This window comes from Cupressus sempervirens, chromosome 4 (assembly GCF_028749045.1).
Source record: "Cupressus sempervirens isolate cs-2001-9-10 chromosome 4, ASM2874904v1, whole genome shotgun sequence".
NCBI classification, from domain to species: domain Eukaryota; kingdom Viridiplantae; phylum Streptophyta; class Pinopsida; order Cupressales; family Cupressaceae; genus Cupressus; species Cupressus sempervirens.
In genome coordinates this window covers 657,029,608-657,101,696 of record NC_143121.1, presented here as the reverse complement: position 1 = coordinate 657,101,696, position 72,089 = coordinate 657,029,608, and the positions used below count along the sequence as shown (strand labels likewise).

Genomic DNA, 72,089 nt, shown 5'->3' with positions numbered 1-72,089 from the left:
CAAAAGACATCACCCTATTGAACAAATCATTGGAAATAAAGATGTTAGGCCAATGAAAAAAAATAGATTGAGAAGTGATACATGTTTACTAAGCATGAAGGAGCTAAAAATATTAAAAGATGCATTAGAAGATGATGATTGGTACAAGGCCATGAAAGAAGAGATTGAACAAATTCAAAAGAACAAAATATGGAGTTTAGTTCCTAGACTAGAAAAGAAAAATGTGATTGGAACCAAGTGGGTGTATAGAAATAAGCTAGATGAAAAAGGTGAAGTCAAAAGGAACAAAGCATGATTAGTTTACAAAGGATATGCACAAGAAGAAGGAATTGACTATGGTGAAACATTTTCCCCTGTTGCAAGAATGGAAGGAGTAAGAACTCTACTTGCTTACTCTGCATACAAAAGTTTTAAGTTTTATCAAATGGATGTTAAATCTATGTTTCTAAATGGCATACTAGAGGAAGAATTTTAGATAGAATAGCCAGAAGGATTTTTTGATGTTAACAATAAAAACATGGTATGTAGACTTCACAACGCTTTATATGGTTTAAAGCAACCACCAAGAGCACGGTATGAGAGACTTCATAGCTATCTTTTTAAGATTGGATTTGAAAGGGCTAATGACAACAACAATCTGTACATGAAAACAGATAAAGGAAAAGGTATTTTAATATCTAAAATTTTTGTTGATGATATCATATTTGGAGGTCAAGATGCTTTATGTAAGGATTTTGTAAATTAAATGAAGTAAGAATTTGAAATGTCTATGTTTGGAAAGATTAAATTTTGTGTGGGTTTGCAAGTATATATCAGATGAAATATGATATATACATCACTTAGTCAAAGTATGTGAAATAAATATTGAAGACTTTTGTGTTGAAGGATTCCAAACCAGTAAGTACACCTATGGTGACAATACACAAGTTGGCAAAGGATGATGATTTAGCTAAGGTGAATCAAACATTATACAGATCTATGATTGAAAAATTACAATATGTTGTACATAGAAAAATTGACATTGCATTATCCATAGGGATAGTTGCAAGATTCTCTACTAATCCCAAGGAGAATCACTTAATGGCTATGAAGAGAATAATGAGATATCTTAAAGGAACATAAGATTTTGGTCTATACTACAAGAAGAATGAAAAGTTTGAATTAAGAGCCTACACTAATGTTGATTGGGTTGGAAACATTGATGATAGAAAGAGCACCAGTGGAGGAGCATTTTTCTTAGATAAGAGACTAGTTACATGGACTAGTAAGAAACAAAATTGTACTTCACAATCCACTACTAAAATTGAATATGTTGTTGCTACTGTGAATTGTACAAATATTATATGGCTCAAACAACTACTCAAAGGAATGAAGGAAGAAATTACAGAGCCTGTGATACTTTATTGTGACAATACAAGTGCTATAAACATATCAAAGAATCTAGTGATGCATTCAAAGACTAAGCACATTGCAATCACGTATCATTATGTAAGAGAGCTAGTTGAAAATAAAGAGGTGAAGATGGAATATGTAAACACAAAGGAGAAAATTGTTGATACCTTCACAAAAGCATTACCTAAGGATGCTCATGAGTATCTTTGAGGTAAACTAGGGGTAATTCTCCTATCTAAGGCTATCTAATTAATAAAGGGAGTGCCCTATATCAAACAAACTGATTGACATATGTTACAAATTGATGTACTGGATCCTACTTTAGGTGCTACCTGAAGTAATCATAGAGCTGAAATTTCTAAATTAGTCACATGCAATGTGATAGAGGGAGTAGTTGAAGAATCTAGAGAAACTGAACAAGATTATATCTACATGAAAAGATGTTATGTCTTTGGCATTGTTGTTAAAGAGGGATAGATAGAGAAAACTGACTATGGGAGCTATAATAATGGGAGATTGAAGAAATGGATGCATACTAATAACATGTAAGAGAGATATAGAGGAAATTGATGCATAAGGGAGAGTAGTTATTGAATTTCTCATGAAGGGTTAGAAAGCTTGTTATATCAGAGAGAGATATCCTAAAATTGTTGATAGAATAGAATACAAGACAGACGGAGAAATCTTGATCTACCTAGTAAGAGGGAGTTAATGAGAAAGAGTTTTTGTAACCTGATTAGAAGATGGAAGTTGCTAATAGAGGGAGCAATTTATCTTTTTGGTATTGTCTTACTTTTTTATCCTAGATAGTTGGGTTGATTAAGTTTGGTTTGGTTTACCATAATAGTTTTGTCAGTTTGGTTTGCCATCAATGCAAAAGAGGGAGATTGTTGAAATCTAACTAAAAAGATCATTGCATGAGAAAGATTGTTATAAGGGAGATTGTTATATGTTTCAATCATTATTTTGTCACTGATGTCAAACCTAATAAACTCATTATTTGTTGGTAAGACAATTGCTTATTGACTTAAGTACTATCCCTTAGTTGATTGATGAAGAGGATTTGATCAATAGATGTAACAACAACACCTAGAGGAAAAGTTGAGATATGCTTATGTAATGAAGTACAAGAATCAGTTAAGATAATGGTAACATAATGTATCGATTATCTACTTGAGGTTACAAATTTTGGCTACACTTAGAAAGAATAGAAGAACATACAATATAGAATTGTTTTGCTAAGCTTGACCGAGTGGATAGTAGGTGCCGAAGAAAGTTGAGCAAGTGTCAAGTAAAGTTTATTAGGTGTCAAGCACCAGTAAACTTTAGTTGATGCCAAGTGATTTCATAGAGGATGCTAAGTAATATAGTGTGTGCCAAGCATCAGAGTTAAGATAGTGTCGAGCTACTACATTATTTTAAAGATCATAGATTCAATGAATTTGAGCTGACAAGTTTTTTTTCTTGGATTTTGTGAACCAAGTGGAAGATAAGGATTATGAGTTGGTGGAATAGAATTTTATGTAGAACATTTTTAGGCAAATCTAAAGTGGATTCTAGAGGAAGTTTCTAGAATAGACAAGATATGGGGTAGATAAATTGTATCCTACCTAACCCTAAAATGGATGATGGAGAATGAGCCGCAAAATATCTTAATTTCCTATTTAAGGAATGGTTGGTCATGAAGAAAAGGTTGTTGTCTAATGTGAGAACCTAAGGGAGAAGGAGACATCTAGTGACCTAGTGAAGAGTTTGCATTGGCATGTTAAGAAAAAAGGCTTAAGGGGATGAATGCTTGAAGGGTGAACAAGATATCAAAGCTAAAATGAATGAAAGCCAAGAAGAATGGAGGATTGACACTAAGATCTAAAATCTGAAACTATAGTTGTTAGTTTTGTATCAGATCAAGCCTTACTATTACTCTCTAGCAATTGTAATTAGTTTAGGTAAATCCTTTGGACTAAGGTTGACTTAACAATCATTTTTAAATCCTTTAATAGGGTGGAATTCCAAGTGAATGGCCTAAAGTCCTCTAAAAATGGTCACTTCTATCAAGGTGATTGAAATCCTTTAACTAGGTCACATTTAACAATGTGTATTGTAACCTTTAACTGGGTTGGCCTTTCATAGGGCATCACTTCAAAAGAGTGGAAATTGGTAGCATGTTACTAGTGGTTTTTCCCAAATTGGGTTTCCATGTAAATCATTTTGTTATGTGTGTTTGATGATTCTATTATGTTTCATGCTTTACATTTCTACAAATTGATTTGACAGTGAGTTGCAGGTTTTAAGTTATTATGGATGCATGCAAGATAGAAAATGTCTTATAGGTTCACTAAGCTATGAAAAGTTTTATTTATACATCTAGACCATGGATAACTAATTCACCCCCCCCCCCCCCCCCCCCAAATATTCTAAAGAATTCCAACAAAGTGCACCTTTTGAAAATGATGGAAAAATTAGGACAGATAGTATTATAGGTAGAGTAGTTCAACATGAAATACTTTTGTGATTAGTTTTTGAGTGAGACTAATAATTGTGTTATGACTATAGTTAGAGTAATAATTATGTTTAACTTTTTTGATTAAGACTTGAAATAGTGTTATTATTAGATTTAGGGATGGGTTTTGGATAGTAATTATATTTATAATTAGCTTTTCGGTTTAGATTAAGATTTGGGTAATAAGATTTGGATTAGGCATTGGTATGGTTAGTATTATGGGTTGGTTCAAGATTACTATTTAAATTCTAGTAATCATACACTATAACTTATTGTTTCAACATCATATTTATAGCTCTCATATACATTTTTTATTTGATGTAAAATTACTCAATTTATATAACACTAATTTATTTAATATTATAATGTAAATTTAGTATTTTATTTAATAATAGAATCTTTCCTTATTTTCTATAAATATATATCAAACATTTTTATTCTATTTTTAAATTATCCTATCATAGGAATTATTTCATATTTAAAAGTTAAACTAACTTATAATTTTTAAAACATATCATCACCTAACATTCTAGTAGCATTATAGAAGAAAAACAAGATGTCACTTCTAGTTGGCCATGGTGGTTTCCCAAGCTCCTCTTCATTTGAAGTGGTTAATGATCTATGACTCATGCTTGTGGGAAGATTCCCCCTATTTAGACCTTTTTGTTGAAAAGATAAGGAGTTGGAAGGGAAAAACCTAGTCTATAAAGGTAGCATTAAAATTAATGCCCTATTTAATTGATTATTTGTCATCTCCTTTGTCTACCATGAGGATCTATCTAATGCTCTTACTAATGGGCTGTAGACACTTAGACCAAACTCAAGAAATATTCTTAACATTTGTAAGTGGAAATCTAAGTTGGATCCGACAGTTGACTTGGGTTCTCAAGATCCTACATGCGTTAGGTTGCTTGGGTTATCTTTGGAGTTCTAGAATAATGAGATTTCTAAGGCCATTTCTAACTCTTTCATCTCTCTATTGTCTATTGATAAGGTCACACAAACAAAATCCCACCTCTTGTTTTCTAGGATTTGTGTCAATGTGATAGTGAATAAAGTTCTCTTGATAGAGGATACTATTGATTCCAAACTAGGGTCCTAAATTCAACACAAGTATTATGAAAAAGAAGATTTATTCTAGATAAGATGCAAAAGATTTAGGCATGTGGAGGTGTCTTATGTTCTCCATTCAGTTATGAAAGTGGCTCCCCTTAGGTTACTAGGGAAATTTGAAAGGAATAAAGATCTGATCTCTTCAAAGCAGGCAAAGACACCTTGTGATGGTCCTTTGGTGGAGGAGGAGATTGAAATTTCCTGAGGCTTGAATTCTAAGGGTTAGGTGATTTTCCTTCCATTCCTAAATTCACCAAGTGATTAAAGTACTGAGTCCAAGGTTATTGATAGTTAGGGGATTTCCAAGATATCTGGATCTCTACCAAAGGGGGGCAGTGGATCTCTATCGACTCTTGCTCAACAACAAATTCTTGATAAGTTGGTCGGTGCTTCCTATGCTTCCTCTTCTAGATGTGTAGGGGTTATTATCAACCCATCCCGGAATCATGTATTTCTTTGGTTATTACTAGGATAGATTCTTCTCTTGGTGGGCCCTCTAAGGGACTTGGTCAATTGAAACTATCTGCCAATAGGTTGGCTTCCCCTCATCTAGGTTTAGGGTTAGTGAGGGATTTTGATTGTGATTTGTTCAAAGAGGTTGAATGGATGGTGGTAGACAAGAAAAATAAGAAGAAGAATAAAATAGAATTTGGTAAGGATAGAAAAGCGGGAAGACCCTTAGGGGTTTCAAGAGGATCTAAAGGAAAGAGGGCACCTTAGAAGATTCTTAGAGGTGTCGGTGTTTCACTAGGGCAGTAGGCAAGTTCTCCTAGTTAAGGTTTGTGTTTCCTAACTAAAACTAGAGAAATTTCCATTCCTTATATTATGGTTAGAATAATTTCTTGGAATGTGACAAGCCTTAATAGTCTCCTCAAACTATGCTAAAATGTATTTTATTGGAATCTAAAGTTGATATGGTACTCACTCAACAAACCAATATGAGTAAAGAAAATTTGGACAAGGCGATGAACCACATTTGGCTGGGTTCCTCTTAGGTTTTGCAGTAGTCCCATAGAGCTTCTTGAGAGCTAGATATTGTCTAGAATGTGAGTAAAATAAAAGGTACACTTTACATTCTAATGAGAACTCTATAATTTTAGCTTGTCATGATATTATTATTGGGTGACACTAGAATGTGGTGAATGTCTATGATTCAAACTCTAGAGGGAAAAGGAAAAAAAAATGGGACTACTTAGAGAATATTATGAGAAATGGCTAGAATGTTAGATGGATGTTAGCTGGAGATTTCAACACCCCTCTTGATCCTTTGGAGAAATTGGGGGACACTAAAGTTATATTGGATACTATGGAAGACCTCAGTAAATTATTTATGCCTATGAGTCTAATGGACCTAGACCCTAAAGGGGCGCAATTGGCTTGGTCCAATAGAAGACAAGGAAAAATCCTCATTCACATCAGACTTGACAAGATATCTCTCTCATCTAACTAGTATAATATTGATTATTTCCACTTGGAAGCTAAACCCCACACTTGGTAGGACCATGGTGTTATCCTTCTTGAATCGAAAGTGGAAAAGAGATGTTCAAGCCCTTTTCAAATTCAAAATCATTGTGGAAATCCAATGGCAAGTTAAGGGACATGATCTATGAATGGTGGAAAACTCTTACTAAGTCATCTCCTCTAATTAATTTAAACTTTATATTGGGACTTATTAGAGACAACGTTAAAAAATAGAACAAAGTGTCTTTTGGTAACATTCTTTTCTAGGAAGAAGGAATTGGAAGGTAAACTTGTTGCTTCCCAAAAGATCCTACAAGCTAATACAAATGATAAGGACTCTCAAGTTATGGAGAGGACCAATAAAGACCAATGACTCTCCATCTCTACTCAAGAGGAAACTTTTTGGAAGCAAAAATATAGGGTTAAATGGCTCAAAGAAGGTGATAGAAATACTAGAGTTTTCACACTAAAACATAAGAGAAAAAATAAAATTAGATCTCTTAAATGTTCCAATGAGATAGTGGTTATTGAGGAAAATGACATCAACACTAAAGTGATAAACTACTTTTAGTGAAGAAGAGCTATTGATGGTGGAGTGGACAATCCTTTAAATGATTTGTTAGGTTGCATTCCTATTCTTTTTTCTCCTTAGGAAAATGTTGCCATGTCTAAAAAGGTTGATAGGGAAGAATTTAAATGTGGTGACTTCTCCTTCCAAGGATTTAAGTCTATGGGTCCTGATGAATTCCCCAGAACATTCTTTCATGAGTACTAGGATATTGTGGGGTGAAGATGTCTTTAAAGTTGCATGCCACTTCTTCATAATGGGAATAATGGAAAATAAGACTAATCAAACATAGATATTGTTCTTATTACTTAAAAGGTTTCCCCACTTTGTATGGAAGACTTCTATCCTATAAGACTTTGTAATATTTTTTACAAAATTATAGCAAAGGTTTTAGTGAATGCAATGAAACTGACCCTAGATAAATTGATTTCTAAAAATCAAAATGTTTTTGTTGGAGGGAGAAACATTATAGATATGGTCATCACTACTTATGAGATATTACATTATATGGGTGCTAATGATAAACCAACAATGGTCCTTAAGCTTGACATTTCAAAAGTCCATGACAGGGTGAAGTGGTCTTTCCTAGATAAAGTGCTAGCCAAATTTGGTTTCTCTAGAAAGTTCCACAAGATGATTATGAATTGTGTTACTACCACGAGTTATATAGTTTTGGTTAATGGATCCCATTTGGGTTTTTTTTCCTTGGGAATTGGACTTATTGAAGGAGACCCTCTTTCTACTTATCTATTTATTATTATGGCCAAGGTCCGAAGTAGGAACCTAAAAAAACTTAGTCTCTCTAATTCTATCAATGGTATCAAAGCTGCCTCTGAAATCCCTCTGTCTACTCACTAGCAATTTGTGGATGATACTATGCTTTTTGGTGAATCTATTTTATTTGAGGCTAAAGCTTGGAAATCCATTTTAGCTAACTATACAAAGTTATCTGGATAATATATCAACTTCCAAAAAAGAAAACTTTTCTTTTTCAATACTATGCATGACATTCGGCTTTATATTTATGCTAAGCTAGAATGCCACATCTAATGTATATTAGAAATTTATCTTGGCCTCCCTTTTATCCTAAGAAACCTGGTAACCTATATTGGAATAGTGTGAGTCAAAATTTCCAAAATAAACTTGAGTCAAAAGTTCCAAAATAAACTTGTAGGATGGAAAGGAAAACTTTTAAGTTTTGGGGGTAAGCTTCTACTCCATAAAGCATGTCTCTAAAGTATCCATGTGTACTTTATGTCCTCCTTAATTCCAAAAATGGTCATAGATGCCCTAGAGAGAATCCAAAAAAAAATTCTTTTGTCTAGAGTGGAGCAAAAGAGAAAGATGGCTTTTGTCAACTAGAATCAAGTGTGTAAACCAAAGGAGAATGAAGGTCTCCGAGTTAGGATTTTCAAAAGAATGAATAAAGATCTGGTCTCCAATTGGGATAGTCAATATTAGGAGCTAAGAATTGGAAAAAAGTGTTAAGAGCTAAATACTTATCTTATGGTCCTACCTATTTATATATAAGCATGAATAACTCTAATGGAAGCTATATTATATGGATAAAAATATTTAAAACTAAAGGAATGATTAGAAGAGGTAGTAGAATGAAAATTGGAAATGGTAGAAAAACCTTGTGCTGGGAAGAGATATGGAAGGATAAGGTTTCCATAACTGTCATGGTCAATAATTAGGGTTCCTCAAAATAGTAATTAAATAATGACTCAATGACTTCTCTCTCCTTTCTCCCACCAAACCACAGTTAACACTTGGGAAATAATTCTTTGTAATGTGGGTTGGTGTGTTTGGAAAGAAAGAAACCACAAGATCTTTAGAGAAAAGAAGATAGAGGTTGCCTCTACCTTCCATAGTAATAAAAAAATCATCAGAGAAAGCATAAATTGTTCTAGTTTCTTAAGGAGTCTCAAGTTTCTAAGATTTTTATACCTAAGGATAAAACAAAATTGGAATATAAACTAGAGTTTGATTGATATTAATTGGCAAGAGATCCAGAAAAGGAAAAAACTCAACTACAATATGTCAAAGAAGGGATGGATAAAATAAAATGTGGATGGATTTCCTAAAGGCAATCCAAGTGTTGTTGGAGTAGGAGGTATTATTAGATATTGGAAAGGTAACATTATCATAGTCTTTTCTAAGTTTTTAGAAATACAATCCAATTTCTATGTTGAGGCTATATCATGTGGTTTGGAATAAAAACATTGTAGGACTTAGATGTTGATAATATTGAGTTGGAAGGAGACTAAAAGCTTATAATTGATACCCTTGTAAACAAAGTCACTTTCACTTGGAGAATTTCTTTGGCTACCATAGATTCCAAAAGACATATCTTATCATTTAATAAAGTTTTTATTTAATACACCATGAGAGGAGGAAAAGAAGTTGCTAACTATTTGGCCATTTTGGGATTAGACTATGAGGATTGGAAAATGGTGACTTGGATGGAGTGCACGTAGGCATTATGACATACTGTTTCAAATGATAATAAAAAATATCAAGGTCTGTCCTAATAGAACCAATGGAAAAACTAGAGGAAGAGAGAAGGAGACTAACAAGTGGACTATAAAGAATCGAAGTCATCATGAAGCTATTACCAAGCTTAATATAAGGAAAACTATGAACAACCCTTTGTTGAGCACCAATATTTATAATTTTCTAAATTATACTTTTTGACCTAGGAATCTAAGAAGTAAGCTCCCTATTATTTTAATAATGAGGCTTTATTATACATATCACCCCCCATATCTACACCTTTTATTTCACAAGCTTGTTAATGATAGGGAGAGGGGATGAACTAATCACAAGTTCATGCTTCTATTCTACGACTAAAACCTAAGGTGACTTCCAAGTACACCAAATGGATCTATAGGATCCCTCTTATGTAGAGATCCCCTAATCCCAAACCACACTCTTCTATCTTGAGTAAAATCCTTTTGTTGCCACTTTCTAGGTTCTCATCCTAGATGAAGAACACTCAAGGTTCCTAAACTTTTCTAGGTCTTTCTTTGCTAATCTTTACACACATATTGCAAGGTCATGGAGATGCTTCAAGACCTCTCAACACACTTCTTTTATTTCCTAAGACAACTCAAACCATTTATGTTCCTTACTAATTCCACACTTCTTTCATTTCCTAAAACAACTCAAACCATTTATCTTCCTTACCAATCCCACACTTTTTCACCAAAATAGGGCTATGAGAAAAGAGCCCCAATTGGCCCTTCTACTCTGAGAAATCAATTATTTACTCAAATTTCCTCCACTAACCAATTCAAATTTCCTTCAAAGTCTTCTAATAATTTCACTAGAACTCATAAATTTTCTAGGTTTTGGGTCTCAAAAAGGCCATATAGCACCTTTGCACAATTTGAGGGTTTTTAGGGTTTCTTAATGTTTTCTAGGCATGTCTGCTTCGTGGACTCATTTGGTGCCTTACAAGATTGCTACCAATATTTCCTTCTTCTCAAGGAGTCTTAACTTACTCCCCTAACTACTCCATGCTTATTTTCCTATTGGTCTTCATAACCCTACCTTTTATAACCTCTGTAACATTACTCTTCCCTAGTCGGGCATGTACTGGCTCGCCTAGGGAGAGAGCTTAAAAATGCTTCCATAGCTTCTGAGGGCCCTTCCTTCTACAAGAAGTAAGTAAATAGATTACACTCACTATCCCCAAGAGTTCATACTATGTCTACAGTGGGATAGTGAGTTACATGTCTCTCAATACCAATTGACTAGTTCAGGACAGTGAATGGGGAAAAATGAAAAGATTTACAAAATTAAAAAGAAACACACACACACACACCTACTTTACTAAATCAAAACTACTCTAAAAAAAATCAAAATACAATGCCAAGATGTTACAGCAAATAATTCAACACACAAAAGCTTCCATTTGCTCTCTATTTTGTCTTTTTGCATACAAATTCCACTCTACAACATACTATCTGTACACTAACACCCACACACTAGAAACATTATGGTTTTGTAAGATTATATGCTACCTCTTAGGTCTTTTTCCATCATAAATAGGGTTTTCATCGGTCTCCACCATGTTTAGAAGGGGTTGTGCAATGTTTTCAAACAATATTTCTAAAGTTGTAACTTTTGTACCTTGCAACTTTTACATCTTTGTTTACATCTTTTTGACATTATTTTGCCAAATTGGCTAACTCTTACCTTTCCAAGGCTAGAGGCCTATCCTAGGACTTCATGAAAAGGAGTACCTTACTAACTCTAAGGCCCCTCCTAGGATCCTTATGACTTCCTATCCCCTAACCAATTTTTCCAAAGCCCACAACTAGGTCACTAGACCTTTATTCTATTTACAAAGATCTTTTGAAGCATAGCACAAAAAAAATCTATTGGTGAGGGCCCTATTTCTCATTGTGCCCTTGCACCATACTCCCCACAAAAGAAGCTAAGTCCCCTCTAGACACAAAGGGTGGAGATCTATGCCCTAAAATTTGAACTAATTCTTAGGGATCCAAGTAGCCTCTGATTCTAGCTTACTTTGCCACTTGATAAGGTGTTCCTTATAGGTAGCATCCCTAGTCCTTGTATAAACCTGAGAGTCCAATATCTTCTCTAGTTGTAGCTTGGGCTTAGGGGCCAGAGCTACTACCCAAGCCTCCTTCTTAGATTCCTCCACATTATGATCTACCTTAGTAAGAGGTCCTTTGTACTTAATTAGATCTGCAACATTGAAAATGGGGGAGATAGCTAGGTCATCTGGTAGCCCAACTTGGTAATTATTTTTCCCATTCTTGACCAATATGGGACATGGTCCAAGTCTTCTCATCTAGAGCTTTGTGGAAGTCCATTTTTCCATCCTTGCTTTGTTTAGGTGGACCACAACCAAGTCCCCTACACCAAATTGTACCTCTCTTCTCTTGAGATCAACCTTGTCCTTAATCTTCTTGGTGTTGTCAATAAGGGACTATTTCACTTGATCATGCACTTCTTTCATAGATTAACTAAAATCTTCAACATAACCACTATTAAGGACTTGACTATCCATACTTCTTAATTCACATACAGCCTTAGGATGTATCCCATAGACAATTTCAAAGGTACTCTTTCTAGTAATCCTATTAATGCTATCATTATAGGAAAACTCTACTTGGTGAAGAACTAAGTCCCATGTCAAACCATATTCTGTGGTTAAGCATCTCAACAAATTTTCAAGTGTCCTATTGACCACCTCAATTTGACCATCAACTTGAGGATGGTAGGCTAAACTAAATGCTAGATTGGTACCTAGTCTTTGCCATAAGGACCTCCAAAAGTGTCCCATAAATTTTCTATCCCTATTAGATATAATGCTACTTGGCAAGCCATGAATTCTCACAACTTCCCTGAAAAACAAAAGAAATATGACTTACATCATGGATGACTTTATATAGGATGAAATGACTCATTTTGCTAAATCTATCCACTACTACATAAATTCTATCAAAATCACTCTTTTTTCTAGGAAAATCAACCACAAAATCCATACATACATATTCCCATGGTCTATTTCGTATAGGAAGAGGTTGATAAAGTCCTACATTTGTAGAAGTGCCCTTTGCTTTTTGACATGTGATGCATTACTCAACATAAGTTCTAACATCTCTGAGCATTTTAGGCCAATAGTAGTATCTTTGGACCAGTTCTAAGGTCTCTTTTAAGCCAAAATGGCCACTCAATCTCCAATCATTTTCTTCTTGAATAAGATTCTCCGTCATGGATTGTTACGATACATAAAATTGACCTCCTTTAAAGAGTAGTCCATTCTACAATGTATACTCTAAAAACTCACCATGAAAGTGATTCAAATGTTCTTGGCACACCTTGTATGCTACTACAAAGTCTCCATCAATTTGTTGTAGTTCCTTGAAGTTATCCAATCCTATGCTCCTCACTTGGACTTCTTGAATAGTGAGTAGCCTTCTACTCAGGGCATCTACTACTTTATTGAGCTACCCCTTCTTGTGTAAATAATCCACCCACTTCACATGCCTACTATTCAATTTATCTTGGGAGTTTAGAAAACTCAAAGCTTCATTATTAGTGAACACTACAAACTCCTTAGGAAAAAGATAATGCCTCCATTTTCTAAGGGATTGGACAAGTGCATAAAGTTCTAAGTCATAGGAAGACTATTTTTTCTTTGCCACATTTAGCTTTTCACTAAAGAAAGCAACTGGTCTATTTCTTTGACTTAAAAATCCTCCTACTTTTATGTTACTAGCATCACACTCCACAACAAAAGGTTCATTAAAAGTTTGTAACCTTAGGATAGGGTTAGTAGCTACCTCTTTCTTTAATGTCTCAAATCCCTTTCCTACTATAGGTGTCCACACAAATTTGGTGTTCATTCCACCCTTGATAGTATCCATCATGGGAGCACATATCCCACTAAAGTTCATGATGAACTTTTTATAGTATTGAGCTAGGCCATGGAAACTCCTCACTTCACTGGCATTCTTGAGAGTTGGCCAACTTAATATTGTTGCAAATTTAGTCTCATCAATTTTAAGATCTCCTTGAGATAGAACAAAGCCAAAATAGACTAGTTCCTATTTCATAAAATCACACTTGTCCAAATTGATGGTTAGGTGTTCCTCTTTTAACTTAGACAACACAATCTTAGAGTCCTTCAGTAGTTTTGAAGGTTGTTTCCCACTCATCTCCCTCTTTTATTCTTATCTTATGATAGCCACTTTTAAGGTCTATCTTGGTGTAATACTTAGCTCCTCCTAGGCAATCCATTAGGTCTTCAATCCTTGGTATGAGAAACCTATACTGAATTGTGATCTTGTTAATGGCTCTAGAGTCTATGCAAAATCTCCATGTTCCTCCTTTTTTTGGTACCAAAATAGTAGGCACAACACATGGGCTGATGCTCTTTCTTATTAACCCTTGATCCATCAATTCTTGTACTTTGTTTACAACTTTCTTATTATGTTCAAGAGTTAGCTTGTAAGGTACATTTTTTGGTAATGATGCCCCTAGAACCAAATCTATTTGATGGTTGATTATTATTTGAAGTGGCAAGTTTGCAGGTGCTCCATCCAATATGATGCTCTTGAATTACTTCAAAATCTACTGCACTTCATGAGTTATGTCCTCCTTCTTTGTCAAGAGTTTTCATAAACTCTTTTCCCTTCAACATTAGTACATTGGGTCCACTTCCTTGGATGTTTGATTTAAGTAGTGATTGAATTTTATAGCTGACTCCATCCTTTATAAAAGTGTATGAGTTGAGCTCACCATTGTGCATGGCCTTTCTATCAAACTACCATGGCCTACCTAGTAAAAGGTGACAAGCATCCATGGGTAAAACATCACATAAAATCCTCTCTTTATCTCCTCCTATGGTGAACTCAATCCATGCTTGCTCATTCACTAAGACATGTTTCTCTTTGTCTAACCAAGTGGCTTTCTAAGGAGTGCTATGAGGTATTTTGGGAATCTTGTGCTTGGTTACATCCTCTTCTGAGATTATGTTATCACTAGACCCTGAGTCTATGATAACTTTGCAGACCTTTCCCATAATTTTACATCTTACCCTAAAGAGTGACCTCCTTTTCTTGGGATCTCCTTTAACTGATCCTTAATTAGAATCCTCTTTATCATCAAATTCTCACCACTCTCTAAATCTAACTAGATATCAGGTGACTTCACACTTGAAGCATCTTCATGTACATATGAAACTTTATTTTCACCTTGTGATGTTGATCCCTATTCAAGACACCTATAGGTAGGGTGCCCTAATTTCTGACAGTGGTAACACTTCATAATAGAAAAATAAGATGTTCCCCTTCCTCATGGTGATCTACTTCTTCCTCCAAATCCTCTACCTCTGCTTGAACCACCTCTTTGATTGGTCTCTCCACTTTTCTTAGTCTTCTTGTATTCACCTTGGGACCTACTATCATTTCTTCTACCTCCATAGCTTCCCCTATGTCCTCTACTATCTCTACCTCTTCCTCTATTCTTTGAGGTCCATTCTTGCTTCCTCTTTCCCTTCTCTTCCACCTTTAGAGCAATTTGGCAGCATTGATGGACTATTTTAGGGGTAACGAGGCTCATGTCTTCTTAGATGGACCACTTGAGTCCATTCAGATATCTTGCCAATATAATGCTTTCATATTCCACCACTTTGGACCTTAAGCATAGTTTTTGAAATTCTTTAGTGTAGGATTGTACATCCATCTCCTTTTGTCTAAGATTCTTCCTTTTCCTATGCAGTTGTATCTCATAGTCTTCAGAGATATAAGCCTGCCTAATTTTAGCCACCATTCCTTTCCAATTGACTATGGGGCTCTTTCCTTCATTTTCCCTTTCTATTTAGACAAATTTTCACCAGGTTAGAGGAGTATCTCTTAACGTTGACTTTGCCACCTTAACCTTTTGAGCATCAGAGAAACCATCACACTCAAAATGATTCTCCATTCCTTCAATCCAATCCATGATGATATTTGGATCCATCTTGCCACTAAACAAAGGAATGTCTTCCGAGGCTTTTCTATTTATTGCTTTTAGTGTCTTCAAGAAAGGCTCCTCTATTATAATAGGGTCTAGTGTTGGGGCTTTTTCCTCAAACTCTACCTTCTTCTCTTTGGCTTCCTACTCTTTTTGTTCCATCTTGTCCTTAACTTTTTCTGCCATGTCTTGGACATCACTTAATAATTGTTCTAGTTGTGCCATAATTTGCCTCAATGACTTTTTGTCTTCCTCTTATTCTTCTACCTTCTTGGCCAATTCTACATTTGTCACCATCTTGCTAGATCCACTGGATTCAATAGTTGACAACATTCACCTTGCTCTTCAATTGCTTTTCCCACACCTTTATAAGGCTTTGGTACCACTTGATAGGGAGAGGGGATGAACTATTCACTAGTTCATGTTTCTAGTTTACCACTAAGACCTAAGGTGACTTCCAAGTCCAAAAAATGGATCTATTGGATCCCTCTTATGTAGATATCCCCTAATCCAAAACCTCACTCTTCTATCTTGAGTAAAATTCTTCTCTTGCCACTTGCTAAGTTCTCATGCTTGATGAAGAACACTCAAGGTTCCTAAAATTTTCTCGGTCTTTCTTTGCTAATCTTTAGACACATCTTGTAGGGTTAGGGAGATGCTTCAATAACTCTCAACAAACTTCTTTCATTTCCTAAGACAACTCAAACCATTTATCTTCCTTACAGATTTCACACTTTTCACCAAAATTGGGCTAGTAGAAAAGAGGCCCAATTAGCCCTCCTGCTTCGAGAAAGAAAGGATTTACTCTAATTTTCTCCACTACCCAATAAAAATTTCATTCAAAGTCTTTCAATCATTTCACTAGAACTCACAAATTTTCTAGGTTTTGGGTCTCAAAAAGGCCATACAACACCTCTGCACAATTTGAGGGTATTTTTTGCCTTTTCTACACCTATCTGCTTCATGGACTTGTTTGGTGCCTTACAAGATTGCTACCAATCTCTACTTCTTCTGAAGGATTCTTAACTCACTCCCTTAACTACTCCATGTTTTTGTCTTGCTAACCTTCACAACCCTACCTTCTACAACCTCTACAACATTACTCTTCTTTAGCCAAACATGCAATAGCCTAAAAATGCTTCCATGGCTTTTGAGTGCCCTTTCTTCTGTAGGCAATAAATATATAGAGTACACTCACTATCCCTAAGAGGCCATACTATTTCTATGATGGGATAGTGAGTTACATGTCTCTTGATACCCTAATTTCCTGGTTCAAGAATGTGAACTACCAAAAATGAAAAGATTAACAAACTTAAAAACAAACACACACACACACACACACACACACACACACACACACACACACACACACACACCTTCTTTACTGAATCAAAACTACTCTAGAAATACAAAAGTGCAATGCCAAGATGTTACAGCAACTAATTCAGCACACAAAAGCTCCCATTTTCTCTCTGTTTTGTCTTTTTTCATACAAATTCCACTCTATAGCATATTGTTTGTACATTGACACCTACAAACTAGCAACATTAGGGTTTTGTAAGATTATATACTACCTCTTAGGTCTTTTTCCATCACAACTAGGGTTGACATCGATCTCCACCATGTTTAGAAGGGGTTGTGCAATGTTGTCAAACAACATTTGTAAAGTTGCAACTTTTGAACCTTGCAACTTTTACATCTTTGTTTACATCTTTTTGACATCTTTTCGGAAAATTGGCTAACTCTTAGCTTTCCAAGGCTAGAGACCCTTCCCAAGGCTAGAGACCTATCCTAGGACTTCATGACAAGGAGGATCTTACTAACTCTGAGGCCCCTCCTAGGATCCTTATAACTTCCTATCCCCTAACCAATATTGCCAAAGCACACAACTAGGTCACCAAACCTTTATTCTATTTACAAAGATCTCTTAGAGCATAGAAAAACAAAATTTTGATTGGTGAGGGCCCTATTTCTCAAGGTTCCCCTACACCAGTTAATAATTCTGATGTGAGGTTTTTATGGAAGCGAGATGAGGATTACGACACTTAACCAAGCTTATATGTGCCACAAGTCATCACTATTGATTATATTTTTCATATCTATGACAAGAATAATGCAAAGTATATGACGATGTACATGACACAAAAATTCAGAGAAAGATTTATGATATGGTTCTTGATTTCATGACTATTAACACTACTACATGGTAAGATGTTTTATGACAATTTCTAAAGACGAAAATAGACAATTGTCTCAACTTTCATTTTCTTTTATTTTTTAATTTATTTAATTTATTTGTATTTTGATATTTTTTGATAATTACATTTCGCGCTCATTCTTTCCCTTACACTAAGAAATGAAATGATGCGGTAAATATGGCAGGCTCGGCTCAGATCTACAAGCACATACTACCATATGAGTTTTTTTTGCAGGGGCACATGAAAAATTGACAACAAAAGAATCGCCATTAATGGGTTCTGCTATTTTAGGACTTTTTTACCTTCTCTCTGAAGCCTCTCAAAGAGAAAAGAAGAGCCTGATCACTCAAAGGGTATTCGTGCTTTCTTGAGCATTTTGGGCACAATTTATGCAAAGTTCCAACAATTTATTTTACAAAATGCAGGCATATGAGATATTCTGTAGCTTTCTTTTTGCAGTCTTTGGTGTTCTTGACGCCTCTTGTGTAGAAGGCAAGGGGCATTTTGATTTGGGGGAAATGTGGGTATTTTGAAGGGCAGATTGATGAAATGATCAGAGAAAACAAGGGATTTGGGAAAGGAATGGAGATGTGAATGTGAGGGAGAGGAAGTGATTTGAGCTAATTGGCGGCAATGAAGGTTATTATTCCATGGAGGGTATTTGGGGATTTTGCAGAGAGCAGGTTTTGTATTCCCTTTCTTACGATTCTGCAAATAATGGCCATAGAAATCGATTGTATGTGCGAGAAAAGGAAGTGTGAGATTTTCCTTCAATCAAGATGCATCTGATCTCCCTAGGAAGAAATTATAGGATTTTAGTTATTTTGACAGTGTGGATTAGGGGTTTCGATGCGAATCTTTGAACTTCCATGATTGTTTTTATTTATTTATTGTTTCACTGTTGTTGAGATTCTTTATAGTTTTGACAATTGTTGTAGGGAATTTGGTAATCGCATGATGAAGCAATGGTGTGTTGTTGATGGTGGGCACATGGGGGACACTGAGCTTGAGTAAGGAGAAGCCTCTTGTGATTTCAATAATGACTTTGAACCAGATGCTTCCCCCTCCTACATTGTAAGTATTTGTTAAAGTTTTATATTTCTAGCATTTATTGATTAGATTACTGGTTTTTATTTTGATCTAGGGCATTGAACAGATTAAAATGAAATAGCCTTCATGCAATAACAAATGAGCAAAATTAAAACAGGGTTCGTTTCATTCAGTTACTAGGAGTTTGTGTTAGTAGGTAGTTAATAGTCTCTGATCCAAGGTTTTCCAACTATGAGGAGATTTGAAAATAGTAGGGTTTCCAGCTATGAGGAGGCATGAAAATAGTGAGAAGATTTTTTTGGTAGGGTTTCCATGGCTTTAAAACTAGTGGTTTTTCAATGCTCATGTTAAAGTGCAGCTAAAAATCAAACACATAGCTTGCAATGAGAGATTATTGTTAAAATTTATGTTTTTCCTTTATGTAAAATGGGTTTAATGGAATCTTAATATTGCGAAGAAAGAAATTAAATTTTTTTCTCTATTTATTTCTTTGCTCTGCTGTATTCTTTAAATAGTTGGTTTAGGCAAGAGTCTATATTCAGAAATGTGTAGTTCAGTCCTTCCCATATAGCAAACCTTGAGGAAATGTTCAAAATAGCACTATATAAAATTCTCTAGTAGACAGAGTTTCCCTAAAACACAAGTGATTACTTAATTAAAAGTCATTGTTTGAGGAACGATATGCCGGGTTGTTACCACTATTTCAAGTGTGAAGAATCTCTAGTTTACAGAATAGAAGCCATCTAATTTGAAAGGGGAAAGTAGATCCAAAGACATCTAAAGAGTCATGGATAGTAATAAAGTTTTAAAATATTAGAGCAATTGTAAGTTTTGTGAAAGCTGGACCCCAAAGGAGAATTGTTGAAGCTATCTCAAAACTGTAGAGGAGTAATTCGTACATAGATAATAAGAGATCAACACCAAAGAAAAGGAGGGATGATCCTCCATGTGTTTGAGCTTCCAAGTAATTTGACCTTATTTATTGTTTATTTGTAACCAAATAATTAGAAGGGATGATCATATAGCAATAAGTATGTTTAGGAATGATCTCACCATTTGTATCTCAATGAAAACTTCATGGAAGCATTGGGTTGCAACTTCAGTGGATGAATTTCAGCTCATAATTTCAATCCTTTAAATTTGTACTTATCTTAAATATTTGCACCTTGAATATTACTCTTGGCAAGTTAAGAATATTTTATTAATATGATACCACTTTTATAGTTTTCGTGATCTGAATCAACGCAGAGCAGTTTTTGAATACTATATGCCTTATATTTTGTATATACTGTAACTTGAAGGTACTTATATCAAATACTCAATGAAACAAATAATCCTATCAATAAGGTATTTGGCTGACTTCACATGAAAAGCTCTTCATTCATGAGTTTACAAACATCAGATTGCTTCTATAAACATTGCATCCATATTGTAAATTACTAAGAACATAGTTTACTATGTATGTGAAAAATCTGGGCATGTTGTTTGAAAATTGATCCTCAATAAACTCTCTAAAATGATAAAAATTTATAATTACTAGACTTGAGAATTATCTATATGTAACTTGGAATTGAAATAGGTCATATCTTATTTGCATGAATGAAATCATGTTCTTCCTGATCTTGGGAATTTAGATTTTGTGCAGATTTAGATTTAGAATCTAAAAATGAATGTTTAGAAGAAGTTTATTTGTCAACAAATGTTTACAATCAATAGATTGCTTTCCTTGATTTAATTCATTGAACTATATGATGCCAAAATTTCAATAATCTCACAAAAGTTTGAACTACTTGATCACATGATACTTGTTGAGGACCACCACTGACATGTAAAATAGGCATCAAAATCTCTGAACCTGTCTCACAATTAGTTTCATTTAGGTAATACATCCTATATTGCCACTGGGGCTGGTTTTTGAGCATGAAAACAATGACATATCTTTTTGGTCCTTTTCCTAACAAACTTCTGAAATATAATTTCTATAACTTGTCAAAATTTGAATAGATCAATTTTTCCACAAGCATAGATGTTGCATTTAGGCATTTATAGATAGGTTTTGATATGGACATTTTTTTCTTTTTACTATAGTAATGATAATAGTGGATTTTCTGCCATGTTTAATTTTTTCCCGATTCTTGAACTTTTAGATTATTTCTTTAGAAGATTGGCCTAACTCAAAAAGGATGTGGATGGTAAATATTGTTTCTTGTAGGTTGAAATGTTGATGGAAGAGGTATTATGGTGCAATATGAAAAATATGTCCCAAATATAGAAACAATTGTGAGTTAATAAGCTTAAACTCTTCTCTTGTGCATTTATTTCTATATTTCCATCATAGAATGTCAATTTACAAGAGTTACTTTAGTTCCAAAATTGGCTTGTAATCATGTTCATGTCCCAACTTTTATAGATATTTACCATGATTTTCCACTGGTTTTCACTTTGTGCAAGTAATTATTAGAAATTATGTGCTTGTTGAGACTTTTTTCTCACACCAAAAATGTTTCTTTCCCCTCCATTGTACTTATGATATATTTGGTTGTAGATTTTGTTTGTTAAGCAATAGGTTCTTGTATATACTTTTTACATGTTTAAAATAAATTGGGATTTGGTTTATTGCTGAGTCTGAAATATAATTTCTATTAGATTGGAAAGCAACAATCTTTATTTGCCAAAATAAAGCTCAAAGCTTATTCAAAGTTGGCCTGTTAAAATTTGATCTTGTTCAAAATCTTTCAAAATGTGACTGCTGCAATCCAAGTCACAACAATTGCTAGAGGGATTTGATATACTCTTCTTGATTTTATTAAAGTTTGTATATATTTCCAGCGAGAGATAAGCGTTAAAATGGTTTTAACTACTAGCCCTTATAGAGGATGAACTAAAAGAATGTCATCTCCTCATTTAGGCTGACTTGTATAATTAACTAAAGATATCAACATTATTGAATATATGGTTGTGCGCCTAGATTTATTGCCTAATGAGGCCACACATTTCATTTTTTGAGGGCCCAATTAAATTATTTAAATCTGATCCTTAATCTAGCTTGCATGTTTCTCAAAAGTCGTTTCTAATTCAAAATTTAAACACATATTAAAGTATTTAAGCTCGTGTATTTTAATTAGGGAATACTTCCATTCATTTAATGCCTTGATCTGGGTTTATTTTAGGCCTATAGGGGCGACCCACTACATGTATATGCCTTGATTTTAGTCCATAATGTTACATACCATATTATAGGGCTTGGCTGAATCAAATTTAAGTTTTATCTAAATGTTTGCCTCGATTTTTGGTCCACATTTGCCACACACCACATGGTTTAATTTGAAGAAGGCCCTAAATGAGTTGAAGTCTTCCCTATTATTCTCAAAGCCACATCTTTGGGCCCTGTTTTATTGACTTTTGCCCAAAATTTGTCCTAGTTTTAGCTAAAGTTAAGCTTGATTTATCCAATCAGAACCATATGTTTCAACTCAATTGATCAATCATCCAGAGTAAGGGCCTTTCAATTTACCTTAGTCAGCCCTATCAATTCTTAAACTCACATACTAGACTTAGGGGCCCAATTTGTCAAGTTCTAGGTATGCTTTTTCCTTCAATCATATCGAACTAGAACCTGATTTAATTATCTAAGTTCATATATTTCAATTTTTAGTTTGAGTGCCTACATCTTATGTATTATCCTTGCCAATCAGATTTGGGCCTCAGGCTTATGTACTGACCTTTAGGGGGGAGGGCGCAATTGAAGGCTCATCTCTTAGAATTATGGTCCGATCCACTTGTGAATTATGTGTGAAATTCTATGCTTAGAATTTCTTTCAATGAAGTAGACTTAATTTCCCAAAGCATAATTTTGTGGTATTCTACGATGATATTTGTCTTTGTAGTACATTGATTTATTTTAGTACTAGTCTTCTATCATAATCCTACTAAATGGATGAGAAATAAGAGGTTAGTCTCCACAACATAAATACGAGAGTGATGTCCCTTGACTACTTTTCTTTATTCTTTGTTATTTGTGGCTTAATAAAACTGATAAATTAGTGGCAACAAAGTAGGTCATGTTTTTGGAGAGGGGTTACTTGGGAATCTCTAGTGAAAGGATTGAAACTTTGGTTGTTAAGGAAGGTTGTGGGTGTGATGCAAAAGAAATATAGGGGCTAAACTCTGGATAAAAATTTGGTTGTGATATATGTTTAGAAATAATGTGAGGAGATATATATACACACAATTTGGTAAAAAGATGATTATTAAAAGGATGGGAGAAGCAAAAGCAGTGGAAGAGTCATTTTTAGCCTTTGAAATGGTATGATAGGCTTGTAGATCTATGCATAGGTTTAGAATAATCAAAAGGAGTTTAGGTAGATGACCTGCTTGACAAAATGCCTCGGAGAATTCTGATGAGGATTTGCTTACAAGCATAGTAGATGTTTTTATTGTTTTGGCATTGGCTCCCAAAGTATGATTGTTGAGAAGCATATATACCTATGCACTAGGTTGATAAAGACTCCAACCTAGGATTATGTTTGGAGTCATTGATATGATGAGAGAGTATTCATTCTTATGACTCCTCTTCAGTTTGATCTCCTTGAACTACAGTGTGTGAAGTTGTGCCTTTGTTGATTTGGCTCCAATGTTCTGTTCTGATAGTTGTAGAGACACACGTGGGCCTTGATTTTTATTCTTGATGGATTTGGGTGGTGGAAGATGTTTTTTTTCAATAAGTAGTCCAAGAAGAAGCCAATGATTATAAGTTCAATCTCTAAGATTTAATTTTGGTAAAAAAATCTTTATAAGTACTCTGTTCTTCTCCAGAGATTACAACAGGTAAGTGAAAAAAGTCTCCTAATAATCAAAACCCCCAATGTGGAACTATGATTCCCAATAAGATTTCTAGAAGATGGTTTGTATTCTTGATGTTTCAAAGAACTAAATTAATGGTGATAATCATGTTAAATGTGGCCTACTTTTCCAGAATTAAATTCTATTCTATTAATTTCTAGTTACAAATTGATTCATGTTTGGGACATTCTACACAGGATTAAATTGAAGTGCGCATGTATGCAATCCTTTTATTATTTAACTATTTTTATTTTTTGCTTCTACTGCCCTGCCTTGATGGCTTTCATTTTGTTGCTTCAATGCAATTGCAGTGAGTATTTCAAGAGCAACAGCTCCAGCAGCCCTTCATTCAACTCATCGTTTCAGGCCTTTCCTTGACACTGAGTGTAAGAGCAAGGCGGAATAGAAAAGTGCGTTGGAGGTGCCTTTCTTAAGAATGGTAGCCGGGGAGGCCAGGCACTTCCCTGTGGCGATGGAATCAAGTGTTTAAATTTATACACTTGTTATTAAATTAATAAATAGTTAAATAATGGTTTTTCCTATAGGCAATATTAATATTGTTAGTATTATAATAATTTTTTGACTTCTAATCTTATATAGATGTGCACCTTTTGTCCCTATCCACTATCAAGTTCTAATTCAGCTCTTGTTCTCTGTGGAATATCATCTTCAATATCATCAGCATCCTCTTTGGATGTTTTCGAGGTGTAACTCTCCGCCAATAAATTCAAGTCTTTAAGGAATATCTCAAAATTTTCATTCGCAATCCCGTTATTAACCAGCTGCATTCCACACTTTTTAACTTGAATGTTCCTCCCTTTTGCTTTCACATTAATACTATGAGCAGCCTGCATCCTTTTAACAAGCGAATGTGTATCTCCATTCATACAAACGTATAACTGATCTCCCTCAATGTTCTGTCTGTTGCTGAAAGTTGTAACCCAGATTGTTTGATCATCTGCTATGATGGCCGGCTCCATGGAATTTCCAGAAGAGGATCTGAAGTTGCAATACTCGTGCATGAAGTTTAGAACCAAGCAAAGGAAAATACTTCCACATTTGGTGTTATTTTCTATAGGATAATTTAGTATATCTGTGAACTTATTGTCATTTAGAAAATGATCCCCTGTTTTGAGTTCCAAGCACCATGGAACTCCATTTGCATGGATGCAGACTTCTTCTAAATTGGGCATATCCTGCCAAGCATACATCAATGTCAAAATCACATTTAAGGATGCTCAAGAGATTAAGAATTTTGAATAGAAAATACAGAGTCCCACATACCTTGATATACTGATTAAGCTCCAATGCAGAGACACCAGATCCCCCAAAGTATAATGTTTCTAGTGATTTCAACCCTTCGACTCCAGACAAACTTTTAATATTTACACAGTTGGATATGTTAAGCACTACCAGGCACTGACATGAGCTAAGCTCTGGCATTTCTATTAAGTTTTCACAATTGCATAGAATCAAACTTCTCAACCTCTTCAAACATGACATATTGGGTAATCTTATCAATTGTGTACAATTGCCCATGTCTAACTGTACAATTTCTTGGGGAAGAATAGGAAGTTCTTCAAGAGATTGGCAATTATTCAAGTTCAGCTTCGTTAAATTAGTAAGCTCACAAATGCTTGAAGGTAGTTGGCAGAAAAAAGTTATTGTCTAGGTTGAGGATTCCCAGAGTCAATAGATCTCTGATCCCTTCATGAAGACCATCTAAAAGATTGCAGCCATTTGCATCAAACCACACCAGTGATGGAAGCTCAGAAAAACTTGACGGCAGTTGCATTGAATTAGGATTATGCCTCATTTCCAAAATTCTAAGGTTTAAAGGATTTCCAAAAGTACTGGGAAGGTTGAGTAATCTTGGGCAATCATTGATATACAATTCCTCTAGCTGAACAAGCTCTCCAAATTCCTCTGGTAAACAATCCATGCTACTACATTTATTCGTTTCAAGATACCGCAGACAACCGATTTCTCCAATTGATGTAGGTATACTTCTTAAACTTTAACAGCCACTTAAAACCAGTTGTTTCAATGAGAGATTTCCCAATGAAGGTAACTCCAGAATAAGCTCTAAAAACTGTATATCAAGTTCTTTTAACTTATTGAGCTCTCCAATTGAATTAGGAAGAACTCTAATGGACAAGCAGCCAGCTAAAATTAGCTTTTCCAAATTAACGAGCTTACCAAAATTTGGCAGATTCTCAATATTTCTTGAAAATTCTATATCTAGTTCTTTTAGAGCCGTTAATTATTCCATGGCCCATGGCAACTGCTTAAGTGAAGAGCAATGGCTGAGTGAAAGTTTCTCAAGTGATGAGTGCTTAGAGATACCACATGGAACCTTTGCTAAGTTTCTGCACCGGGAAAGATTTAAGCATTTGACTCCTTCTAGGATACCAATGGAGTCTGGTATACTCCTCAAGTTGGGACAATCTTCCAGATCCAGCACCATAAGTGCTAGGAAGATTGAGAAATCTGGAAGCCTCTCTAGATATTGAGCAGATCTCAACCGAACCAAATTGAGATATTTGAATTCCTGTCAAAAGTAAACCAGATCACAATATTATGAAATGTTGAAATAGAATCACCTACGCCTACCAATAATGTGGTTTAATGATTATTATTGATGAGAAAATCAAGCTTCTAAAAGAGATCCTTGACTCCAAAGTTCCTGTAACTCACTAGGAGAACCCTTTATATCAGAACTCAAATCTAGTACAGTTAGATGATTTGCAGAGCATTCCCATGGCAAATATTTCAATGGACAAGAATTCCAACGCAGCCATCTCAAATCAAGACATAAATTTAGAAAGTCCCCATTAACATGTTCTCCACCAATCCAAAGCAATTGCAGATTTTCCATGGGTGAAAAGGATTCTGCTTTAAGTGCTATATTGCTTCTGTCCATTCTGGACATAGAGATACTTTGAATGCTCATAATTCCCCATTGAGATATAAATTCCATTATAATCATAAGAGTACCGATTCAAATTGCTTGATAAGTTTAAGTGTTTGACATGCCCATCTTCCTAAACACTAAAATTCTAGTAAGAATCTTGCAGTACTAAAATACAGATGGATTCTTACCAGGCCTTCCTTTATTACATAGAGTGCATCTTCCAGTCTCCATATTCTAGTACGTCCTCCAAGGTTTGGAGACATATCTGCAACCATTTCCCTTCCCATGTCTTGCAGAAGATCATGCATTATAAACTAATTTTTGTCATTTATCGAGACAAGTGAATTCTGAATTAGATTTTCTAAGGCTCTGTTTAGAGTATGGCCAATAGCTTCCCAGAACCTTGATGTTGTTTCCAGGTTCTCTTTCCCAACAAAAAAAAAGGCAATGTCTAGAAATATCTCAAGCTCATGATTGGTAAGAACTTGTGTACTTACACAGAGGCGCCTGTGGATGCCCTGGTCAATAGTGTTTGCTAAATGCCTCATAGACTCATCCCAATATTTGGTTTTTGTCCTGCCATATAAGGATGCCCCAACTACTTCAAGCAAAAATGGATTTCTCCTGCAAGCTTCTACAATCTTTTGAGATCTGTCCTCATAGCCATCATCAGGATAAGCTCTGAGAAATGCATGCCAGCTAAATAACTAAACACTCTTCAAATTTTAGCATGTCCATTTCATAAATTTTATCTGCATGTACAAAAGCAAGTAGCTCTGTATATCGGGATATTAGGAGTAGTCTACTCCCAGGCGCAAGCCAATCCACACTAAGGGCTTCTATTTGCATTGAATGATCAATGCCATCTAAGATAACAAGTGCCCTAATGGATCCCAGATGAGCTTTCATCAGTGCCTTGCAATGCTCAATATTCTTCACAAGAATGTCTTTTCTTGAAAGATCTTTCAAAATCTGTTCTTGCAATTCGCACAACCCCTTTGCCTTAACAAAAGTGACAAAGCTACGAGCCTAAAACCTAGGGCCGAGGCTATTGAAAATAGCTTTGGCAAGGGTGGTCTTCCGAATTCCACCCACACCACAGATAGCTACTACTATTTTTAGTCCCTCTAATGCCAGGTCAAGTTTGTCAGTCATTAGCAGAATTGATTAAGAGTCCAAGAGTGAGAGAATCTCAACCTCATCTCCTCATATCTTATGATTCTTCGTGCACTATTTGATATTTAATAAAAGGTTTTTAGTGCCAACCTCAAATTTAAGTCTGGAAAATCACACAAAACCAGAATTTACTGTCCATAGCTGGTCTGCAATGGCCATTGCCATTGGCTTCCTCTGCCTATGAGAACTCAGAAAACATTAAATTTATTCCAATTTAGATCACTAGAACTTGAGAAATGGATATCTTCAGAAAAAGTGCGAAGAAATTGCACATTCGTCAGTGGGGGCCTGAGGCTTGTATAGGCCAAGGAAAAACTCCAAATTGCTGCTTCAAATATTCAGTGAAATTGTATGTTGTAGCCATGTAGAGGAGGTGCCTGATCAGTCACTCTGTACCTATCACCAAGTAGGTGCGTTTGGGGCCCATTCACTTGGGGAGAGGCTACCAGCTCCTGGCCTTAGAAGAGGCCCCCCTACACGCACATAAACACCTCCTCTACTCTTGGGCGGTGCCATGTCTGTCGCTTGTTTCTGCACTTGCTTGGGCAAGGTACTTTTCGCATTGATCCCCTGAGAAGGAAGGTGAGGGTGGGTCTCTACCAGAGAAGTCCAGTGGTCTCGTCTCTCTCATTGCCACACAAACACCTACTGATCGAAGGATAGACTGATGCTGCAATAGACTGGAAGACTAAACCGGAAACACAAAATAAAGAAACGACAACCAATTCGGATAGAGGGGGGGTAAAATGAAAAAACCTCCATGCCAGAGCAAGGGGCCAATGGATCGTAGTGTGTGCATGATGGAAATCAAATCACATATCTCGTTTGTAAATTGGATTGTGATCTAATAAAAGATATCACCGTCACTTATAATAGCCTATTGGCTAAAAATTGTCATGTTAGGTTATTAGAGAAAATCAAAATAGAGCAAGATTATTATTAAAAAATATTGTGTGTAAATTATGTTCTGTGAAATAATAACATTGTTAAGAAAGAAAAAAAATGATCCTATTTATTTCAGTGCTACTATATTATTTAAATAGTTTGTCTAGGAGAGAGGCTTCTTTCATAAATCTCCATCCTTGTCCTTTCCAATGTATCAAACCTTAAGGAAATGACAAAAATAGCTTTATGTAAAAGTCTTCTAGTAGATACTCTTTCCCTAAACCACAGGTGAATGATTATCAGAAGTTCTTTCTTGAGGAAAGACACAGTCAGAACAGATTCAAATATACCAGGTGGAGTGAAAAAATGATTTTATAACATTGTTTCTTATGAATCATCTAAACAAATGATCCAATATTTTTATTGATAGGTTACTCATGGACGGGAATTTCAAGACAAATTCCAACTCGTGATATTTTTTGCAATAGAGCCTTTTTTAATCTTAACGTCTACCCAAAATCCTCATTCTTGTCTAGGAAAAGGCTTGCTCTCAGTCACACCAAACTTACTAGATGCTTTCCACTTTTTTTAATTGAATTTTTATTGTGGTTATAAAATTACTTTTGTGTGTTCAAAATGAAAAGGTTTGCCCAATTTGAACAACGAAGAAGGGATCACTGTCATTGAAGGAATGCCCTAATTTTGTAAGACAAGTGGAGTGGGTCTAGATATCCCATCCCCACTGCCCAGTAGCTAGAACATTATGGACATCGAAGATAGGGATTTAGTCCCTAAGAATATGTTCTTAAGGAAATTTAGTTAAGTGATGCATTTTATTCCACATCTGCACCTACAAAACAACTCGGAATTATCTGCGTTGATATGTATGCCTATTCCTAGTGTCTCAAAGAATTTTTAAATTTTTTATTATCTATTTAAGTGCAGCTAGGACTTCTAAAACCTTTATCAGTTTTATTAGGATCCTTAGGAACCGACAAAACTATATTGATTCTGTTTCAATAGTTGTTAGACGTGATATTTATACCCAATTACAAAATTGAAATAAAAAGGTCTGACTGGACACTTTCAGAGCTGCAAATATTTATGAACATTGTGTGGACTCAATGAAATTTTGGACTGTTGTGTTTGTAAAGTGCCAAGTAACAAGCCCAAATTTTTAAATCTTTAATATGTCCTTGATATGTGAACCACACTTTAGAAACCTTAAAAGGTCAATTTTGAGCACGCTGCAAATTTTGATTTATACTCACAAAAATTAACAAACTACTGTAAATATGAATGGAAAGTGGTCAACTTTAAATGGGTTGGTTACTTTTTAAGACTTATATTTCCCCAATTTTTTTTTTCCTTCACCATCTTTGGAATTGATGATTGATTTTCCTTTTTTTTTTCCAAGAAATGCATTTTATGTAGGAAAAGCTATGAATATTGATTTGTGAGGTTTGACTGAACTCTCTTTCAGGTACAAACAATTGCACAAATTTTCAACCAAGTACCCTATAGTTTTTATTTATTTTGGAAAAATTGGGAGATCAGTGAGTCTAAGGAAGAATCACTCTTATTGCAAGGGTGCCTAGTTTGTGCTAAAATTTCATGCCAAGTCTAGGGTACTTCCTATTAGAGCATTTAAAGAGCTACATCAATTTATATTTATTATTAACCATTAAAAGGAGATTAAAAAGATTCGTTAGAACTTAAGGAAATAATAGTGGTCATGAATGAGGATAATTAGTTTAGTGCACAACGGTCTATTTTTAAATTTTATTTTAGAGTTCATGGCTTCATCTTCTTTTGATAACAGGTTTTTTCTATGGCATAGAGAGCAGAATGCTACATAGCCAAGTAGTGAGAATAAGAGAAAAATAATAAAATCTAGCATTAGAAGATGTCAATGGAAGGTTTCTCTTATGCATGTAAAATAGCTAGAATAGTTCATCTACTTTCACTTTTTCTTAGTGTTCATACTGCATATTATCTACACACAGATGCTCAGAGGTTAGAACAAAGATTTGAGTGAAACTTTCAATGCAAACAACAAAAATGCAAATGGAATAAATTATTGCTTTGTACCTCAATTTTTTTTCTTGAATTTCATTGACTCCATAGATTCTCATTGATGTCAATTGATAGCTTCTTGTAAAATCAGCTGCATAGGTTCTTCATGAATCTAACTGTGATTAGGTTTCTCTAGAATGAACTCCACAGTATAGATTTTACAGGCAAAATAAGATAGCAATTATGATATATTCTACTTTTAAGTATTATGCTAATTTAAGGAAAATATATCCAGAGAGAGAAGACATCCAATTATTTATGGGGCACAATGAAGCACATGTAGGAATCAAAAGGATTAAAATTGAGGTGAAACTTGTTGGAAATATTAAATTAATTATCCCTTATATGGTCAGCATAGACCACTGGCTCAGCCACTATTCTTTTCACATTTTGTCAATATTTCACCTGTGCTGCAACTAACTCTTTGCTTTAGTGTAAAATATATTTAACATGTATTTGTCGATAAATATAATGGACTGGGCCTGTCATCAGCAGAGCCCATATTTGGGTTTCTCCTCTGGTCTTCTCTATGCTATGATTTTCAACTTGGTATTAGAGTGATGACTAAAACACTAGATATTTTTGAACATCTTTTGGTGCAAAATAAATGTCTTCACTGTAAAATAAAGCCTTGTCCTATTCAACATAACTTAAGTCCACCATGTATGACCCTATTCACCTCCCTTCTGTTATAGAAGTAAATATGCAGTAGTATCTAATGGGCACATGTTTTAGATTGGCTCTTATCTTCCAAGGATACTACAAAAATCCATCAATAACAAATATGGTTCCCCTGCCTAAAATGTCACCCCTGCCTTTTGCCCTTAGTTCAAGGATCTTTAATATTAGGCACTGGAATAAAGGATCTTTATTCCAATTTCGATTATCCCTCAAAGACAAACAAGGGTTTAATATGCTTATTGCAAAGACAAATAGGGATTTTGGCATGTCATGAATTCATTATAGGAAATGTAGACTATATGATTCAAAAGTTCTGATGCCTTCTCTTGCTCTATTTTAGTACAAATATAAGGTACCAATGCATCCCAAGCTAAAAAATAAACAAGGCACTCCTTTGCCATATTTCTCAAGACTAAAAAAGCCTAGCCAATCTTTCCCTCCTTGCAGAGACCAAAAATTACTTTAGAAACATTGATTCTTCATAGGATAAATCCCTTTGGTACCATCGATTCCAAAAACATGGCAACCTCCTTAAACTTCCCAGTTCCATAGAAATTGTCAAGCATTATTCTATAGGTAACCACAGTAGGCTCATAACCTATGCTTGGTATGTTTTCAAAAAGGTCACTATCTTCTTTGACGTTCCCTTCTCTGCAGAGACCACTTACAATTATATTACAACAAGCAATATCCTGCTTGACAAAGATACACTTCATGGTATCCAAAAACCCAAAAGCTCCTTCAAGATTTCCATCTTTGCACAAATAGGTAATAAAAGTATTATAGGTACAAACATGCAGTATACAACCTGTTGGGTGATGCGACGCGCTCCCCTGCCCACAGGTGGTTAATTATGTGGTGTTCCATGTTCACTAACAGTCATGGCTTTTGGTGCAACAGTAAATGGGCCCTACAAGTGGTATCAGAGCCTGGTTTTGGCTTGGTCATGGGTTCAAATCTCCCCGGTGCCTTTCGGACCCACGTAAGCACCTGGTATGCGTGTCGAGGGGGAGATTGTTGGGTGATGCGACACTCTCCCCTGCCCACAGGTGGTTAATTATGTGGTGTTCCATGTTCACTAACAGTCATGGCTTTTGGTGCAACAACAAATGGGCCCTACACAACCATTGTCATTCATCTCTTCCAACATCTTCCCCACCTCTTTAGAGTGACCTAGTGTAAGTTACAATATTTGATCTCATCCCCTTGTGCTCCATCTCTATCCTCAGCATCAAGGCCTTATCCACCTTCCTTGAATTACAGAGTACCATGTTTTCACACAAAACATTTATAAGTGTACCATAAGTAACTAAACTTGATTTAGGCATTTTATCAAACAATTTTCTTGCATCTTTTAAACAATTGGCATTTCAACATGCTTTCATGAGAATGTTAAATGTGCATGTGTTTGATGAAATGGGCATTGTTTTATATAGGGGTTGGAGCAGACCAAAATGCTTAGAATTAAGAAGAGCATTGAAAGACCTGATTGATGGTTTTGGATATTTGAATTGAGGCATTTTTTCAAAGCCACTAATTTTTTACTTTCGTCTATTGAAAATTTGGAAGGCTTGTATTGGCTTTTTTTCTTGGACTAGCATGTGTGTCCATTCATCATGTGCACTTGTTCTTGGTTTTTTCTTCACCATGTTAATAGTTCAATCCAGGAGTGTGCTGATTTTTTTGGATGTTTGTGTCAAGAAACCTAGGCAAGAAACCTTAATTTCTCTTGCCCCTTCTTGTAGCTCATATTTGTGAAACCTTAGAATTTTTTTTTCCCTTATTTTAAAAGGTACTAGCTCAAGGGAAGAGCACCTGCATGGCAAGCAGGAGGATGGTGGTTCAAATCCACCGTACTTTATCATAAATAAATTAATTATATTGTAGTTTTTATTGAATAAGATTTTTTAATTTATTATCTTATACCATCTCTCTAATCATTTTAAGAAAGATAATGAGTGAGATTAAAGACATATTTGTTTCTATAAAGACAATCATTTTACTATTATTCCTTATTGTCCTTATAAGACAATAATTTAAGACGATAGTTTAAGACACTCGCTTAAAGATGATACTTAAGACAATATACAACTTTATTTTTGTCTCAAGCAAAGACAATTCATCTAAAAAATGTCTCAAATATTGTCTTAAAACCCCCCTTTATGTTGTAGTGTAAAGTTAATTTTTTCTATTACCCTTATTTGGAGACATAAATTTCCTCTTTGCCTATTAAGTTTCCCTACAGTATCTATATTCTTCATCTATTGGAGAAATTTTCCTTGTTGAGAAAAGTTGCAAAGGAAAGTATTATCAAGTTAGAAGTGGGACTTGAGCATACCAACTAGATTTTTGGGAAGGAGAACACTATGGGAGGCTTGCTAAAATGTGTTGAACCAAAAAATTGCAAAGTGCTCAAGGATAATAAAGTTTTTTTTTAAATAAAAAAATTTGAAGTCACTATTTTAACTACAAAAAGAAATATAGGATATATTTCCCATCAAACATATACATGCAAATTATCCTTTTTTTCTCTAATTTAAAAATATGTTATAGATGACATGTATAGCTAGGGAACAAAAAATGAAATATTTGCTTTTGATGTATATTTTCTTTGTTATAAGTGCTCGATGAAGACCTTATTAGAAACTAATACTTTTTTCCTCCCGTCAAAACTCCTCTATTAAATCTACACCTTTTTGAGAATAAATTAAATATTCTTAAAGAGACTCTCTCCTCTAGGGATAAATTTCAATTTTAATTTCTTTTTATATGATTGCTATTTATTTTACCTTTTTTGAGAGAGCGTTTTCTGGAATGTCAAAATAACTACTTATAATATTTTGAAATTATGATATATTATAACTAATCAAAACACTATAAAATTTATATGACAATGATAATGACTCTGAAATTTATAAAAGGGTATTTTTGTTATTGAAAAAAATTGAGTTTTGATAGAGACATGAAATTTGACCAAAATAGGTTTAGAGGTATTATAAGATGACACAAATCTATTCTTTTACCCAGAAATGGACTTTTAATTCTATTAAAAAAAGCTCAACATTAATTGTATATATCTTAATGAAAAAATGGATGAAGTTGTGAATAAGATGAATGCAGGCACTATGAATGACATGGAAAAGAACAATCTATTACAAGGGTTGTTAAACAGAATTGAGAACTTGGAAAGAACTACCAACACCATGGTCAATAATTACCATAAAATTTATAAGGCTTTGGTGGAGAGTCTGAATAAAATTACAAGTAATACTAATTTAAATGTGGAAAAAATAATGGTGCTAGACCTAGATGAATCTAAGGGTACAGAAGAATCTCTAGGTAAGAAAAGAACCAAATCTACTACTAGGAAGCTGAAGGCCAAGACTAATGACATAATCAAAGATGTTGTCAAAGTGGCCATGGAAAAAATCAAGGAAAAGCATGAGGAGTTGGCTCTTCAGCTAGCCTAATGTTTGTTTATTTTTCTATCTTATTGGTCTTTTTTCCCTTTTGAGTCATTATTTTAGGTTTGTCATTTGGTTTTATTCTTAGTCTCAGTCTCTTTTCTTTATTGGTTATATGGTGCATTGTTGGATGTCACGCAGTGTTGGTTTTCTTTTGAAGTACAATTTAACTAGTCAAGTCTTTTTGATATTTTGTAATGATTTTTGGTGTTTTGGGTCCTCTCTAGAAAACCTTTTTTAAACTTTAATAAAAAAATAATAGTCATCCTCTTCGAAACAACAAACTGAAAAAAAATCACAAATCTACACAGAATGGACATTTGATTTTGTTGGGTTAACTATAGCATCCTAAATATGTCATCAACCATACTCCAAGATCATTGAATGATCTTTAGGCTCACCAAAAGATATATAACATAATTATTAGTACTCTCTTTTCAAAACCTCACTCTGAGAGAATTATCAAGAATGTCATTTCTAACTCATGGAAATTTGCATATCTTTTTCTTTGAGCATACGCATCACATTAGCACATGTTCTTGAACTCTCCTCTACGTGCACAAAATATTACTCTTTAACCACAATCCTTATCAAAAAAATTATCCTCTACAAGTATGAATTAATTGTCTAGAAAACTAACATGTTGACATCAAAGAAAAATAAAGTCATGAACACAACACATAAGCACTCAATCATCTCTCTAACATGCTGACAATCTCCCCCATTAAGTCATACCTCTAATAGCAGCAAGCAATTCATGTTTAACAATTTTGAGTAGGAGCAAAAAAGATTCTTATGATCAATATAATCTAAAATAAATAAAAATGTGAATTCAAATTATCCCAAGAAAAATACATTTTAAAAGTCTTGGAGAAGTTCAATATGTCAAATGCCAAATCTGCTTCTACTCTATTGGCTAATCACTTCCTCTTTTCTTCTCAGATGTATCTTTCCACTCTAGAAGAAACAAATTCTTTGAATGGTGTTTTGTATTCCTCAATTGTTAGTAGTTTGATGTATACAATAGTTAGCACACATCTAGATATTGCTCATGTAGTGGGAATTTTGAGTAGTTTTATAAGTAATTTGGGAAAAAATCAATAGTAAGTAGTTTAATAGATTCGTCGGCATTTGAGAGACACTTGTTCTCATGTTTAATATTTTATTACTAAGGCTCCAATCATTTTCATTATGTTGATTCTAATATGGTAATAGATTTAGAAAAAAAGGAGACCTACTACAGGTTATGTGTTTATTTTTCTAGGGAAGTGATTAGTTGGACTTCTCATAAGCAACAAGTTGTTTCTCTATCCTCTACTAAGGCTGAATACATTGCTCTCCACAAGGGAGCTAAATAACTGATATGTTTAAAATAATTGTTTGCAGTGTTGGGGTATAAGCAATCTCACTTCACTCTATTTTATGTGGCTAAAAATTGAACTTCCCATAGTTATACAAAGCATATGGAGACCAAATTTCATTTAACTCATCAGGCTTTTAAAGAGGGAAAACTATAGTTGGAGATTGTAATAGTTGGAATATTGTAATGACTCAACTTTTTCATCTTCCACTAGTTGTGACTAAGAAACAAATATATAAAATCAATTTTGTAGTTAGTGAAGTATTATTCATTGTACTATATATTATCCAAATAGGAGATTTCCCCCTGCTTGAAGAGTGTACGTAATCCAACATTCTGAATGAACCACCATAAATATAAATCGTATGTTTCTTTTTGAGGTTTATTGTCTTGATTATCTTTGTTTCATTTTAGTGTTCATATGTATTTTTCTTTTCAACTCAACAATTATGACCAATTCTCTTCTACAAATGTTACTGTTTGTTTCTTAGTCAAATTTTAGCGCATATGCCATTGGCATTAACCCCTTTCATAGGGTAGTATATTATAAACTTTTTGTTTACATCGATTTGGAAATGTAGCAGCCAAACTTATACTTTTGTTTTCCTAGAAATACAAAGGAGGAAGATGTACACATGAGTAGCTACTATTAAATAATATTTATGTATTTGTCGCAATCAAATTAGGAAAGGGTGTGTATAAGACAATTATTGATTGAATAGGAGATTAAGATGCTCTTTTGAATTCTCAAGCCTTCACACTCACCACACATTTAAGAGCAATAATTATTACATTGGTAAGATCACACTCTGCTTAGAATATTATCAAAATAGTATACTTCAGCAACTTGATGAATGATTTTTAATATGACTTATTTATATTTTTATAAATATATAATATCAGTAGGAAGTTGTCTATTCACAAATGTTTTTTTAAAATTTATTTTCAATACAGGGAACCCAATGTAGCATTCCAAATGACACTTGTATCTGGCCAGAAATAAAAAGAGGAAGACGTACATTTGAAGGGACCATTTGAGGAGTTGGTATTAAATTATATATATTTCTTTATCACAATACCAAATTTGGAATGGATTTTTTTAAATTTCGAAGACGCTCGTGGATCATCGGCAGCATCTAGGCCCCGTTTGGTTGCTGGAAGATGAGGGCCAAAATCGGGTTATCAGAGGCAAAACCAGGTTTTGCAAAAAAACTTTGGTGTTTGGTTGGTTAAAATCATAACCTGGTTTTCAATTTCATCTTCCAATTTTGGTCAAAAATTGGAAGAAGTTTCTTCCAACAAAAAGGTGGAATTCGAAATCAAAACCAAGTTTTGAATTTTATGACAGTTTTTTTAATAATATTGTGGGGTCCACAGTATATTCATCTTCCATGTCAACCAAACGGACCATTGGCTTTCCAAACTACAAAACCAGGTTTTCGAAAACCTGGATAACCTGGTTATGTCAAAAAATCATCTTCCCCAACCAAACGGGGCCCTATGGATCTTGTCGCCATGTGATGGATGGAATGAGAATATGTTAAATATTCAGCATATTCATAGGAGTTCTGAAGTCTTTATTTTTATCTTTATTATATATCAGTCTAAGAAAAGGAGATAGAAAGTAGAAATTTTGTATAAATGTGAAAAGGAGAAACCATTTCCTACATCTGTATTCACTATGGCTTTGTTCTCTGAATTCCTTGCATCTTTGAATGCACCAAACATATCAAGCAACGGTGCTTATGTTCCATCACTGCCCATGTTAAGTGCTCTTATAATTTTCCTGTGGGTTTTGTTTAGATTTAGTTTCCAAAGAAAAAGCACAATGACTTTGAAAGTGCCCCCTGGACCATTTCCATGGCCTATCATTGGAAATGTGAACCAACTAATAAAGCTTCCCCATCGTGATCTCCACGAACTTGGTAAGAAATATGGACCCATTATGATGCTCAAATTGGGTTCTTTTTCTACAGTTGTGGTTTCTTCTTCTACCATGGCTAAGGAATTCTTGAAAACCCACGATACCGTTTTCGCCAGCCGAGCATCAACAGCCGCGGGGAAATACCTTGGATATAATTTCAAGGATGTGGGTTTTTCTCCATACGGGCTTTATTGGAGACACGTGAGAAAGCTATGCGTAGTTGGATTGCTGAATAGCAAAAAAATCGAATCTTTCAGAGGTGTAAGAGAGAGAGAAGCACATCTCTTTGTTCGTTCGGTGTGGGAGATGTCTGGGCAGGGAAAGAGGTCAGTAAATCTCACAAACATGCTTTCATCGTTTTCGTTAGCAAACATGTGGCAAATCCTTTCCGGCAACAAATTCTCTTTCAACAGTGGGACTAGTGAAGGTGAAGAGATAGTGAAGATGTTTGCAGAGGTTGGATCACTAATCGGAAAAGTCAATATAGGAGATTTCATTCCATACTTGGATTGGATGGACTTGCAGGGTGTGAAGCGGCGCATGAAAAAGGTACACAACTCTTTCGACCAAGTTGTTAAAGAAGTAGTACAGGAGCACCAGCAGCGGAGAGAAAACAGCTTGCACAAGGAACATGACGGAAGGAGCCTGATTGACGAGCTCTTGGAAATGGAGAGTCTTGATGGAAGGGAAATCACTGAGGAAAACATCAAAGCCATCGTTTTCGTACGTATTCAGCTTTACAATCAACTAAACCGGTACTAATTTATTTTCCTATTGATCTAACATAGCTGCGTTGTATTTTCAGGACATGCTTTTCGCCGGGGTTGAATCGACGTCCATGACGTTAGGTTGGCTGATGAGTTTGCTGATAAAATACCCTAGAGTGGCAAAGAAAATGCAGGAGGAAATCGAATCGGTAGCGGGCAGAGAAAGGATGGTGAACGAGGATGATGTGGCAAACATGGAATTTTTGCATTGTGTTGTAATGGAGACTCTGAGGTTATACCCAGGTCTACCCTTGATGGTTCCACATGAATCCACAGAAGATTGCACAGTTGGGGGATATTTCATTCCTGCGAGAAGCAGGCTGATCGTCAACGCCTGGGCCATTGGAAGGGACCCATCGGTGTGGGAGGATCCTCATGAGTTCAGGCCGGAGAGGTTTATGGGGAGAGATGTGGATCTTCTGAGGGACAAGGAGTGGTTTGACATGTTGCCATTTGGGGCAGGAAGAAGAGGATGCCCGGGGTCCAACATGGCCATTGCGAATATGAACTTTCTTTCGGCTCAGCTGTTTCACTGCTTTGAGTGGAGTGTGGAAGGGGATTTGGATATGACCGAAGTGTTAGAAATAGTCAAAAAAATATCATGTGGATCCACATCTGTTATAACCGCTGCAGATTTTCTTGCTAAATGGATATGGATGCTGTCCTCCAGAATAGATCATACAGCATTATCTCCTTATCCTCTAGAAACATCTTTTATTAATTCCCTTCTATCATAGGCTCTCTATAAATAGAGGCCATTGCATTGGTTTGTAATTAATCAGATGAGTGAATAACAATATGCTATTCTTTTCAGTCTCATTGTAAGAGTGTTTATTTCTGATATCTTTCTCATTGTCTAGTACTTGTATTGCTGCTGATATATCAGTTCTGAGTAGATATCAGACTTCCTATTTTTCAATATGGTATCAGAGCATTTGTGATTCTTGGGCAGTGCTAGCCTTTCTTTGTGCAGAATTTCAATCGTTTGCAGCAAGCATAAATCTCATTAAGCAGCATTTTTTTTTGGTAAAGCAATTACTATACAAATTTGGTGAGAATTTCTTTATCTGGTTATCTTTACAGTGCTGAAAGTTCTGATTTTTTTTTCTTTCTCATCCAAAAAGGAGAGAAGTTGATTAATGGATTCTCTTGGTGTTCCTCTACCATCAATTAAATTGAATGGAAAGAATTACTATGATTGGGTTTCACAAATTGAATTGTCTCTAACTCTACAAAACTGTTATGATATTGCTAATGGTAGTGAGCAGAGACCAACAGGTGCTGGAAAAGAATGTGATGATTGGGATAGGAGAGACAAGAAGGCAGCAGCTTTGATAAAGTTAACACTTTCAGAAGAAGTATTTCCAGAAGTTCGAAATGAAAGAAGTGGAGTGCAAGTATGGAAGATTTTGAAAAATTTGTATCAAAATTCAAGTGATGTATGGATTATATCTCTTACCATAGAGTTATATAATCTAAAATTAAAAGGCTCACAAGAAGTAGTGACTCATTTAAGTAAATTAAAAGAAAAGAAAAATGAATTGGCTTCTCTTGGAAAGAGCATAGATGATAAAGATTTTGTGCAAATAATTTTACAAAGTCTTCCAGGCTCTTATCAATCTTTTATAAGGGGACTTGATACTGCTGATAAATTAAAAGGAATCAAACCTGATGAGTTGTGTGCAAAGTTGATTCAAGAAGAAAAATGTTAAATAAAAGAAAGAGAATCCTTTGTTGTTGATTGTGAATCTCAAGCATTTGTAATAAAAGGAAAACAATATCATCAAAGGACACAAGATAATAGATCTAATGGAAAGAATTGGAAGTATGGAGATAATAATAATTCATATAGGAATCAAAATAGAAGTAAGTGGAAATGTCATTACTGTGGTAAGCAAGGACATAAATCTAATGAATGTTACAAAAGGATTAATGATTCAGAAAAAAAAAAAGTTTACAAAATCATTTGATTCAAAGAGGAGTGCCTTTTGTGTAGCACTTAAAGCAAATAGTTCTTTTAAGGATGAATGGATAATTGATTCTGGTTGCACACAACATATGTCACATAATAAGGAGCAGTTTGAGTTATTAAATGAAAGAAATGGTGAAAATATATATCTAGGAGATAATAATTCTCTAGAAGTTCAAGGAAGTGGAAATGTTCAAGTAAATAATGGAATGTTCAAAAATGTGAAGCTTGTTCCTCAACTCTCAACAAATCTTCTATATGTCTTTCAAATTGCAAATCAAGGATACAAAGTCGAGTTTTACAATGACAAATGCTTAGTCAAGGATGTGAATAAAAATTATGAAGTAACTGCAATTGGTAGAGTGGAAAATGGCCTTTATAAATTTCAAGAATTTGTTGGAAATAAAGATGTATGTGCTATTGCAAAGTATGATGATGTGAGCAAGTTGTGGCATGAGCGTATAGGACATGTAAACTATCAAAGTCTCAAGCTTATGGAGAAGTTGAAGATGGTGCATGGTCTACCAAGAATCTCTCCAACAAAAATAGTATGTGAAGGATGTGCAATGGGCAAGCAACATGTAGAAATTTTGCCACAAGGAAAATCATGGAGAGCAAAAACACCTTTGCACTTAGTCCATAGCGATGTGATGGGTCCTTTCAAAATGCCCTCACTTGGAGGTGCAAGGTATGTTCTCACATTCATAGATGACTATTCAAGAAAAATTTGGGTATACTTTCTACAAAAGAAAGATGAAGTGTTTCATAAATTTAAGGAGTTTAAGGTTCTAACTGAAAAGCAAAGTGGAAATTTTCTAAGAATTATAAGAACAGATAGGGGTTCTGAATACATGAATAAAGAATTTTTGGAATTTTGTAAACAAAATGGCATAAAGAAAGAATCCACTATTTCCTACTCACCACAACAAAATGGGGTAGCAGAAAGGAAAAATAGGACTATAATGGAAATGGTTAGGTGTATGCTCCATTCTAAAAATATAGAAGTACATCTTTGGGCTGAAGCAATTCATACAACAGTTTATATTTTAAATAGAATTCCTACAAAGGTTGTCATGAACATAACCCCTGAAGAAGCTTGGAGTGGAAGAAAGCCTACTGTATCTCATTTTCATATTTTTGGTTGCACTGCTTATGCTCACATCCCTAATGAAAAAAGAAGTAAATTGGAAAGGAAAAGTGAAAAATACATCATGGTGGGATATAGTGAAGAATCAAAAGGATATAGGCTATATAATCCTAATAGAAAGGAAATTCACATCAAAAGAAATGTTTGGTTTGATGAAAGCTTTGAGAATACTAATTCTTCTACATTTTCTCAAGTTCCTTTTTTTGAAGAAGATGAGCATATTGACACTAATGTTTCAGAACAAAATATGATATCTCCTACAAAAGGAAAAGAAGTGCAAGATGAAGATTCAAGTAGCAGTGATGATGAAGACACAAGAAATAAAGGAAAAACTTGAAGCATTCAAGAGGTCTATCAAGAAGGTCCCAAGATTGTTGCTAACTATGCTCTCATGGCTAAGGTGATGTAGGTTGAAACTCCAAGCACATTAGAGGAAACAAAAGGAAAAGAAGAATGGGAGGAGGCTATGCAAGAGGAGTACAACTCCTTGATGAAGAATGGAAATTGGGAATTAGCAACACTTCCAGAAGGAAAGAATGTGGTTAGTTGCAAATGGACCTACAAAACAAAGTTCACATCAGATGGAGCAATTGAAAGATACAAGGCAAGGTTAGTGGCCCGTGGCTTCTCACAAGAAGAAGGTATTGACTATACTAAAACATTTGCCCCTGTTGCTAAAATGACTTCCATTCGAACTATTATAGCTTTAGCTACAAAATGTGGATGGAAAATATTTCAAATAGATGTCAAAAGTGCTTTTTTATATGGAGACTTAGAAGAAGAAATTTATATGCAACAACCACCAGGATTTGTTAAACATGGTGAAGAACATCTAGTATGTAGATTGAAGAAATCTTTATATGGCCTTAAATAGGCTCCAAGAGCATGGTACTCCAAGATAAATGAATTCTTTCTAACAAATGGATTTAAAAGGAGCAAAGCTGACCCAGATGTCTATGTCAAGCACATTGAAGGTGAAATTGTTATCATTGTTTTATATGTGGATGATCTAATCATTACAGGAGATTCTAGCCAATGTATTGATGACATCAAGACATAACTTAAGAAATTTTTTGAGATAGCTGATCTTGGATTGATGCACTATTTCTTGGGCATGCAAGTTTGGCAAGAAGATAGTAGGATCTTTCTTTCTCAAACCAAATATTCTATTGATGTATTACAAAAATTTAATATGAGTGATTGTAAGCCATCTCCTACACCATGTGAAGTAGGTTTAAAATTAAGTGTTCATTCTAATCAAAAGAGAGTGGATGGAAAATGATATAGGCAACTTGTTGGTAGTCTCTTGTATCTCACCATAACTAGACTGGACATTGCATATGCAGTTGGTGTTGTCTCTAGGTACATGGAAAATCCACATATTGAACATTGGAAGGCTGCTAAGAGAATCTTGAAGTACATCAAAGGCACTTACAAGCTTGGCATTGAGTACCAACATGGAGGAGACCCTACTTTAGTAGGCTATATAGATTCTGATTATGTAGGTGATATTGATGATAGGAAATCAACTTCAGGATATATCTTCCACCTTGGATCCGGACCAATCTCTTGGAGCAGCAAGAAGCAATCTACAGTGACACTATCATCAACATAAGCTGAATATATTGCAGCATCAAAGGCATCTCAAGAAGCTCTATGGATCCGAAGATTACTTGAAGAGACCTATCATCTACAAGCTCATCCAACTACCATATTTTGTGACAACCAAAGCACTATCAAACTTGCAAAGAATCCTGTCTACCATGTGAGATCCGAACATATTGAAGTTCATCATCACTTTGTTCGAGACCTCATGGAGAGTAAAGTCATCAAGTTACACTTCACACGCATTGAAGATCAAGTTGCAGATATTTTTACCAAATCATTGTTGTTGTCACATAGGTTTGCACCCTTGTCCAAGGCCTATGTGCGAGGACAACCCAGTGAAACATGGAAACAACCTCCAAGCTGTGGGACTTGAACTACGAGGTTGAGTCTCCGGAGAAGGCCGGCTTCCTCTTACTATCAGGGCGCACCTATCTATTCTCAGAAGGGAAAGGGAGAAAGAGAGCGTCAAAGCAAATCTACCTAGTTTAACTTAAAATGGTGATGCACCAAGACAGAGTGTTCAGATTCATTCCTGCCCATATATATACTACAAAACCAGAATAACATACAAAAGTCATACACATCCAGACTTGTATCGATCAGTAATCACATACAGATCAGAAGAAACCAACCGAATGACACTAGGAAAAGGAGATTTCACTTTATGTATTATTCAATAGGCCAAAGATAGATACAGTATGCAGATCGTTGATCTCAACAATACACCAATGGGAGGCAAAGTGATGCACATTCACATTGATGGCCAAAAGAGATGATATAGGCTATTACATGGCTCAGAGATAAAGGGGGCTTTACACTGTAAGTCTGCAAGCAGTAGCAGAGAAAATCAGGAAGAATCGACCCTCGGAACAGATCACGAAACTACCTTTATAGATCAGGTACAACTGAAGATTTTCGTGTTACATTCACTTCTTACCTACTGGTATTAACTTCCTGTCTTGAGAACCCAATTGGGGATCTGGATTGAAATCCTGGCCTGCATACCGAGAAAAAATCATTTCTTCTGAGAAGAGCCTAGAGAAGATAGAAACGGCGCCACAACATTCCCTGACATGGTAGATGGGCCGACTAGATGGGTGGAGTGTCCTCATGTCCTGCATTCATTCCTGGTAGGTCAAAAATGATCGCGAAGATCAGATCGCAAGATACGTCGATCGCCTCTGCATCTTGGTTCACGAATCGAACTGGCCTATTAGCCGACCCGATTTTCTATATGCCGACTAGGCCACGCGGGCCAATCATAATCCTTTGTCTTGCCACTTGGAGAGTCCTCCTGCGGTTGACCGCCTTCGTCGGACTAACCGCGCCACCTTATCACCTAACCGTTGGCCGTCAACTAATTGCCACGTCGAAAACTGAAATGCGAGGACACGTGTCAATCGAGCGCTAACTCGTTATCGTAAAATCCACGCAGTTCCTCCATGGCGAGATAGCGCCAACCCTAGATTCCTGCAGATCTGATGGTAGAGAATTGACCCCTCAATGCGCTGATCGCATCAAGAAATTCGGCCCCTCGACGCATCTGTATTTTGACTCGGCACACTTGGTTGTTTCTTATTCGTCGCGGACTCTCTTTCCCGTGACTGGGCCCCATCCGAATCGGCGCCACCTCAATGGTGCATCCGGCAAGACCTGACCCCACCGATACGTGTCAATCGGGCGCGATGTCGCCATGGTAAAAATCTTGCAATTTTGCTAAGGCGACATGGCACCTACCATTGATCTTTTCTCATCTGACGGTGGAGAGCCTAACCCTCTGTAACCCTCTGTTCCTATTGATTCACCGGGCTTGCCAACACGTGGTGTCCCCCTGTTCGTTCGTCAGTCACCCCAACCTATCTGCTTTTGACGGCATGAAACATAGCCCCGCCAGGACACGTGGCGCACAGGCGCTATGTCGCTGATGCTAAAGACTGGGCAGCTCCTGATGGCGAGATAGCGCCAGCCGTAGATCTTGCAGATCCGACGATTAGAGCGACATCGTACTTCACTCGCTGTCCCTCCTGAAAACTGCTGGGCCCGTGGTTGCAGTGTCCTGACATATACACATGGCATCATCCAGTTGGTGAACCCGAGACATGATCCGTAGAATGGCCACGCGGCGGATGGGCGCTATGTCGTCATGATAATATCTGCGCATCTCCGCCATAGCGAGATGGAGCCATCCGTTGATGCAATCAAATCTGACGGTGGAGATCGCGAACCCTGACTGTGCCAACCGTAGATCTAGAGACTCCAGCCTGGTTACACGCGGCGGTTCCTCATTGGCCCAGCGGAACACCACTAGGCAATCTTGCAACTTGGCCTCACAGGGTGACCACATGTCGACCAGGCGCCATGTCGCTATGGGAAAATCGAGGTTAAATTTCCATAGCGCCATAGCGCCCAACCGATGACGTGTCCCGCTCTGTGCATGTTTCTTTTTTGATTCGCCGCCGTGACACGGGCTCCGCCAACTGGGCAGATGAGGTACGCAATGGGGCCCAATATTTGTTTGAAGTTCTCGCCGTTTATTTTCTCTGGCCCGCCAAACTCTATCCGATCATCGCAACATTTTCTCGGCCACGTGACCCGCCCGTCGACTTTAGCATCTCCGTCGGGCGCTATTTCGCCATGGAGATTTTTCGGTTGGCGTGCGATAGCGCCATAGCTCCTGCGGCACCGAAAAACTTTCCCGACCCGCCCTCCGTTGTGACCCACCCGCAGGGCCCACCAAACACGTGTCAATCAGGCGCGATGTCGCCGATACTATCTCCTGTGCAACTTTCAATGACGAGATCGCGCCTACCGTCGATCCATCTAAAATCTGACGGAGAGAAACTTTGGCGGGTCGGGGCATTAAAATAACAATTTTTTGGCTAACCGTTGAACAGGCCGTGGATTTGAATTTAAATCTTTGGCGGTAAAACCAGAGGTAACACTTCTGGCAACTCGCAGGGGGCATGAGCCTGCTCAATGCATGACCAGTGCCTAAGAATGATCCGTTGGGCTATGGAGTCGAAAGAGGACCAGGAGGCACAAGCCAAGAGCTGCAAGAACCCTAACCCTTAAAGAGGAAATCAAAACATTAAAAAACCTTAAGGTTCTAACTCTGCTTCTACGATTGGAAACAAAAAAAACAAAAATGGGACCTCCTCAGTAGCGTGAGATATGTCAAAGATGACTCACGAAGAGAGCCATGTGCTCGTGCACTTATTGCAAAACAGAAACAAGCAGGAAGCAACTAGATTAACTATGTACATAGATTCACAACCCTTCAGAAATAGGGCTTCAAAAAGATCCCATCGACTGGAATGGGTAGAACTTCACCACTTGGCCTGCTTAGTTGGAATGCGTTGGCCTGTTTGCAACTGGAAATCAGATAAGGGCCACTCCATAATGGGTCAAATTTGGAGTGCCTTCCTGGTTTTGCTCTATCTGAGTCCCACTTGAGAACTAAATTCCCCTCTCTGAAGATTCTGACCCTTGCTTTCTTGTCAAAATTCCTCTTCATCTGTTGCTGGTGAATCTCTAGAGTTTTCATGGCTTTGTTTCTCTTTTCTTCCAACTCAATTAGTTCTGCCATTCTTACTGACATGGCATCATCTTCAACCAGTTCCAGCTGATGAGCCAACTCCAAGGATGGGAACTCCAATGAGATTGGGAGTTTAGCTTCCCTACCATATACTAGCACAAAAGGTGAATTCCTAATAGATCTCTTGGGTGTTATCCTATCAGCCCACAGAGCAGTCCTTAATTTCTTGTGCCAGGTCCTCTGATTGTCTTCTATTGTCCTCTTCATAATTCTGATCAGATTCTTGTTGGAAGATTCAGCCAAACCATTACCCTGAGGATAGTAGTTCGATGATGTGCTCAGGTAGATATTGTGATTCATGGCCCATGCACAAATTTGGGTTCCAACAAAAGACTTGGCATTATCTGAGATGATAGTAGAAGGAGCACCAAATCTAGATACAATTCCATCAAGGAATTCAACAACTGATGGCTCTGTGGCATCCTTCAAGGCAACTGCCTCTGTCCACCTAGTGAAATAATCAGTAGCAGCCAAGATCCATTTATGACCTGCACTAGATGGAGGATTAATGGGGCCTATAAAATCCAACCCCCACTGAGTGAAGGGTTGATCCACCTAAATAGGATGGAGAGGAAGAGCTGCGAGCCTCTGTTTGCCTGAGAAAAAAGCACATCTCTCACATTTCCTCACATACCCGTAACAATCATGGAACAGAGATGGCCAATAATATCCAGCCCTCATGACCTTCATAGCGGTTGTTCTTGCAGAGAAGTGGCCACCATCAGGGCCATCATGGTGTTCTCTAATCACCCTTTCAGCCTGATCCTCTTCAACACATCTCAACAGGGTCCCATTAAAATCCCTCCTGAATAGGATATCGTCAATCACAACATAGGGAATGGATTGTAGTCTATATTGTCTTTTTTTAGTTCTGTCCAATCCCTGAGGGTATCCATTCCCTAATAAGAAATTCTTCATGTCATTTATCCAGCTCCTTGGACCATCAGCATACCTTTCCTCCTACTGCTCTGCTATCACCATGGCAACTTCTTCATCTGAGTTCTGATCTGATAACATTTCTTTACATAATCCTCTTCCTCTTACCAATTTGGTAATCTGAATGTCAACATCATATTCCATTACCCTAGTGATCCATCCAGCTCTCTTCTCACTGACATCTTTGTTTAACAGGAAGTCTTTTACACTTGCATGGGGTACCAACAAATGGATCTTATTATGGGATAAGAGGTGTCTGAACTTCTTCAAGGCTCTAATGACTGCAAGGGCTTGCTTCTCAACAAAGCTATACTTATCTTCATATTCCTTAAGCCCTTCACTAAAGAAGGCTATGGGCTGCTCCTCATTCCTGTCATTTGTTTGGGTCAAGACAGCAAAGATACTTGACTCACCACCTAAAGTGTAGAGGATGAAATCTTTCTCAAATTTTGGGTTCATGAGGGTAGGAGCTGATGTTATGGCTGCCTTGATCTTCTCAAAACCCTCCTTCCCCTCCTTGGTCCATGAGAAGACCATATCTTTCTTGAGCATGGCTGTAAGGGGTTTCACCATGGTGGCAAGGTTAGGAATAAACCTTCTTACAAAATTTATCCTACCAAGGAAACTTTGTAGCCCTTTCTTGTGCTTAGGGAGAGGAAGGGAAAGTATTGCTTTTGTCCTTTCTGGATCAACGGTCAACCCATCCTTAGATACAATGTGTCCCAATAGTTTTCCTTGGTTTGTAGCAAAGACACATTTGGCTGGGTTGAGAGATACCCCAAACTCTCTAAATCTTAGAAATACCTATCTCAAATGATCAAGATGATCTTCCACATTCTTGGAATACACAGTTATATCGTCAAGGTATACCAAGACAAACTTGTCAATCAATCTTCTGAAAGCTACCTCCATTGCCTTTTGAAATGTGGCACCTGCATTTGTTAATCCAAATGGAATTTTGCAATAAGCATAGGTGCCCCATTTAGTAGTAAATGTCGTCTTGTGTCTATCAGACTCTTTAACCAGTACTTGATTGTAACCTGAAAACCCATCAAGAAAAGAGAATCTCCTTGACCCACTGACCTTGGACAGAATTTGCTCCATAGAAGGGAGAGGATGGTGATCTTTAAGGGAAGCTTGATTGAGATCCCTAAAGTCCACACACAATCTGATTTCTCCATTCTTCTTCCTCACAGGGACAAGGTTAGCTACCCATGATGAGTGTTTGATAGGAAAAATTATGTTAGACTCAATCAGTTTGGATAGTTCTTTCCTCATTAAAGGTTCAATCTTGGGATTCACTGGCCTCTATTTTTGCCTTACTGGTTTGACCCTATCAACTAAATCTATGGTATGCTGAAACAAACTAGGGTCAAACCCCTTTAAATCATCATATGTCCAAGCAAATACATCACTAAATTCTTGACATAGATGAATGAAATCTTCTTGCTCAGCTTTAGAACATACCTTCCCCATGTTAAGAGATTTTCCATCAGCAATAGTAACTGGGGCATGGTCATCCTTTTCTGCAACTAGATTCATCCCTTTGCCTCTTGTTTGATCATCAGGATTAAAGATGCCCTCCAAGGTAATGAGACCCTTGGGTAGCTTGTTGGAACTGAGATGAATGATCTGATCACCATATTGATCTCGTAGTCTCAGTTGACTTCTCTCTGAAAATTCTGCTTCATTCTGCAAGAAGCTCACAATTTGCTCATCAGACTCGAACACTTGCCAGTGAGTATTATTATCAGGAACAGCAGGCCTCACCACTACCCTTGTTTGTTGTTTCTTTTCTTCCTCAAGATTCCCTGGCACATCATAAGATGCACCTACTGCTGCAAGTCTATCAGCATGTTTATTTTCTTTCCTAGGAATGCTCTGAATGTTAAATGCATTGAAACCCTCGAGCAAATCCCAGACTCTATGTTTATAAGACTTGAGCAGGCCATTTTTGGTGATATTCTGATTTCTCACTTGGTTCACTACCAACTCACTGTCTCCATATACTTTCAAGGCTCGAATCCCCCTCTTTTGGGCAAGTAGGAGACCTTGGATCAAGGATTCATACTCGGCCACATTATTGGTACAACTGAATTGGAACCTAAAGGAGAAGTAGTATCTTATTTGTGTAGGAGAGATCAGCATAACACCAGCCCCTGATCCATTTATATTCCTTGAGCCATCAAAGTACATACTCCATACTCCATTTATGTCGTCATTAGTCCTAACAAGGTCAGGAACTTGAACCTCCTTCTCTATTATGCAATATGTACTAAGGCCTGTCTCAAGGGTTTCCGACATAGGTTCAAACTGACATGTATTGGCCCACTCATCCAAGAAGAAATCAGGAATCCCTGCTATGGAAGTGACAGGCTCATTTACTACATTATTTTCGTTCACCTCTAGGATAGGGTAATTCATATTGATGAAGTTGGGAGTGTAGGGTTCAGTGTGGTGAAGGGCTTGAGGTTCTGCTCTTATTGAAGCATTGGCTCCATATCTGGTCTTAAATGACATGTAAGACCAATCAGTAGATATGAATCCACCAATTTGAGCAGTGAAGTCTCTCGAAAGGTAGATGGCAAAATAGGGCTTAACCTCAGCCACAGATATGTCTTGAATCACAGTACAACCAGGGCATGCATGTAGGGCCATTTCCACACTTCTAAGGATGCCTACGGTTTTGACAGTACTCCCATCTAGTTGTAACACATCCCTAACAATGGGCTCATATTTCATCCCTAAAGCATCAGCAACACACCTAGGCATTACTAAGCTGCTAGCCCCTGAATCTATCATGCAATTATGGACTAATTTGCCCCCTATAATCAGAGAAACATAAAATGGAGGAGGTCTAACCTTTTTATTTGCCTCCACATCTCCTGCTGGTTGTACTAAACTGGTGGCACTCTCCATGGTAGATGACTGATCCTTGGGCTCAATCCTTTCCAATTCTTGCTGCAGCATCTTCCTCTGCATTGGTATGGTAGCAACAGCATCCCACATGGAAATGTTTACATTGGTCTTCTTCATTTTCTCTACCACACTCAATGGTGCACTAGGAATTTTGGTAGAAACTTTGGGGGCTGCACTTATAATAGGTTGAGATGGGGCAACAAAAGGATCACTTGCATCCTTATTTCTTGGACCTTGCTTTTGCTGTTGTGAAGTGTTCGTCTACTTATTTGTTGTTTGTGTGTTAGGTATAACACCTGAAGTTGAGGCCTGCTTAGGAGAAGGAGGAGCAACCTGCTCCATAGCTCTCTTCTTGCTTCTTGTGTTATGAGCAACGGAGTCCTGGTTTACATTACAATGCTCCTCCATTTGGTGATTCATAAAAGAGCAATCACTCTGCCTCTGAACACATGGGGCCTCCTTGGGATGATCTTCTTTGTGTGATTGCTTTACTGTGGACTCCTGGACAGTTAGGGCCAAATAAGATTTTGCTTTCTAACACAAGCAGTAGGTATAAGAATAGTTACATGAAGGACAAAAATCTTGGTCTTGGGCCAAGTTATTTTGAGGGACTACAGCTCTATTCTGATTTGAGCTTGAAGCAGAAGCATGACTATTCTGTCTATTCTGATCAAAAGAGCTATTCCACTGATTAGGATGCCTACCACCACTTGGAGCCTGATATTGCAATTGGGGAGGCTTGCCACCTTGAGCCTGCTGTCTTTCTAAGGCCACCACCTTGTTACTCATCTTTTGTATTAGAGAAAAACTATCCTCTAGTCTCTTCCCTTGGTCCTTCAACTCCCTCCCCTGCTCTTGTAATTTTTTATCCAGGGTCTTTTCTCTTTTATTTGCGTTCAATACTAGACCTTGGAGCATTTCTTTGAGTTCATCTATTCCGTTTGAGGATGTGGAAGCTTGGGGAACTGGAGTAAGGGCTTGCGATGTAGAGATTGTAGGGAGAGGGGCTATTGCTGGTTGGTGGTTGGGAACATCAGGAAAGAAAGGCATAGGAGGCCTTGGGGCCAACTTTCCTCCTTGTATTAGAATGTTCTCAGCTTTTATGGCTATCTCATAAGCATTAGGTAATATATCTCCTCCCATAGTTTGGATTGTAGTGGCAATATCACTGTTAAAAGCTCTAAGGTAATGCAAGAAGGCATTACCAGGGGTAGGTTTCACTATAGTAGGTATTCTATCCCATGTCTTTTGGAATCTGTAATTAAAATCAGTCATACATTCATGGGGAGCTCTTTTTATTGTAGTCAGCTGCTCTAATAGTGACAAATGGTCACTCTTATCCTCAAAATGTTTGCATAATCCTGCTCCTAGTCCATCCCAATCAGTTATAGAACCATGAGCTAAGCCTCTATACCACTGTAATGCTTTTCCTTTTAAAGATGAGGCTAGAAGTCTGACAGCAACATCATCCTCCGTAATACCATGAATATTGCAGACATTCGCTACCTTTTGGATATGCTCTAGGGGGGAAATAGAAGTTTCACCAGTAAAACTAGGTATGCTTTTTAGTGCAGCTACTGGTATATCATGTCTTTGGGCTAACAAAAGAGGACTTCCACCATTAAAGGTGGCAAAAGGATGAACTCTTGGTTGTTCCATATAAACAAGTGTTCTATTGATGAGTGCTGATGGCAATCTAGGCTGAGTTCGGACAGTAGGAGGAGTAGAGACAGATCTCACAGGTATGTTGATTGTTACTCCACCTCTAACTGGTGATAATGAAGCTCTAGCCCTCCTTCTTCTAGGACTTGAAAGTGAGAGTTCTTGATATTGAAAATTACCTCTAGAAGACGCCCTTGTTTTAGCTCTGGGCATGAATTTCTGCAACTTTGGCCTGAAACCAGATTTGTTGATGCTCAGAGTCGCCAAGTACTTGATGAATCAGCCTCTTGAAGGCTTCAATACTGAAGCCAGGACTACTTCTTCAGCATTAATCTCAGAAGCTCTTTCTTCTTTTGACACCAGTAGACATGAAATCTTTTGATATTTGTCCCACCAGGCATGCCAAAAACTGTTGTCACATAGGTTTGCACCCTTGTCCAAGGCCTATGCACGAGGACAACCTAGTGAAACATGGAAACAACCTCCAAGCTGTGGGACTTGAACTACAAGGTTGAGTCTCCGGAGAAGGCCGGCTTCCTCTTACTATCAGGGCGCACCTATCTATTCTCAGAAGGGAAAGGGAGAAAGAGAGCGTCAAAGAAAATCTACCTAGTTTAACCTAAAACGGTGATGCACCAAGACAGAGTGTTCAAATTCATTCCTGCCCATATATATACTACAAAACCAGAATAACATACAAAAGTCATACACATCCAGACTTGTATCGATCAGTAATCACATACAGATCAGAAGAAACCAACCAAATGACACTAGGAAAAGGAGATTTCACTTTATGTATTATTCGATAGGCCAAAGATAGATACAGTATGCAGATCGTTGATCTCAACAATACACCAATGGGAGGCAAAGTGATGCACATTCACACTAATGGCCGAAAGAGATGATATAGGCTATTACATGGCTCAGAGATAAAGGGGGTTTTACACTGTAAGTCTGCAAGCAGTAGCAGAGAAAATCAGGAAGAATCGACCCTCAGAATAGATCACGAAACTACCTTTATAGATCAGGCACAACTGAAGATTTTCGCGTTACATTCACTTCTTACCTACAGGTATTAACTTCCTATCTTGAGAACCCAATCGGGGATCTGGATTGAAATCCTGGCCTGCATATCGAGAAAAAATCATTTCTTCTGAGAAGAGCCTGGAGAAGATAGAAATGGCGCCACAACATTCCCTGACATGGTAGATTGGCCGACCAGATGGGTGGAGTGTCCTCATGTCCTGCATTCATTCCTGGTAGGTCAAAAATGATCGTGAAGATCAGATTGCAAGATACATCGATTGCCTCTGCATCTTGGTTCACGAATCGAACTGGCCTATTAGCCGACCCAATTTTCTATATGCCGACTAGGCCACGCGGGCCAATCATAATCCTTTGTCTTGCCACTTGGAGAGTCCTCCTGCGGTTGACCGCCTTCGTCGGACTAACCGCGCCACCTTATCACCCAACCGCTGGCCGTCAACTAATTCCCACGTCAAAAACCGAAACGCAAGGACACGTGTCAATCGGGCGCTAACTCGTTATTGTAAAATCCACGCAGTTCCTCCATGGCGAGATAGCGCCAACCCTAGATTCCTACAGATCTGATGGTAGAGAATTGACCCCTCAATGCGCTGATCGCATCAAGAAATTCGGCCCCTCGACGCATCTGTATTCTGACTCGGCACACTTGGTTTTTTCTGATTCGTCGCGGACTCTCTTTCCCATGACTGAGCCCCATCTGAATCGGCACCACCTCAATGGTGCATCCGGCGAGACCTGACCCCACCGATACGTGTCAATTGGGTGCGATGTCGCCATGGTAAAAATCTTACAGTTTTGCTAAGGCGACATGGCACCTACCGTTGATCTTTTCTCATCTGACGGTGGAGAGCCTGACCCTCTGTAACCCTCTATTCCTATTGATTCGCCGGGCTCGCCAACACGTGGTGTCCCCCTGTTGGTTCGTCAGTCATCCCAACCTATCTGCTTCTGACGGCATGAAATGCAACCCCGCCAAGACACGTGGCGCACGGGCGCTATGTCGCTGATGCTAAAGACCGGGCAGCTCCTGATGGCGAGATACCGCCAGCCGTAGATCTTGTAGATTCGACGATCAGAGCGACATCGTACTTCACTCGCCGTCCCTCCTGAAAACTGCTGGGCCTGTGGTTGCAGTGTCCCAACATATACACATGGCATCATCCGGTTGGTGAACCCAAGACTTGATCTGTAGAATGGCCACACGGCGGATGGGCGCTATGTCGTCATGATAATATCTGCGCATCTCTGCCATAGCGAGATGGCGCCATCCGTTGATGCAATCAAATCTGACGGTGGAGATCGCAAACCCTAACTGTGCCAACCGTAGATCTAGAGACTCCAGCCTGGTTACATGCGGCGGTTCCTCACTGGCCCAGCGGAACACCACTAGGCAATCTTGCGACTTGGCCTCACAGGGTGACCACGTGTCGACCAGGTGCCATGTCGCTATGGGAAAATTGAGGTTAAATTTCCATAGCGCCATAGCGCCCAACCGATGACGTGTCCAGCTCTGTGCATGTTTCTTTTTTGATTCGCCGCCGTGACACGGGCTCCGCCAACTGGGCAGATGAGGTACGCAATGGGGCCCAATATTTGTTTGAAGTTCTCGCCATTTATTTTCTTTGGCCCGCCAAACTCTATCCGATCGTCAAATCATTTTCTCGGCCACGTGACCCGCCTGTCGACTTTAGCATCTCCGTCGGGCGCTATGTCGCCATGGAGTTTTTTTGGTTGGTGTGCGATAGCGCCATAGCGCCTGCGGCGCCGAAAAACTTTCCCGACCCGCCCTCCATTGTGACCCACCCGCAGGGCCCACCAAACACGTGTCAATCGGGCGCGATGTTGCTGATACTATCTCCCATGCAACTTTCGATGACGAGATCGCACCTACCGTCAATCCATCTAAAATCTGACGGAGAGAAACTTTGGCGGGTCGAGGCATTAAAATAACAGTTTTTTGGCTAACCGTTGAACAGGCCGTGGATTTGAATTTAAATCTTTGGCGGTAAAACCAGAGGTAACAATTGTCTACAGTCAAATTTCTCAAATTTTGAACCTTGTTATGTCTCAAAGAAGTTAATGTTTAACTTTATTCTTGTACTAATTTCTCCCACACAATATTTTTTGTGGTAGAAATTAAGGGAGGGTGTTAGAAATAGTCAAAAAAATATCATGTGGATCCACATCTGTTATAACTACTGCAGATTTTCTTGCTAAATGGATATGGATGCTGTCCTCCATAATAGATCATACAGCATTTTCTCCTTATCCTCTAGAAACATCTTTTATTAATTCCCTCCTATCATAGGCTCTCTATAAATAGAGGCCATTGCATTGGTTTGTAATTAATCAGATGAGTGAATAACAATATGCTGTTCTTTTCAGTCTCATTGTAAGAGTGTTTATTTCTGATATCTTTCTCATTGTCTAGTACTTGTATTGTTGCTGATATATCAGTTCTGAGTAGATATCAGACTTCCTATTTTTCAATACGAAGGACCTGGACTGTCCATGTGCAGAAGTGCAGAACTTGTGGCTCTCCCTCGTTTGCGACTGAAAACTTGCCTTTAATTAGGAATTTCGTGGTCTTATTAGATCCCTCTAGGTAGTCTATATGACTGGTTTAGATAATTATTTCTCACAGGGTGTTGTTTGAGTGGTTTAGTTCACTGTGTCATTTTAGACAGTTTATATGACTGGTTCAATTGTTATTGTTTCCTGGGTATAGTTACAGAGGTTATATTAAATATTCAGTTTGTAAAGAGCTATGTTTTAACTAGTTAAGAGTAAATTTTCAATTTGAATGAATGTGTGTCTATGTTTTATCAACCTTATTATGTGTGTAAGATGTGTCTATGTTTAGTGCTAAAATATTTGGTAAATGATAACGCTTGACATTTAGAAGGAATATTATAGCAATTGAGATTGTATTTGACAATTGTAAGTTGTCTGTGAATTACATTAATAATATTGTAAATTACATGTTATAAAATATTTACTGTGATTGTACATGTTCTATACAATAATTAAGAATTTTTTTTTTTTGTTATGGACATTTAAGTTATGTTCCAGCCCAAGACTTGGTCCTTGGTGAGCTCTTCGTGAACCATTCATGTTTCAACTTCAACGTCAACTTCACTAATAGACCAAGGGCCCATCAACTTCAACTTCAATAGTTTATATGAAATTTTAAATACTGGAAATAAATAAATTATTATTTTTAAATGGTCAAATAGATTATAAATAATGTATATGGATAATTTAAAATAAAAGTAGAAGTGTTTACAAGATAATGAAGACATAATGAAAGTAATTGTAAGGGGAAAGCCAAATTTCTTATGCATGTAGAAGATTTGAATTGTACCATTTTCTATTTAATAGTGGAATTGGTATTCTTAGTAAAAAAAAAAAAATCAATATCTACTTCAATAGTTAAATCTTTCTTTTTTCTACACAATTCAATAGTTTAATCAATTAATTAGAATTGAACTTTTAATAAAATGACAATTATTTGTGAATTAATTTATACTTAAAATCCATTAATAATCTATTATCTAAATCAAAAAAAGCTATCCACACATAAATAGACCAAAAAAAATGGCAATACACTTAGATGTTATATGCTTACATTTATATCACTAAGATTTTAATCAAACTAAAAAAAAATATTTATAATATTGTTAAATATTTTATTACAAACATCATTACTACAAGATAAAATATTTAACTATGTACTAATACTAGAATTAATTTGAAAAACTAAAAACTCCTTTAAACTAATAGAAGGACAATTGACTTTAGTTTTGGTTTAAATTCAATGCTCAAGACTACACGAACTCTTATCAAAGATTATGTGACAACCTTCCTAAGCCTTGGAGTCTTTGTGATGAATTGTAATTGTAGAAATAGTGAAAAAAAAAAATATAGTATTAATTAGATTAAATTTAAACATCATTTTAACCTAGTCAAACTATAAAGTATATATTTGATCATTGCCTTCTAGTTTGTAAGCCTAGTTCTTTAACAAATTTTTAAGTGTAAAATAAAAATTATCAGGTATTAATCTTTATCATAAATCACTTGATTCAAGAGTATTTACTCACTTTAAACAATAAGTTATTTATCAAAACTTAAAATATTTATCTGCTTTGTAACTATAAGTCTTATATTTCATAAAATTTTCAATATAATTTGACCTAGTTAAGGAAAAAAGATTAAGTTTCAATATCCAATTCAGAGAAAATCTATGTCTATAAAACTAGAGCATTCATGTTTTTACTAGAAAAGCTTTATTATCACCCCAAAAAAAATTGAGCAGCCCATCATACAATCAAGAGGCTAGGGGAAGTTCTCCTTACATTCTCCCTATTATGATACAAGCAAGGGTGAGGGGAAATTCCTCACCAAGCTCATCAATGTAAAGGAAAGAGTTAATGTTTTTCTATTAGCCAACATATTCTAACCATTTTTTTTCTAACATGTATTTTTTAAAAATGGATTAGGGTTAAGATTTCATATGAAAAATTGGATAGCTTTAAGAGATTCTAGATTGTAATTTATTTGGTTTATTGGATAATAAATGTTGAACTCTTTATTTGGTGGATGTAGGTTAGGATTGGGTAAAATAAGTTTAAATATTTGTTTCTTCATGTCATATTTATATTTTATTTATTTCTCGAGTTCATTTAAATTAAATTTCCAATATCAGTTATCCAAACCCTAAAACTAAACATAGGATCCTTTGGGGAATTCAAGGATTGTTAGGATCTCAATAGGATTGGTAGAATCTAGTCTTTTGTGTTACATTTTTTTTTCATTTTATATTTGGATGCTATGTACATCCTCCAAAGTAACCTATCTCTAAGATTCCTACTCTAAGAAATAAAATTACAAATTCTAATCCTAGGTACTTCTTTTGGTTAACATACTATGTCCTTGCAATAAAAGTAATTTTATCCTTCTCATCAATCCTTGCCAAAAAATCCTCCTTACAATTTGGATAATTTCATGAGTTACCCTTGCATACAATAATAGGAAAGATAGAAATCAATTAGAATTGGTCATAGAATCCCTTTAAGCATAACTAGTTTTCATCTAGACAAGATAGCCACCACTCCTAGGAAAACTCATTTATAAATTCATTCTTTAAATTTGAGAAATTTTGTAATTGAAATAATTTGAGACATTTTATTAAAGGTAGATAAAGATAAATGAAATGAAAAAAATCATTTTTTATCCTAAGATTATTAGGATTGTAATCATAAATCTATAGAAGGTATCAAAAATAACACCTCAAATATGAATTTATTCAAATTTTAGATTCTCATATCTTTTAGCCCTACAAATATAAAAATATCCTTATAAAATTTCTAACAAGATATATGAGAAATAGCTCTACTCACCTCTAGTTCTTGAAATGATCCATTTTACCCTTATTTTTCAACGAGTCTTCAAAAATATTCCAAAAGTATGATAACAAAGAAATGTGATAATTTATCACATTCTCTTAGTCCTCTCAATGTTTCAATATAAAATTATAGTGTTCTTCAATCCATATTATAGAATCTAGGCATGGAAATACAATGAAATGCCCAATTCAACCAGTGCTCATTGATTCCAACTACTTTCATTTCTTTAAGAGAAGACCTAAAATTAAATTTTTCATAGGCTTTCTTAACATGTAATTTAATCATTATGTAAATTCCTACTAGTGTTTTCATTTGAGAAAGTTTCTCAAAATGTGAAAACTATTATCCATCTTCAAGATCTTTCCTCAAAGCTGCAAAGCTTTCCTTTCTAGAGAACAAGGCTCTAATACCAATTTTTGGAAATAACAATGGGAAAGTAAACTCTGGGGGGGGGAGGAGGGGGTATTCTATGGTGAATTATCACTTTAAAACTTTAACCATAAAATATTCACCACACATCCATCTCATAATTTAGCATGTAAAGTAAAATAGCTAACTACACATGTTCATCCATAGCATGAAACAAATAACACATAACACAATAAGTTTGTTACCCATAAACCCTTCAATGGGAAGGTAAAATTGGTGTGGGGATGAAACCCACAAATCTTCACTACTATGGTTGTAAAGTGTATCCAATTAAGGTTGCAGTTATTTAATCATAAGTTATGATCTACACTACAAAAGGTTTGCCCTGTTAAAGGCTTACAAAGACTATTAAATCTTACCCTATTAAAGGATTTCAACACCCTACTAAAATTATGTCTTGTTAGAGGACTTTTAACTTGAAATAAAAAAATAACTTGGTTAAGAGATTTATACAAACTTGTTAAGACTACTTTGTTAGGAGATTTTCTTTGCATCACTTGTTAGAATAATTCAACACCATGATCCTTCAGTTAGCATTTTGCTGGTAGATATTGATCTTCTCTTCCCAAGTATATCATTGATCCTCCTAATCAAATATGTCTCCTCTATCTTTTAACCACTCTTCTCTATTCTCTCTAATTGATAGAACCAATTTCAGATTCTATACATTCAGGCTTGGATTTGAGATGTTCAATCTTGTCCTTCAATTGTATGATTTATCCTTTGGAGTCTTCATATCTATCTTTTAGCTTATCTCTTTCTTTAGTAAGGAGATCAATTTTTTCAAGTGCCTCTTCAAGGTTCTTCATCAACTATTCCAAATCCATAGGGATCTTACTCAAGCTATTAAGCCTCTTCTAAGTAATTGTTAGAAATATGAAATATTGAGAGGGGGGTGAATCAATCTTCTAGCCACTTTTGTTTCCAACTAGATATTATTTGTTACTTTAAACTATGCATAAGAAAGTAAACAAGTAACGCTAAATAGTAATAATGACCATGTAGAAAGAGAACTGATAACACCATATTTTATTAACTAGGGAAACCCTAGCCAGGGGAAAACCCTAGTGGGGATGATACACACTAGATGATGTACTAATATAAATGTTCTTTGTTAGAGGATGGACCCTGTTAAGAGTCTATAAAAGCATTCAGTACATAGGAGTCCCTGTTAGGAGACTTTTAATTCATGTTAGGAGATTCCAACCCTGTTAGGAGTTGTAGTACAATAGATACAAGAACAACTCATTGCCCAAACCTGCACTTTCAATTGCACGAAGAGCTCACTACCCAAACAAGTAACTAAACTTTAAGTTCCTCAAATATAGATGAATAGATGTTCTAACTTCTTCTTCGGTAGATCTTTGACCTTAGCTTGATCTCGGATCACAAAATTAGTTTCTCAAAAACTTTGCATATATCACTTCACAAAAATTTTGCATATAACGTTATTGTATTACAATACACATTACTTGTACACTTAACCTCACAAGATATCCTTTGCATAAATACCATGCCTTTATAAATTTTTGCTTGGTCAGCTCAGACCACAATATACTTTTGCAACTTAGAGTAAACATCTAGGATGTTGATCCTAATTGGTAAGTAATTATTTTGTAAACAAAATAATTCCTTTACCTTTAATTACAGTGTTCTATTCATTGGTAAATCGTGAATATCTCTTTTTCATACAGTTTGTACTAATGTTTGAGGTCATACATATCATCATCAATATGTATACTACTTCCATCTGACCTTTCTCTCTCAGATAACATAATATAAACAACTTATACATCAAAACATTAAACTATTGTAAACCAGTTTCATACTTAGACAATTTTCCAAAAGCTAAGTATCTTTATTTTCGAGGTTCTCTAAAACATGTACATCATGTGTTGCTATTAATGACAAAAATTACATCACTAAAAATAGCCAGTTGTCAACAATGGTTTACTATTGCAATTGTGATGGTGTGAAGATGAACTCTTTATCCTTCCTTCTTCCATATTATGATGGTTCTATCTATCACACTTGCAACAGATTCCATTTCTATCATAATTTGCGATAGCAAAAGTCTAACACCTAACCAACAAGAGCCAATTCTTGGTTTTTTTGATTGGTTGATAGGTGGTCATCACAATTACAATGGTTTGCCATCATAATTTAGGCCCAAATATAGTAGTGGCATGATAGTATGGATAGTATGGAAATAATTATGATCAATTTACTAGATAAGTAGTATACAGGAAATAACAAAGAATGACAGAGAAATGAGGATTATTGGTTAAAGAATTTTTTTTTAAGAAATAATTATTTAACTAATTAGGGACAACATCCTAGATGTTAACCCTAATTTAACATGAATTATTTTTATATTTTTCTAAGTGTGTAAGGAAATGAAGGCCAAATGGATAGAATTTTGTGAAATGTAAAGATATAAAGGAAAGATCATATTATGTGAAGTAATGTGCAAGTTTTATATGATATGCAAAGTGCTATGCAAACTGTATGATGCAAATTATAATTTATGATCAGAGGTATGTGAAAAGAAATGAAAGTAAGATTAGATATTGAAGATAATAATAGTAAGAGGTTTTTGTATCTATCTTGTTGAACTGTACTGTATAATTGCATGTTTGAGAAGTGGGCTCATCTTGCATACATTATGTAATTGTACATACCAACTCCTAATAAGGATTAAGAAACTTCTAATAGGATAGAGGCTTTTAACAGGGCCTAGTCCTCTAACAAGGACTGAGACACTATATGTATTCAATAGACTCCTAATAGGGTCAACATCCTTGAAAGGATACTTTTGATTAGTGAATCATTTTGTGGGTACCATCCCCGTTGGGGTTTTCCTTTAGCCAAGGTCTCCCTAGTTAACAAAATATGGTGTTATGAGTTCTCTTTGTGTATGGTTATTATTATTGTTGACAATTGTTAGTTTACTTTCATTTGCATGTTATAAAGTAATTAACAATATTTAGTTGCAGTCATTAATTTACCTCCTACCCTCTCAATATTACCTATTTCTAGCACTTTCATGAAGATGAATCAGCATTCCATAAGACAACCTTTGAAGAGAATGGAATTGAATAATGTGACTCTTATAACCTAGGTGCTAAGGATGACCCTAAGATGGTGAAATTGAAAAAGCCTATATTTCCCAGGAAAGAGTAGATAAGTTATAGCTACTCTCAAAATGTAGAGTAGTCATTGCATGGATTTATGAGGAGCTTAAGAAATATGATCCCAATATTATTACCCATGATATTCATTTGAAGCCTGGTGCTAAGCCATTTCATCAGAGGCAGAAGTTGGTAAATCACATTATAGAACCCTTAATAATGAGAGAAGTATAGAAGTTGTTGGATGTCAAGATTATTTTCCTGATTCAACACTCTTCCTAGGTCAGCAATCTAGTACCTATATGAAAAACAACTAGAGAGATTCACCTCTACATGGACTTTTAGAATCTAAACTGAGAATTTTAGAAAGATAACTACCCATTGCCTTTGCTAGACAAAGTATTACAGATTGTAAACAGATCTAAGATGATGTCTTTTGTAGATGGATACTCAAGATACAACCAAGTAATGGTAGATAAGGAGGATAGATTGAAGACAACATTCATCACCAAATGGGAATATTTGCAGACAAAATGATTCCTTTGGTTTAATTGATGAAAGATCTATATTTCAAAGAGAAATGGATGAAGCATTTAAGGGGTTGGTAAACAAATGCATAGTCATCTACATGGGTGACCTCACGGTATTTTCAAAATAGAGAAATACCCATATTGCTGACCTAAAGCAAGCTTTCAACCGATGTAGGAAATATGGCATATCTATTAACCCAAAGAAATTTTCATTAGAAGTTATAAAGGGAAGCTCCTAGGCCACATTATTTTTGAAGTAATTATTTAAAGAGCTCAAAGAAAAGAAGAGATCCTAAAAAAAATTCCCCCTCATAGTTGCAAAGAGCTCAAGTCTTTTTTCAGGAAGATTAACTTTGTATGAAAATTCATTAGCGGGTTCTCCAAAATAGTTCACCCCCTCAATGATTTACTAAAGAAAGGATAAAATATTGAATGGGTTCCTGAAGTTAAGAAATCTTTTCAAGACATCAAAGTGGCTATTTCTACTGCCCTAGTACTTGTGAGTTCTGATTATCAATTTTCATTCAAAGTTTATTCTTTCTTTTTGGAGCATTCATGTGCGGGTATCCTCACACAAAAGAAAGACAAAGAATATGAAACACCCATTTTATTTATGAGTTGCTCAATAAATATAGTTGAGTTAAATTATCCCAATCTAGAAAAAAAATCATTTTCCTTGGTAAAATCAATCAAAAAGTTTCTCCATTACATACTTCGAAGAAAGGTATATGTTATTGTATCAGACCTTATAGTCAAATCCTTGATGATGAAGAATGAGCTAGAGGGAAGAAGAGGAAAATGGATGTGCATCTTACAAGAATTTCATTTATAAAGCCAACTGATGAAGCTAGTAAGAGAACAAGGGTTAACAAAGATGATAGCATACAATGAAGATCAAAGTATTTTGTCTTAGCTAGACACCAATCAACAGATAATCATAGGCATCTAGTATGAAGACATTGTATTTTACCTATTGCAAAATCAATACCCTCAATGAATGAACATTGCTTAATGTAGAGGACTAAAGATGAAATGTGAGTCTTATTTTCTTCAAAATCGAAAACTCTACAAGAAAAACTATGAGGGGATTTACTTGAAATGTTTAGGTCATGAGAAAGCAAGAGAAGTACTAGAACAATACCATGATAAGTATGGTACTAGACTTTGATCAAGGGAGGCCATAGTCCATCAGATTCTAAGGTATGGATACTTTTGGCCTACCATTTTCAAGGACATATATGAACAAGTGTGTTATTTCCACATTTTCCAAACAAGTGTCAATAGGGAAAGGAACTTGGTTATAAAATTGCAACCAATTTTTGAGGTTCGCCCTTTCGCCAAATGGGGGATAGATTTCATCAGGCTCGTAAATCCACCATCATCTACAAGACATATATTTTTTATAATAGATATAGATTATTGCACATGGTGGACTAAAGCTAAAACTTTTAAGAATTGTATGAAAAAAGTGGTCACTGATTTCCTAGAAGAACATATTGTGAATAGGTTTGAAATGTCATTCTTTTTGGTTTGCAATAATGGGTCATCTTTTGCATTAATTTTTCTTACCCAATGAGCATTAGTGAATTAGGTCATAATCAAATTTTCATCCTACTATTATCTACAAGGGAATTGCATAGTTGATTCTATCAACAAGAACTTGATAATGGTCATAAAATGATTGCTTAAAGAGAATTCAAGGGATTGGCACACCCAATTGAAATATGTGCTATGGACAAATAGGGTCAGAATAAAGAACTATTTGGAGAAATTATCCTATTTACTAGTGTATGCTTAGGAACCTATATTTCCCCTCAACCTCAAGATCACAATACTAAAATTTATGAGGGGATATGTTAAAGATAAAGATATGGTCCAAATAAAATGATGAATCTTTTGGAATTAGATGAGAAAAGGATAGCAACATTAGAACATGTGTCAAAACATCAAGTTTTCATCAAACATTGGTTTGACATGAGGGCCATGATCTAATCTTTCAGAATCTCAAACCTTGTTCTTGTATGGGACAAAGCAAAAGAAAAACTAGTTAGTCATACAAAGTTTCAACACTTTTGGATTGGTCCTTATTAGATTGTAGAGATTTTTGGGGGAAAATACTTTCAAGATAAGTCCTTTACAAGGAGAATTAGTTTCATTACCAATCAATGGCTAGATTTTGAAATATTATTTTGAAACCTTTAAAAGAAAGAATTTTATTTTATTTTTAAAATAATTTTCTTTAAGTTGTGTGTTTTCTTTATGTCATGTGTTTGTTTAAGTTGTTTTATTTTGAGTTTGGGGTTAGTGTGTAGTCAAGATTGCTCTTGGTAAGTGAACCATGCCAACTAGTCTTGAGTTTTGGAAGAGGTATTTCTTTGTCAAAGCATTTGGATAACTTTTTTTCTTGTATGAAATAAATATAGGTTTTATTCACATGTAACAGAGGACCTTCAGCCTTAAATCTAGAGTTTGGATTGATCACTCTCAACACTTTACAAATATAAATAATTGACCATTTAGGTTTCCTTCGATCTAAGTAAATAGTAGAAAAGGATATTTCAATACTTATTACTTTGGATAGAAGATTTCCCCAAAGACTTGTCAAGATTACTATTTGGCATATGAGTTTCCAAAGGTTCATTAAAAGAGGAATGCAAGAGTAATAAGACTAGAATAGATCCAAAAAGGGGACACCAATACCTTGGCCACACAATCTTAACATGGTCAAGGTAAAACAAAAGGAACATAAATCAAAATGGTGTCACACAAAGAGGTTCCAGAGCTTAGTATAAATGGAAAGGTTAATCAAATCAAGGTAGCACATCATAATCACTAGCCCAATTCACACAAATAAAATACTACAAGGAAGAATCAAGTGGAACTAAGAAAGCTCTGTGAAGAAAGCTAATAGATTACCAAGTGCTTAAAGATAGGAAACTGATGACTCGTCAAGATCCCTATGAACCAATTCTTACATATGGTCATACAAAGATTGATAGAAGGCTTATGGGGATTTCTAATGCCTATCCTAGTTTTAAAATGATTGTTTATTTATTGACAGGCACTCATGATGGTTAGCACCCAATAGCATCAAAAATAAATTAAGGCACTGAGCACACATTAAATATGAAAATTCAAGACTCTAATTTTCTAGTTTCCAAGTTACTAGAAGCCACTTGTGACATCTGAAATTAAGTTACAAACTTGACACAAGTTTGAAGAACTTGATTTCTGATAAAGAAATGCCTTTGTCATTTCTTCCATTTTGTTAGAACTATATATTTTGGGACTATTGTTTGTGCCTTCATAGTCCCATTTTGAGTCCAAAATGAGGACCCCCTCATTGTTTTTAGGGCAAGGGATTCCATTCTCTAGAATAGGGCACCTATTCAACCACTTCATTGAGTAAGGTCTCCCTTTGGGTCTAGGTTAGTCTAGGATATCTAGTTGGTCAATCCCAAAAAATACCAATTGGTCAAGAGGAAAAATTTTCCTAACTAATTCAAATGTTTTCATATGCACACATGTCAAAAGTGCATAATGTGCGCCTATAGTACTTGACCCACAAAGTGCACACTAGTGCACATGCACATATGCACACCTTCAAAGGTGTGCTATGCACACCCACTGGATCCCCACACCTATAAAATCATGAACCTCCCTCCCCCTCTTGGAATTAACTTATGCATCTTGGAGTCTCCTAAGCCATATGTCTACACATTTGGATTTGAGCATCCCATCCTCTAGTTTTAACAAATACAAGGTGAATTCATGATGCACAACTACACACTTGTGCATGTACACACCCTTATGTGGTATGCATCATGCACAATAAAAACATTAAGTGCATGATATAAAGAAAAAAAAATTAAAATTGCAAGAAACTATGCAAGTTGCACACATGTACATGTGCACTATGTGTGCAACATGCACAATGTTCTTAAATGTGCATTTTTTTTAGAAGGATGGAAACAAGATGAGTGCAATATGTAGCTTGCATAGATACAAAAGGTGTGCATGTATGCATTTCAAGCCCTATAGACCCTTTTGTCATTTTCTTCCATTTTGTCAGTTTTTGCTAATCTAGTTGTGTTTGTAAGAGAGTCTTTGATTTCTCATTAATGATATACTAACATTTTTATTTTGTAAAGATAAAATGGAATCTTCTTCATCTTCTATGGCTATAAATATCGCACCCAAATCGATGGCTTTCAAATATCAAGGAACGCCAAAAATATCCAAATTTGGGGATAAACACTTGAAGATCTAAGATAACAAGTTAGGGCATATCAATTGGAATACATTTTTACTACTATTCAACAAACCCAAGGAAAAATTAGCAATGTTGTCAGCATTGATTAGGAGTGGGCTAGTGAATGTGACTTCTCATCCGATATTTGTCTAGTCATCTGAACTGATAATCACTCTAGAACACCACTACGTACCAATAGAGAAGGAAGTTAAGAGTGTGACAAGAGAAATTGTGTTGGAAATTAGAAACATTGAGAAGGGATTCCATCTCCCAAGGGTAGATCAATACTTGTAGATCACTTCTAACATGGAATATTGGTGGTATAGGGAAAATAAATTAGAGACAAGGGAGCTAGTACATGGGAAGTACCTCAACAATAGGTCACCATTGAACTGAAGAGGTGGGAAGGTCAATGTGACTTGAGGATATATAATCAATGATATTGGCTACTCTATAGCTCTTTTGACTAGAGTCATGAGCCTCCTAGTAGCAAGTCACCTAGAGACCTGGATGATAAATTTCATAGAAACCATTTAGATAGGAAGGATGCCAATTGATTGGGCTATGATCCTCAATGACAACTTAGATGAGAAGCTCATCTTAGTGAAGAACTGCCCATGATTAAACATGACCTCCTAGGACATATACCTCTTAGCTGCAAGACCAATAGATTATCTTTGTTTGGTTAAGAGAGAGAGAGCATGTAAGATCTAAATGTGTGGGCATACATAGTCTACCCTTAGTTCATGAAATAGAAGTTTCCTTTTAAAAGCCCCAAAAATATTGATTGGTGAATGATGGATTCATCTTTGCTACTACTTGTTTTATCAAAGGGGACTGTGCTAAGAGAGTGTTAGTAGAAGTGGTAGCCCAAATATTATAAGTAGGAGCTTAATTCATACGGTTTAACACATTCACTTATATTTGGGTAGCTAATACCCTTCTATGCCCAAAAAAGATCCCTCATTATCCATCAAATGGACTATTACTATTGGAGATAGCAATAGAAATAGCCTCATCTTATGATAGAGTGTGGAAACATCACAATGACCATTGGAGCCTTTGAGGTCAAATAGAAATAGGACATAGCCACTTTTTATTTTGAATGGAATCCATTCCCATTGGAATATTATCTACACCGTTGGAGCCTTTGAGGTCAAATAGAAATAGGACATAGCCACTTTTCATTTTGAATGGAACCCATTCCCATTGGAATATTATCTACCACCTTGTTCCTACTTTGACAATATTGGGATGGTACAACATCTTGTAGGGAAAAATTTTCTATTAAATGGGGCAATTAAAGATCACTAAATGAACTGTGCAGATGACTATAGTGTTTAGATTTGGAACTATTTTAGGATGATTCTATAGCTAGCAAAAAGGAAACTTAATTTAGAGGTACCCCTAAAGGCATGGAACAAGGATACTCTTGATGTGATGGACCCATTATACAATAGGGACAAGATCTATGAGTGGCCTATTATAAACACAAAAATGGGTCAAGAGGAGAATGATGATATAGGGCTTGACATGTTATACAATTCACCAAGGAGTGGGTCAGGAAACCTTTCTTCTTGGATACAATCCCCCAAGTGCAAACTTTACAAAAAAATTCCTGACTAAAGAAGGGTAAAAGAACAAAGGTCACAATTCCTACATATCTTGCAAAGTCATCAGCAATGCCTGAGATAATACATTAGTGGGAAGAAGAAGTGGAGTACTTACAAATGAGAGGGTGAACAATAGAAAGAGAAAAAGGCTTACTCAAGAAAGAATGCAACAGGAAGAATCCCAACAAGAACATGCTCAGCCAGAACCAACCCAACAAGAAGAGGCTCTACCCAAGAAAGAAGAAGCCCCAATAGCCAACATAGAGGCCACCACATCAATACCAAAGAGAGCCCAATTGAGATGATGGTGGTGAGAGATAAAATGAGGAAGTTGAAGAAGAAAAGTACTCTGTCCCCTCAAGTTCTAGAGACCATACCTAATGCTCAAAATGAGGAAGAAGGGAAGGAAATTGAGTATATCCTATAGGCACAATAGGAGAACTTGGTCAAGAAGAGTCATAGAAGAGGAAAGGAGGAAGAGTTTAACCCAAACACCACCTTCCATCCCAAAACACCCAATTCAAATAGAAGTCTTGGATCAAGAAAAGGAAGGATGGACTGAAGAGATGGGAGGCTTAGGATGATACAGGATACCCTACAAAATAAATCACAAGGAGAGGATTGGGATCAGTTTCCTCCCTTACCTAAAGGGCCACTTGGTATGCCTCATCCAACATCAAAGAAATTTCCATCTATACCTCCTCCTTAGCAAGAACAAGAAGTAGTTACGATACTTCCTCCAATAATAGAGTCAAAGAGGTGGACCATGGAGGGAGATGAGTATGTTGAGTTACACATAGATGAAGTATTAGAAGAAGGAAAAAATATTGAGGAAGGAGAACATATTCCTCCCAAAGTAGAGACTAGATTCTCGCCATAGGAAGAAATAGAGGGGCAATCAGTAGTACTTCCATGAGAAGAGAAGAATCCAAAATGATGTGATAAAGGGAAAGGGCTAGCTTTGGAACCTATGTGATTTGTTCAGTACATGTACCCTATGGTAACTACTCCAACATAGTTTAAAAAGGAAGTTTTAACTTGAAAAAGGAGATATATAGAATACATGAAGGAGGAGGGTATGATAGAGTTGATAAAGGGAGTCAAGGTATCAGAACCTATTAAAGGTGATGCTAAAACAGTGGACTTTATCATTAAGAATCAAAATGAAGATCTGTTGGCACACATTTCCATCCCACCTCCCCATGTTGATACTAAAGATATACCTCCAAAAGACTATCAGATGAAGGAGATAGTACTAGGAAAGCTCACAGTTGATGTGTCAAAGGTTATGATCACCATAAGCAATTGTTTACACACTTGGATTAGGGTGAGTCAGATATTTTGGTATTTGTATCATCTTAAAATGGAAGAACTTACATGGTAAGAGCATTTATTCCACTGAGTAAGTGGTCTAGGGTCATGTCAAGTGCCTTGGATAGGTCTTTGCATGGATTTGGTTGTTTTTCCCCTATTTTACTTCTCTCTCTCTCTCTCTCTCTCTCTCTCTCTCTCTCTCTCTCTCTCTCTCTCTCTCTCTCTCTCTCTAACAATTTTCTCTATGAAACTAAGAACTTTGACTTTCTAGGTCAAGGTCAACCTCAAACTTGACCTAGGTCAAGGATCACCTTAACCCTAATCCCAAGTCCAATTTTCATGTTTTGGGAGTTTCGAGATATTAGGCTTTGAAAATTTTCATTTTCTAACTTTCAAGTCGGTTAGTTAGGTTTTAGAATGGTGCATTCTTAAATTGCATTTAATCTAGGTCCATTTCTAGGGGTTAAGGTTAATTGGGATTTAATGTGAAATGTCCCTTTTCTGATTTTATATGATATTTAAAGCCTCAAATCAGATTTTTAAATCAAACAACCAAATATTTCAAAGATCCGCCAATTTCTCAATAAAACCCAAATCAGATAGGCTCGAAATAGTGCAAAAAACTTCACAGCTTCACATATTATTAATAAATCTGAAAGTAGACATTTTTATAGAAATTTCACCAGCATAATGGCCTAAAAATGACATGTCTAGATCTGTATAGCATTTACACAACAGCTCCCAAACATAGGACAAAAACCATGCTCATCGAGCTCCGAAATTAACACAAAAATGCCCAGAAACACCACAAAAACACTAATAATCTATCACAGAAGTATAATCACAACCAAATACATATATTTAGCTCTATTTTAACATCTAAATTTTTTAAATACATTAGCAACCCAAACTGATAAGAAATACTCAACTGAAAACACCAAACTCTTACAAAAACACACTCAAAAACCCACAAATTTGCACTGTTTAGCACAAGGGAAAACTCTACATGAGCTTGCACATGGAATGGATTTAAAATCCCATCCTTAGCCTTCTTGGAAACCTAAAAACTCCCTTCCTTGGGTCTCCTTCTCCACAGGTTTGACAGCCTCTGAAGAACAACAAAGCAATGAGCAAAATCAAGTTCTGGAATAAGCCCAAAATGCCTCCAAATCCCTAAGTAAAAGAGGGCATAACCCTAACTCACATCCAAGAGGGGTTAATAAAAAATATTTTAATAAAAAAAATTATTTATTAGTCCATTGGTTTCCAAATATTAGCCCCTTTTTCTGAAACTTCACCTTTTTGAGCCTGCTTGCCTTAGCAAAGATTATTATTTTTAATTATTTGAAAAGGGGACATGACAAGTCCTCCCCTCCCAAATATTTCTTTTCCTCAAGCAATGAAGGTTTGAATTCTCAAGAATATGTGCTCCTTCCCAAGTTGCATCCTCCAGTGGTAATCCTTTCCATTTGACCAAATGCTCTATGATGCTCCTATTTCTCAATCTTTTCTCTCTTATATTCAAAATCTCTTCTGGTATCAAAATTAATTTCCCTTCATCATCAAGAGATGGTAATTCTATAGATACTATGGTTTGCTGGCCTAGAACCTTCTTTAGGAAAGATACATGGAAAACATTATGTATTTTGTTTTTTGGTGAGA

The 72,089-nt window shown here is 36.2% G+C and overlaps 1 protein-coding gene and 2 pseudogenes across 1 annotated transcript; 1 reads left to right on the top strand and 2 right to left on the bottom strand.

The window, feature by feature from the left end:
* Positions 1 to 25,637: 25,637 nt before the first annotated feature.
* LOC149562958 (uncharacterized) lies at positions 25,638 to 28,226 on the bottom strand. Its single transcript, XM_089828040.1, has 6 exons — positions 28,114 to 28,226; positions 27,826 to 27,888; positions 27,032 to 27,215; positions 26,723 to 26,848; positions 25,996 to 26,171; positions 25,638 to 25,767 (listed from the first exon to the last, which is right to left on the bottom strand). Exons 1-6 carry the CDS (start codon positions 28,224 to 28,226, stop codon positions 25,638 to 25,640), a joined length of 792 nt encoding a protein of 263 aa, XP_089684166.1.
* Positions 28,227 to 31,588: 3,362 nt separating this feature from the next.
* Positions 31,589 to 33,001, bottom strand: LOC149562957 (uncharacterized; annotated as a pseudogene).
* Positions 33,002 to 37,857: 4,856 nt separating this feature from the next.
* LOC149562956 (cytochrome P450 750A1 pseudogene) lies at positions 37,858 to 39,408 on the top strand (annotated as a pseudogene).
* Positions 39,409 to 72,089: the final 32,681 nt, after the last annotated feature.

What these genes read in the sequence shown, in the direction of transcription:
- LOC149562958 (XM_089828040.1), bottom strand. Translation starts at nt 28,226, where the DNA reads ATGGCACCGCCCAAGAGTAGAGGAGGTGTTTATGTGCGTGTAGGGGGG. An exon ending in GCCCCAAACGCACCTACTTG is followed by an intron (nt 27,889 to 28,113) that starts GTGATAGGTACA and finishes GAGTTCTCATAG; the next exon opens with GCAGAGGAAGCCAATGGCAA. An exon ending in GCATCCACAGGCGCCTCTGT is followed by an intron (nt 26,849 to 27,031) that starts GTAAGTACACAA and finishes GACAAAAATTAG; the next exon opens with TTTATAATGCATGATCTTCT.